Source organism: Macrotis lagotis, chromosome 1 (assembly GCF_037893015.1).
Source record: "Macrotis lagotis isolate mMagLag1 chromosome 1, bilby.v1.9.chrom.fasta, whole genome shotgun sequence".
Lineage (NCBI taxonomy): Eukaryota > Metazoa > Chordata > Mammalia > Peramelemorphia > Peramelidae > Macrotis > Macrotis lagotis.
The window spans coordinates 460,085,816-460,157,904 of NC_133658.1; the positions used below are offsets into that span (position 1 = coordinate 460,085,816).

Consider the following 72,089-nt stretch of genomic DNA (forward strand, 5'->3'; position numbering starts at 1 on the left):
TTTTCTATGCTCAGGATTTCTGCCCTAACTTCTCTATTGATCTGTAATCTCACACCTGCAACTGCTTTTCAGACATATTAAACTGGATGCCCAAAAGACATTTTAAACTCAAAAATGAATTACTATTTTTCCCTCTAAAGCGTTCATCCTCTCACCTTCCTTATTATACCATCTGCCCAGTCAATCCGCCCTAGGAATCAAACGGGATTCCTTACTTTAGCTTCTCATATCCAAACTACTGCCAAGGCCTGTCCTCTCTTATACTTCTTCCTTGGCTGACAGTTAAGCCCTCACAGCTCCAATCTCCCTGTTGAGTTGTACTCAGAGCTGTAATTCCTAAGGATATGCCAGTCTGCATCATTACTACTCTCCAGAATTTCCACTATTCAATGCTTCAGAAGTCTGTCCCTTGTTCATATATGTTGCTATTTTGAACTTCCAAAGGCCAAGTGTGGTAGTGGCTGTTGACTCTTAATTGAAGTTTTCAACTTGTCTGAAAGAATAAGAGGGATGTATGTCTCTTATGGCACATCAGGGTAGAGTCGTTCCTGCACAATACACAAGGTCACACCCAGGAACCTAGTTATCCAGACAAATGTCCAACCAGCAATGTTAGGCACACTTGCTTTTTCTAGCCCAGTCAGGAGCATATAGAGCCTGTCTCTATCCTTGATATGAGGTTGCTAAGCAATTCCTAAAGAAGGGCCCCAAATACTTCACTCTGGCCCCAATAAAATTCCCTAAATCCATTCTGCTTTAGTGACAATTAGATTGTACCATACAGATAGAGCTCCAGTTAAACAGATTGATTTTAGCCATGGCCACATAAGTGCCCAAAATGTAGACAGTGAAGATGCAAAAATATAATTGCTATCCAGAAAGAATTTGTATTCTATTTTCCCACAAACATACCACATTATTATTATTATTTGTAATAGCAAAATGGGTGCTCATTTATTGTGGAATGAATGAACAAATTGTGGTAAATAAATGTAATAAAATATTATTATGTGGGATAGCTAGGTGGCACAGTGAATAGAGCACTTGCCTTGGAGTCAGGAGGACTTGAGTTCAAATCTGGCCTCAGAGACTTACTAGCTGTGTGACTTAACCCCAGTGCCTTACAAAAAAAAAAATGTCATAAAGATCAAATATGGGGAATTCAGTGAAACATGGAGACTTATAATAGCAAAATGTGTATAGTAACACAAATACCAAAATAATTAGAATTCAAAATGAAGGCAATCAACAGAGGTGGTTCCAGAGGACCAATGATGCAATATGCTACCTTCTGTCATTGGAGAACAGTAGACTAGAGACAGCTTAGTATATGCTACCAGAGTTGGTTACTATGTAACCAAGTTTTTATTATTTTGCTTTGTTTTGTTTTTGGGTGGGTGGGGGGAGGTTACAAAAAAAGACGTGAGGTTTATGTTGAGAAGAGATTGGGAATTAGAATAAAAGAAAAAAAAATTCTTTAGAAAATCTGCTACCTAAGTACCATGTATTACCACGGAAAATTTTATTGATGGCTTTTGCTTTTAAACAGATAATATCCTAATAACTTCTCCCTTTCATTGAGGCCTTCCAACAGGCAGCTGATGATACAAGCCTGGATTCAAGAAGACTTGAATTAAAATTCAGTTTCAGAAACTTATTAGCAATGTAATCCTGACAAGTCACTCTACTTGCTTCAGTTTCCTCATCTGAAAAAATGAGGCAAATAACAACAACTATCTCCTGGGATTGTTAGGAGGATCAAGTGAGATAATTACAAAGAACAGAGCCTGAGGGGTGGCTAGGTGGCAAAGTGGTTAGAGCATGGTCCTGGAGTCAGGAGTACCTGAGTTCAAATCCAGCCTCAGACACTTAATAATTACCTAGCTGTGTGGCCTTGGGCAAACCACTTAACCCCATTGGCCTTGCAAAAAAAACCCCCAAAAACCTATTTAAAAAAGAATAGAGCTGAGACAAAGTAAGTGCTACATAAACATTAACATTATTGTTGTTTCTACTTGCACTTACCATGGGCCTTTCCATTTCTATTTTGAGTCAACTGCAATCAATCAAGCAATTATTAAATGCTTGTGCACTGAATGTGCTAAGTACAGGAAATACAAAAACTTGTGAAGCAGTACCACCTATAAATAAAAATATTAATACCAATACTATACCCTGTGATTTAGATTTATTTTCAAGAAACCATTTATCTATTTACAAATATTTCTAGCTTTGAATGGTGTGTCCCCACCCCCACCATGACTCTTTCCCAAGATGATTTTAAGTAACATTTATGGAAGAAAGAAAATTATATGTAACATACAGTTGGGACTAACATTGTTTAGGATTTAAGAATTATTTAGTAACCATTACATTCCTCCCAAACCATAGCCTTAGTGGAATCAATCATATTCCTTTTAGAGAATTATAAGAAAAATCTAAACTTCTATGTAGAAGAGTCCTTCCCTTGGGATGCCTATTGCCAACAAAATTGCTTCAAGGGTGGAGAAAATAATGATCTTTGAACTAAGTCTGGTAATCAAATCACTCCCCTAAGGAAAGCCTTAGCTCATTTTCTACCTACTTTCTTCAAAGAGAAAGAGTTTTAGAAATCATATTTTTTCATGTATTTTTAGAGAATCAAAAAATGTTTAATATACTTCCATATTCCCTGAAATTTTGATTCTTCTGAGATTGTGATACTTCAAGATTTAACCGAGCATCTCTGAGAGTACATCTGTGTTCAAAGGATTATCCCCATTAGGGAACAACTTGGGTTTCTTAAAAGTCTAACAATTTCCCATTTGCAATCCAGTCCACTTTATCTCGTTTTAAATTCTGGCTCAATTCATTATCTGTCTTTATATCTCTACATATTTACATGTACTAAAACTCAGTGGGATGGCTATCCAATTGCTAAGACAAAAAAAGTAGAAGACTGAATTCGAATGAATGAGAAATGATAGTTATAAAGACAGAACCTACCTTGAGTCCATCGTGAAAGAACCCCACCTGTGAATACTAGATGACAATTACTGCCTCACTACAATCTATATATACAATACACACACACACACACACACACACACACACACACACACACACACAATCTATAAGGGTTTTAGAATCTGAGAAATAGCACCAATATGCAAGGAAGTTCACCAGTCAATTCTTTTCTGTTTGATTTCAAAGTTAATATCTATATAATCTATATAAACAAGGTCCAGGGAATCTTAAGGTATGTATACCGTTTATTGTTTTCAACAACATATTAGTAGATTGGATAATAAACATTACTTTTAAACATTCTCTTAACCAAAAATATAACAAATATTTACAATCACTCAGTAAAAATACAAAAAAGCATACAGAGGCACTGTCTTTCTAAAAGACGTAAGTGTAAGAGGTATCAAAAAATAGGAGATAAACATTGCTTGTTACAGAATACTTTACAATCACTGAATTGTGCAGTACAGTTGCTATTGGAATATTATTTCAACTGTGCAGTTTTTTTGCCAGTATTCTCACATATTTAGAATTTATAATACCAAGTTGAACTGCATTCCATGTGTATCAAAAATAAAGATAGCCATGAAGAGCACAACCTAAGCTAAAGCTGAACTGGGTGTTCAAGTTTCAATTATTAAATATACTGAGAAGCTTTGCTAAACAAGAGTATCTCTTTTCTCTCAGTAAGTTTAAGTTGATAGATTTCTCAAACTATTTCTAATGCTTAATAAAGTTTAAAATGACAACAAAATTTTTTTATCAGTATGCTGCAATCAAATTGCTTTTAAGATAGAGGAAATAAGAATGTTTTCCTTCCATTCTTTGGGAGGAAATGCTTTACAATTTTGCAAGTGAGGGGATCTAAATTATTACAAGGTCTTAGGTCCATGTTTACAAGTCAAGTAGAATTATCCCCAAGGCCTGCTGCTCTAAGATTCTATGCTTTATTGAATTTACATTGCAATTTAATACTCTGCTAAACCTAATTTTGTGGGTATTTATATCATCATTTTTCCAAATATAGAGCATCCATTTTTACTGAAAGTGTGCAGCGGAAAAATGAACACTAATTATATTCATCTTAAATTGAGACACATTTTGAAATTATTTATTTTCCTTATTATTATTATTTTTTTTTTTAGGTTTTTGCAAGGCAAACTTGCCCATGGCCACACAGCTAGGTAATTATTAAGTGTCTGAGGCCGGATTTAAACCCAGGTACTCCTGACTCCAGGGTCGGTGCTCTATTCACTGTGCCACCTAGCCGCCCCTTCCTTATTTTTTTTTAAAGAAACTTTGAAATTAAATTGCTTTCTTGGACACTTTTGGCACATAAGGGATTTTTAAAGCATTTCTTCTCTAATGAACTGAGAAGGGAAAGTAAGTCATCCCTTGATTTAAGTTAGGAATTTGGAAAAAATGTCAAAAGCAACTAGACAAAGAATATAGGACATAAGATCAGTGATTTTTTTTCACTGGCTTTGTGACAAACCAAGAAAATAAAACTGTAAACCAACTTAAAATAATACCAACAATCAAACTCAACAAAAAGGGAGTAAGTCTTTCTCAAACCTACACACAACCACAACACAATTCCTGTTGTCCCTGATCAATATGATCATTGGAATCCCTAATATACACACCTGGGCCAGGCAGCAGCAAGCCACCCAGTCATAAGCACAGAAAATCACCCGCTTCCCAGTCCCTTTCATGTGAATATATTGATTTACATTAATATCTTCTATCCAAGTAAAATGCCTATTCAGATTCCCTATCCTATGAAAAAGAGTGCTAAATAAGAAAAAGAAATGGATATAGAACAGTTTGCTGAATGTTTCATGCACCCCAATTAAAGGAGACACTTGCAGGAAAAACACGGCTTTGTTTTTTGTTAGCTATGCCAAGTGGTTCAAGGTAGAGTAGTGGTGGTAGACTAAATAAACCGTTCAGTATATGCTACCAAAGTTAGTCTGTGAAAGAAAAAATATTCCTTTTTTCAGGCAATGTACATATCCAGCTTCCTGATTAAATATTAATTCTTTACAAGTCAGATGACTACAATATGGTTTTAAAGCAGCTAATTCATTTCCCATACCATTTTTAAAGTTATTCCTAATCAATAGGGCAAAAAAGCTGTTATGTCAAATCCTGACTGCAGCAGCTAACCAAATCCAGAATTCTTCACTCTGAGAAAGAACATATTTCTTACATTCTTCAGTTATCAGCTTTGATTTCTGCAAAATAATTTTTTTAGGCATGGATTTCTTTTTGTTGCTTTTCTTAAGATAAACTACAAACCCTACAGAGGGAAAGAGACAAATGTCATTACTTTAGAACAGTGCACTGACTTGGGGCTCTGAAAGGAAGTGATAGAAGAGGGCAAGATAGTCTTACTGAGAATAATATTTAACACAAGAAGTCACAGATGAAAACACAGTTGACAATACACACTCAAATATGAATCAATTTCTGCCCAAAGTACATTTGGGTAATGCACATAATTAGCTTTGGAAGGGTTTTTTTGGTACTCATATAACTTTATGAATGTTATTTTGCTCACCTGGTACACTACAAAATTGAAGTGACATAAAATAACTTTAAAAACTTTTAACTTAAGATGTAGTGTAAAATATTTCACCCAACTTGTAAAAAATGTTAAAAATCTAGCCCACCTTGTAAATAAGGTCACAGAAATGTACAATTATAAGTTTAAATCTATATTAACACATTCATATCCAATTAAGTTACTGGAATGAATCTTTGAGTGTGATACTGGGAAAGAATAATCATGTTCATTGTTATATCCTTGTGTTCAGGTATCTCCTTTCTCCTACTAAAAAATAAATGAACATATACTTTAGTTGGCTAAATTTTAAAAATAGGTCATAATTGCACACGTACCAGTAAAATATAACCTAATGACAATTAGAAATGATCAGAAATAGATAAAAATACAGTAATTCTACTTCATAAATATTTTTATAGTACTCAATGTCTAAGTAGATAACATTTCCCCTCTGCTTCTCAGCAGGTATCCAAAGTGAGTAGCTGGAGTTGAAAATTCAATTCAAATCCATGACCGACTTGTTTTATACTCCCAGTTAAAGTAAATTTGACAGGTTGCTTCAGAAACAATGGAGCTTATAGCATTTTAGCCAGAAATGAATTTCAGGCATACAAGCACTTCCATTTTAATAATTTGGCTATCTTGAAGACTTCAAGATAATGCTTTCCCCTCATCAGAACCTAAATTTCTTGAGAGTTAGTGATTATTTTTTTTTATCACTAAGTAATTATCGATTGAGTCATACTTTGATTTTTTTTAAAGAAAGCTTAATCAAACTTTTTAAATTGGGACTACAAGATGACAACTTTTCACTGATTCATGTTCAGAACCAAAAATCTGTTCGTATTCCACTCAGAGTATATTTTCGCTCAATTCTAGTGTATTATATAAATAACCATGCTGCAATCTGTTACTCCATGGTTTTTCCTTGGGGAACACAAGCTTATTTTAAAGGACACTTGTTTGGTTATCCTAAGAATAGATAAAGTGAGTCTAATTTTTATTTCCTTCTTATACATATGAGCCAACCAGAGCATAATACTCAAACACAAATAAAGAAAATTCTACAAATTCTCAATTAGTTAATAAATTATTATTCAAACACCACTGGCAAAGTCCTTGATGTTTTGCAGAAATTTTGACTTTCTGCATGAAAATGGACATGAAAATAACATATGTCCAATAGGCCCATGAAATTAACATTTTTGGCTGAAAAACCATAATGCTACTTAAAATAATTTTCAAGAAAAATCCATAGAAATACTACAAGATACTAAACATTATTTTTCACACTTTAAGTGATTATCCCAGTGAAGGCCTAGTGTGTAGACAGACACTTATAACACTTATATCAATGTATAGTGTCAGCAAGTTTTGCAGAGTGGATGCTCTGTCAAACATAAGTATGGATTTCACAGGCTGTTGAGACTACATGCCAATAGAGACACAATTCAACCAGATCCACCTCACTGGTCTTAAAACAGGCACTAAAAACTTCTTAGTGTAGTAGCAGCAAGCTGTCAGCCCTGGCTAACAGAATCTTATGGTCCTTCTTCTCACAAGTACTTTGATTAGAACTTGGTTTCAAGATGGTTTCCCCAAAGACTAGACTGCTGAAACTTGTTCATTTTCTGAAAATGAGAAAAAAAGAAGTTAAGTAATTAGCATATACTTTTTCTACAATCATATTAATGAAAAGCAGTCAATCTCCTCCTATGTGATTCCAACATTAATGTTCAACAAAGACCCAAATTTCATCAATACCACAATTGTGCTCAGAAAAACACAAAAAACAGGCTTATAAAAAAAGTAGAACATTTCTCAAACTACACTTATAATTGGACAAAACTTATAGGAGAAAACATGAGTTTTAATACTGAAGAAAAAATATCCATGACAGTCTTTTTCAATGATGGACATTTTGAGAAATTCACATTTAGAGCTTTTTATTCATTAGGGATTAGGGAGAGATTTAACAAGATTTAGTAGTGATGACTTTTAGCTGTGACAGCCTAATGCAAAATGATGATGAATAATAATAATAACAACATGGGGCAGCTAGGTGGTGCAATGAATAGAGCACCATCCCTGGAGTCAGGAGAACCTGAGTTCAAATGCGACCTCAGACATTTAATAATTACCTAGCTATGTGACCTTGGGCAAGTCACTTAACCCCACTGCCTTGCAAAAAATGAAAACAAAATTAACAAATGATAACAACAATAATAATATTAAATGATAGCAGGTAATACTTATACTAATACCTAAATGTTAGGCACCGAGATCCCATTACATCCTCACAATGCTATCCATATTATAATCAAGAAAACTGAGGCAAACTGCAATTAAGTGACTTGCCCAGGGTCAGGTGGCTAATAACTGTCTTGAATTCAAATTCAAACTCAGGTCTTTCAGGTTCTCTCCTCTTTGATACCAAGCTGTCCCTCATCATACAGAAATGCTAACAATTGCAAAAACATAGTAAGTTCAGAGAGATCTGTAACTATTCTAATTGTTAATAATAGAATATCAATACTAGTATAGAAAAATCAGTGTCTCATCTTTGTAATACAAAAATTAGAAATGACCATTTCCTAAGATAGTATCTTGTATACTCACCCCAAGATAGCACCATAGTATGAACACTACTTTAAAAAAAGATAATTGCACTTAGCTTAAGCCCTGAATAAGACTGTCTCCATAAATAGTTTTTGAGAGGTTTTAAAATACATTCAAAACCATAATTTATAAAGCCAATAATAACTAAGAAAAATTAAAATAGAAAAATCACATAGCTATAAGGCTTAATTTGCACAGAAATTTAGATAACAGTAATCAAAGGTAGTTCATCCACATACCATCTGCTTCACTATCTGCATCAGTCACATCGGCTAGTTTAGGAAGGGATGGCTGCAGACTATGCCACTGCGGCTGAGATAGGATCTTCGATGAAATACAGGTCATAGGTTCACTAGCGAGAGAAGCTGATGAAAGTCTAGAGAGGTTGCTATGTATCATCTTTGACCTCTGTATTGCCACACTATAATCTGGAGGCTTTAAGTGTGGATGGTGGGGTGGTCCTTTTATGTCCGCTAAAGAAATCCCCATGTATCCTGGTGGGGTGGGAGGTGGCTCCCTATATCTATCATCCTTCTTAGGTGAAGTGACACAGTACACTGGCATAAAAAATAAGTAATGGAAATGTTAATGAAGAAATAAGATTTGAAAAGACAAAGCAAAATGTTATAATGGAAAAATAATTAAAAAGGTAAATGAAAAACCTCAATGACAATGGCAGATTTCTTTTCAATTTTTAAAAACCACCTTCTTGTTCAAAACTATTAAAGAACTACTGAAAAGAAGCTCTACCAATTTTTAGCACAGCATATAGAATAATCAAGAACTAACCTTGGGTCAAATTTTTGGCTCTGGTTTTAAAAACACACTCCAATAATGAGTTAAAGAAAACCTTCTGACATTGAAAAACTGAAAGCAATGTTCACCCCTCAGATATCACTCTCTATTAATTACATTAAATAGTATAATGAAGATTTTTACATCTAGGAACATCTGTTTTAAAATACTTGTGAGTAATCAAAAGTAACATAAAAGACGAGCAAAAATCAGTAAATTAAAATAGTATTTCCTCATAAAATTAGTTTCTTCTGATCCTATAACCAAATAGATTCACATGAACACATGAAGATGAAATTCCTATAAAATATGTAGATTTTATCCCCATATAATATTTCAAATAATAAAGTGAATGGTGTATAAAAATGATTATATAAATATATAAAAATTTATAAAATGAGCAAAGTGTATAAAAATGAGCAAAATGCTAATTCTTTCAAATAATATAGTGAATGATGTATAAATGACCTCTGATAAATACAATAGATTAGGGTCACAGTATGCATCTCAACTAAATAACTATTTCATTTCAAAAAAGATTCTCCTACTTTTTTATAAAGTTCAGAGAAAAACAAATCAATAATTTCAAATTTTACTAGAAAAATAATCATCAGCTAAATTTATTCCTCAAGTCTATAATCCCTGTACAGTCATTAAGTTTTGCAGACTGAATGTATTTATCAAAAAAGCATCAAAAAGGAAGACAAAATTATCAGACTAGAAACACAAAAGGATACAAGACTTAAAACCAAAGTACAGAATGAAATTTTTAAAAAGGGCTTTGTATCTTTTGCACATGCATGTGAAGCAGTCAGTAACTTAAGGGGACCAAAAGAACTAATCATTTATATAAAGCAAGGGGAAGAAGATAAAGGATCACTGAAATATCAAATTAAGTGAACCTAAAATTACATCTTTCTTCATTAGTTGGACTGAGAAGTATCAATGATTATTTTTATATTTTACAATTCTCCCCTCATGGTAGTTATAAAAATTATTCAATTAATCAAAGCAACACAAATACTGAATACTGTCTATATTGAATGGAATCTTATTCAAAATCAATTATTAGTGAAACAAATTTAGAGATGTCTTTCACTAAATTACTTCATTAACTTGCTGAGACTGTTAATGGCACATTTTCTAATGCTTTCCAGAAAATATATTCAAGTCTTAGATGTTATTTCATGTTTGAACCCCAAACTGTTCAATTTTTTTTATCTTAGAGGTACAGACAATTGTTCTAAGAACTAAAAAAGGAAACAAAAGTTACCTCTAAAAGTAACTTCAATGAACTAAAGTAGAAGGTTCATAAATCCTTGAATTAATTTCATCCTTTTAAGAACCTCAGAGTATTGGACATTTTTTCTGACCAGCCTTCAATATAGATACTTTTATATTAACAGAATACAAGCATCATGAGAGTAGAGATTGTTTTATTCTTTCTATTTGTATATGTATCACTTAACAAAGTACCTGTGGCTTTTAGCAGGTAACTCATAAATGTTTGTTTACTGATCTCCATGGAATCAGGTTCCAAAAACCACTTAAAAAAAAGAAAAGATGGGACACTGTTCACAAAGGGACCACATTTCTCCTGAAGGTTTTCTTGAGGAAAGTATAAATGTCTTGTTGACCAGGAACCCAGTGCCATTTCCTCTTTATTTAGATAACTCAAGACTTTGGAGGGGGGTATCGGATGCCTACACTACTTTCATTGGACAGTTATGGATGGATGCCAGTTTCCTCTATAGCATAATTAATCTTTTCTACCATAAACAGTCTAAGAATAGTTCTCTAAGATAAAGGAAGATTACTCTTTAGCCACAAAAAGACTTGCCCCATAGTTAATGAAAAGTCAGGCAAAGGCAAATTTTAATTCTTTGATGTATGCCTTATTTTCACATATCATAATCTTTTACTTCCCCCTACAGTATGCATATAATAAGCTTCAATAACTCCTCACTGAATGGATGAAATACTATGCCTTGTATTCTTAGTTCTCTTTGTATCCTACTAGCAGAATTCAACCTTCATTGCACATGCAACATACAATTACAAATATTGTGTAGAACCCATTGTTTCAGTAAATTAAGCAATAAGAGCAATGTCAGTTATGAATGGGTGGGGGTGGCAAGGGAGCTATGGTATTCAAGGACACTTCTTCAGCAGGATTAAAATGAGTGCAAGGAAATGAGAAGATGAAGAGAGATATGACATGCAAGAAAATAACAAAATAAGAAATTAGTACAGACTGCATGGGTGATTAGAATGGAATTCTGGTATAGACATGGATATTAGAGCATTCTGTATATGCTGTACACAAGGGGGGGATGGTAAAAATTATTTTAGGTTCACTTATCAAGTTCTGACCCTAAGAAGTCAGAACAAGCAAAATTAAATTCAAGGTTTCTATCATGTGCCACAAAGAGAAGGGCTTTACTTGTGTAATTTTGTTATTGCTGTTCAGTTCTTTCAGCCATGTTTGACTCTTTATGACCCCATTTTGGGATATTCTTGGCAAAGATGCTGAAGTGATTTGCCATTTTCTTCTTCAGATCATTTCTGACAAAGAACTGAAGAGGAGTTAAGTAACTTGTCCAGAATCACACAGCTCCTAAGTATCTGAGGTCAAATTTTAATTCACAAGGAGTCTTCCTAACTTCAGACCCAGAACTCTCTCCACTGTGCTCTCTACCTTCCCAGTCCCTTCTGCTTCAGTTTCAGTGCAACAAAATTGTTTTTTAGGAAACTGAAGTTCCCTTGATTAAAACAAATCTACTCTAATCAATAAATTCTGGTGGCTCCCTATTACACCCAGGATCAAAAAGAAAATCTGTTTGCCTTTTAAAGCCCTTCATAACCTGACCTCTTCCAGGTTGCTCACACCGTCCTCCCTTCATCCCACTCCACAACCCAGTGACACCAGCCTTCTTCTGTTCCTTGAACAAAACACTCAACATTCCTTTTCTTAGCTACATGTTTTTTCAGTGGCTGTCTCCCATCCCTGGTGCGCTCTCTCTCTCTCTCTCTCTCTGTCTTTTCATTCTTTATCTCAACCAAGATCATACCTTTCTACAAGTCACCTTTCACCATTCCCTTAATGCCAGTGCCTTCCCCTAAGATTATCTCCAATCTATCCTGTGTACAACTTGCTTGCACATGTTACTTGCATGCTATATCCTCCAAAAGACTGTGAAATCCTTGAGGGCAGGGGGCCGGTTTTACATTTTTAGTGCTTGGCATATTTTAATAAATGCCTTTAGGGGAAGCCAGGTGGCACAGTAGATAGAGCACCGGTCCTGGAGTCAGGAGGACCTGAGTTCAAATCCTGCCCCAGACACTTAATACCTAGCTGTGTGGCCTTGGAAGCCTTGCCTTGCAAAAAAAAAAAAAAAAAAAAAAACCCAACCCCAAAACCCCTAAAAAATGCCTTTAGAAAGCTGTTTTCAAAAATATCTCCTTTTTTTCTTTATCCAATACCCCCCCCCTTTATCAACTGGTTAGGTCTCATTCAAGAGAACAATGAAAATGTTTGTATGCAAGGTGAACACAGTGAGTGAAAAAATTTTCTACCAAGTGTGAACATATCAGGGTACTCTTTTTAGTTCCAACAATAGTGAAGCTAACTTTTCAATTTTTAGAGAAACAAGAGGCACCATGTAGTATTTAAGGATAGCTACTTTACTTAGAGAGCATATGCTGGACACATTCATTTCCTAAAAGAATTGATTTTGAAAGTTTCTACAAGCATGTAGACAATGTGAACCAAAGAGATGTGTGGGTCTCTTATTAGATAATGAGGCAGTCACACTGAGGGCTTTATCATGTTTTTACATGCTTTCCCCCCATTCCTACCCAAATTCTAAAATACTACATAGTTCAATACTTGTCAACATCCAGAAAGATGGATGGAGCCAAAATCTGCTAACATTGTTTCCAAATCACTTAATAAAAAGTGCTGCAAAGATAAAAAAATCAACATACAACTTACCTATCAAGCCTTTTTCTGTACTAGACGTAATTGTTTTATATGTGGTATCAGTGCTAGGGTGAGAATCCAAAGCCTCATCTCGCTCTGCAGTGGAATCCTCTACCACTTTTCTCTTCACCGTTCCATAGTTTGTCTCATTTGTGTCTGAGAGAGAGCTTAAGGAGGCCCAGCTTTGCCTTGACTGTACCCATTCTGTGCCATCTTTAGTATGACTGTTCATCTGAGAGTAGCCTTCTGGATACAAATAAGGTTCACAGTTTGTGGGTTCAACTTCAGCAATGGAAACACCCAAATGAGTGTGTCGATAAGAGTTCAAGAGGTCCCCGCTCTTCTGGTTCTGAATATTCTGGAAGTTATCATGGGAACTACTTGAACATGAAGTCCAACTTCCACGACCACTGTCAGCTGCTTCTATGGTGATATGTTCATGAGAAATCTCCTCAGTGCTCAGAGATGATGAAACAGCTAAACTCTTGACTACAGAAGGCTTTGAGAATGTCCATCTAAAGGTGGAAACAAGACACATGTGAACAAGCCATATTTAAAAAAAAAACTCTTCCCTTGCTTAACTAGTTAAAAAAAAGAACTTTTTAAATAAATTACATGCACTGTTGTAGAAATGCTAAGAAGCATGTCATACAACTTATGATAAAATAAGCTCACAAAAGCATAATTACTAAAATTACAAAAAGTAAAAGATATCTCTAAACCTTTTGTAGAAATCAGTTTGAATACTGAAATAGAAATCTGAAGTGGAGCCAAGATGGTGGGGCGGAGCCAAGATGGTGGGGCGGAGCCAAGATGGCTGCGTGAAGGCAGGAATTCCTGGAAACTTGTTCCTCAAAAAACTTCAAAAGCTGTCAAATTATGACTCTAGTCAAAATTTAGATGGGCAATCCCAGTCCAAGACAACTCAGAAGTTCCAAGGGAAAGGTTTGTTTCACTGGGACTGGGCGTAGGAAAAAGCCGCGGCGAGCATAACCAGGATAAGTGCCTAGATCACTGGGGTCATGGCAGAGGGGGCAGTTTCCAGACCTCCTGGCCCAGGAATCATAGGGAACAGCTTAAAGGGATGGTGAGAGAACTCTGCCACACCAGAGTCAGAGTGAAGCAAGCACTGGCCTCAGAGCATCCCTGTGGTAAGAACTGGGAAGCCACCCAGCACCTCCAGAGCACAGCTCACAGACAGTTAAGGGGGTCAAGGGAGACTGCAGAATTAAAAAAGTTTAGGCCAAATTGAAAAAGCAACACAAAAGGCAAATGAGGAGAAGAATGCTTTAAAAAAGGAGAATGGCCCAGCTGGAAAAGGAGACAAAAAAGGTCTCTGAATAAAATAACTCCTCCAAATGCAGAAGCTGATGATTTTGTGAGAAATCAAGAAGAAATAAAACTATTCAAAAAAAAAAATCCAAAACTAGAAGGAAATGTGAAATATCTCACTGGAAAAACAATCAACCTTGAAAACAGATTCAGGAAAGATAATTTAAAAATTATTGGGCTACCTGAAAGTCACAACCAGGAAAAGATCCTAGACTTCCATTTTTCAAGAAATAATACAGCAAAATTGCCCTGAGATCCTAAAAGCTGAGGGTAAAATAGAAATTGAGGGAATCCATTGATCCCCTCCTGAAAGAGATCCCAAAAGAAAAACTTCCAGGAATATTATAGCCAGATTCCAAAACTCCCAAGTCAAAGAGCTGCCAGAAACAAACAATTCAACTACCATGGTTCTATAGTCAGGGTAATACAGAATCTGGCAGCATCTACATTAAGGGCTCATAGAGCTTGGAATATGATATTCCACAAGGCAAAAGATCTTGGTTTAAAACCAGGAATCAACTACCCAGCAAAACTGAACATCCTCTTTCAGGGGAAAAGATGAACTTTCAATGAAATGGGGTCTTTCAAACTTTCCTACTGAAACAATCAGAGCTGACCAGAAAGTTTGATCTCCAAGTTTGGGACTCAGGTGAAACATAGAGAAGTGGACGAGAAGGACTAACTATGAGGAACTTAATGATGTTGAACTGTTTGTATTCCTGAATGGGAATAAGATACTGCTAACTCATGAACTTTCTCATTCAGAAGAGCAGTTAAAAGGAGCATATATAGACAAGGCACAGGAAAGACCTGAATATAATGGTAGAATAAAGTAAAATGATGGCATCGACAGGTGATAAAGCAAAGTACTGGGAGGAAGGGAAAGGAAAAGAAGAAGGGGCTAAAATATTTCCCACAGGAGTCAAGAAAAAGCTTTTTCAATGGAATGGAATGGGGGAAGGTGAGGAAGAATGAGTGAGTCTTCATTCTCATCAGAAACAGTTCAGAGAAGAAATAACATAAACACTTAATAAGGCATAGAAATCTATGAGAAAAATGAGAGGAAAGGGATGAAATAAGAGGGAATGGGGGGGGGGGGGGAAACAGATGCCAGAAGAGAGGAAAGATGATGGGAGAGGGTACTCAGAGACAACACACAGGGAGAGGGTAAAAGGAGAGAGAGAGCATAGAATAAATAAGAGTGGGAAGGAATAGAGTGGAGGGAAATACAGCTAGTAATAGCAACTGTGGGAAAAATATTGAAGCAACTTATTTGGAGGACTCATGATAAAGAAGGCAATTCATCCCAGAGTCAGAGCCATTGGAATGAACACAGACTGAGGTGCATTTTTTTTCTCTCTCACTATTCTTAAAGTTTCTCACCTTTCTGGGGGAAGGGGGGGTTTATGTTTACTCTTACAACAAGATTATTGTAATAATATAAAATAAATACATCAAAATGACTCATTAAAAAAATGACATTGGGACATGTTTAAAACAATAAATAAAAATGCAGTAATATGGGTAAATTAAAAGACTGGTGCACTGGTAAATTAAATTAATTGGCAAATTTAATAAAAAAAATTTGAAAGATAACATCACTAATCAAAATTGTATTCCTTAAAACTACATTTAAGTGTTACCCTAAAAATCAGCATTAAAACATTTCTCAATTCATATTCAATGGACATATTCCTCCTCAATAAATCAATGTAATAAAATTCTGGATTAGTCTCAGTGATTATAGTATTCAGAAATAATACCATAATTTGAACTATTTCAGAAATGTTAAAAAAATTACTAAGCAGTATTTCACTAACATTTTAATTAATTTGTCCTTTAAAAAACACATTTTACAGATAATGCCACTAGTGCATACCCAGCATTATCCAGTGCTTAACATGTTTTGTTCATTTGATAACCTGCTTGATCAAAGAACTTCTGTATTGGATTAAAAATATTTAAAAGTGAAGAACTTTCTCTTTTCTTCTTGATCTTATAAAATTCAAATTATATTTAGATGACTGGCCAATCTAGGGCATTCAATCAGCCTTCTTTAAAACTACTGATGAATATATGACTGTCTCCTACAGCATGCCTTACTCCTGTCTTGCAGTCAACCAAACATTATTAAAGCAGCTCACCCAATTATGTGCTGGCTGTGGTCAGCTCTCACTGGAGGGATTTCCTTCTTTTCTACTGCTCCAACTGAGTCCATGCTGCTAAGAGATTGGGGTAAGCACCGATCCTCCTGTAGAGCTGCAGACATTGAGTCAACAGAACAATTACTCACTATGCTGGACCTGGAGGAAATCTCACTATGGCTTGAGTCTGAGAAATTTTCGGATTTAGCTGATGGTATATGGGTATAACCTAAATGAGGAAAAAGAAATATTTATAGTAGTAACAGGGTCTAGGAAACAAAACAAAACTCCACTAATAAATATTGAAAGGACAAAAGCAATATAGTGAGAAACTATTATGTTACACAAAAGGAGAAGAAAAAAATCTCAATTACTTCAAATATTACTGTAGGGTAAACATGTCGATTTCAATTATATATTAGTACTAGAAATTTATGGGATAAGAGGGCATTTATTAAAAAATAACCACTTTAGACTTTAACGTTATAGGATTGAAAAAATTAATAGTAACCAAAGAAAAAAAATCTATTATATTAGGCTGGTATGTGGATCAGAAACAACCTCAAGAACATAGTAAAAATGATTTGGAGACATAAGAAATGATACAAAACTAGTGGATTACAGAAAATATTTGAGCTGTTATTGACATGTCAATAACAACTTAAGAGGAAAAAACCATAAAACTCAACACATGCAAAGATCTCATTTTAGATCTGAAAACAAAAATTCTATTCAAATTAATTATCTTTTGTCAACTCTGCATATGATGATTATATATTTGCTAAAACAGGATCGAGTACTAGGAAAGGTCTCTTAAAGGATCATTTAATCCAAATGCATATTTTTATACCTAAGACCTTCCCATGGCAAGAGAACTACATTCGATGATTTTATCATTTGCTTCTTTTGTCCTTTTTAAAATGTCATATATATACTTTTTGGGGGAAGGGGGAAGGGAGAAGTTATAAAAATACCTTATAAATTTATTCTGGATTTTATTTTTTGTCATAACTCTAAATTGATAAGTATTTTTCCTATTTACAGATAAATTTGCCACTAAATTGCATCAAAAGGGAATTTAAAGTATGCTATAAATATAACTGATAAAATTAGTGTGATCTTGAGGCCCTTTCATAAAGAAATCCATAAATATCTGAAGGATTTCAAGAATTGGAAGGGAGCAAGAGGCCATCTACTTATAACTGAATTTATTTATTCTCTTGAAAATCTCCAAAAATGGGAAGAATACATTACTTTAGGAGGCAATCCATTCCAATGTGAGAAAACTATAATTGATGTCAAGTTTTTCTTCTCATTGATCTGCATGAAATATGCCCATTCATTGCTCCTAGTTCTCCCTCTGGGGCCAAGAAAAACAATTCTATTATCTCTTCCACACAAAAGATGGCTCTCATGGGGCAGCATGGTATAGTGGATCAAAGTTCAAGACTTAGAGTCAGGAAGACCCTGTTTGAAACTCATCCCTGAAATGTAGATCACAGACTGACAGTCTAACTGTTATGAGGCTATTTCCTTATCTGTAATATGGGGGTCATGCCTGTAGTATCATACCTCACATGGCCATTGTTAATGTAAAGTATTTTACAAACTTCAAAACTTATCAAGTCAGCTACTACTACTGTTATCATGCTCTCTTCATCCTTAACATCTTGGTGGTCAGTCCTCTTAGATATTCTTGTTTATGAAGACCTTCCTAAACATGTGTTACTCAAAATGTAATGACCAAGTCAAAATTCAGTGGGACTATCTCGATTCCAGTATTTTTTTTAGATTTTTTTTTTTTGCAAGGCAAATGGGGTTAAGTGGCTTGCCCAAGGCCACACAGCTAGGCAATTATTTATGTGTCTGAGGCCAGATTTGAACTCAAGTACTCCTGACTCCAGGGCCAGTGCTCTATCCACTGCACCACCTAGCTGCCCCCATTTCTAGTATTCTTAGCATAGGCTTTTTCAATATGGCCAAGATTATATTAATTTCCCTGGCTTCCTCATAACACTATTAATATAGGTAAAACTCGGGGGGGGGGGTATCATATAAAACACTGCAAAGTTTTTTATATGAAAAATTCTTGGACTATACTTGTTGCCCTATCCTGTATCTGTGAAGTAGATTTCTTTTTAACCAACTACAGAATATTGCCATTTTTTTCCTTGATTAAATGTCAACTTATTGAATTCAGTCCATCATGTTAGCTTTTTTAACTCTGTCATCCAAAATGTTGATTGTCTCTCCCAATTTTATATCATTTTCATTCAGAATCACTAAGGAAGATGTGAGATGATAGATCCTAAAGTAAGCTAATAAAGACTTCAAAGTTGGCAAAGAAATCTCAAAGTTGTATATAACAGATTTGAAGTATTCAGTATTTTCCCTGTTTTGTGTGTGCATACATATACATATATGTATACACACATATACAATATAACACTTATGAAAATGTCCATTTTATTTGATGTTTTAAAGTTCAGAATTGTAAAAATATCAAATTTCTTAAAAGTTATATTTGTTTTTTAATGTCTAGTTATTCAACCAGGCCTGAATCTAGCTAGCTGTACTCTCATCTATTCTACATTTCTTTCTTGAACACAGATAAGACCTTGTTAGATTCTTTACTGAAGTCGATGTGAATGTTTACTACATCATTTCCCTGAACTAGTAAACCAATAAAAAAGGAAATCTAAGTGTGCCATGACTTGTTTTTAATAACTCCTTAGTGATCACATTTCCCTTTCTAAAAGCTCACAAATTAAGAAAATAGGTTCCTTTAATAATGCATTCTAGAATTTTTCCAGAAATAGCAGTAAAGCCTCCATATTTGCGGTTTCTTTTTATGAACAAATTTCCCTTTCCTGTGCACTTTTCTTGTTCTTGATAAAATTTCAAAGATCAACAATAATTCACTTTTGGTGTGGCATTATTCCCCCACTTTCTTTTCCTTTACTGGATTTAAATCTCTGACATATGACCTTGTATGTCCCTGTGTTCACATACTTCTATTGTCTTAAGTCTCTCCCTCTGTACTGGCCCCTTCTCTACAGTCTACAATCCAAACTTAGATTGAAGACCTAGAATCTACATCTAGACCAAGGATCAGGTTTCCCTACAATTTTTTTTAAAAAACAACTTTATTTTATTCCATTTTCCCTTCAAGCCATTATCTTAATATTCTCTTCCCTTTTACAGTCAAAAATCTTGGCTAAGTTTAAGATTATAATCAGTTCTGCTTCCACCTCTCATTCATTTCTCAACCATTTGAAATCTTACTTCTCAATATAACTAAAATGCATGTCAAAGTTACCAATCATCTCTTAAAGAACCAGATTCGATTCTCTTTTCTCAGTCCTCATCTTTCTTGATTTCTCTGCAGCAACATTTCCTCCTAGAAATTTTCTCCTACTTCGGTTTCTCTGTCACAGTTCCTTTTTGCTTCTGCTCCTATGTGTTTACCCATTTTTTAGTATCCTTTGCTAAATCATCATAAATGTTCCTGTCCTTTTTAAGTGTATCTTAAATTTCTGTCCCAGTTTCCTTTTCTCCATCAAAATAAGTTCTTTCTTTGTCTCTAAGTGACTTCATTTACACCTGTTAACTCTTATCTCTATGTGGATGAATCCCAATCATTTTATCTAAGCCCCAGTCTTTCTCCTGACTCCAGTTCCAAGTACCAATATTGCTTATTATCATTTCTGAAATGCATGTCCTACATCTCAAATCTTATGTATTCTAAACAGGATTCATATTTTTATCCCAACACCTAAAATGAACTGTATGACTTGAGGCAAGTCACTTATCTCCTTTGTCTTAATCTGCAAAATAGTTGTAAAATGGAGACAATAAAAAATATGGTTGTTATAAGGATCACTTAAGCACAGTGTCTGGCACATAACAGGCAATTAATACTTGTTCCCTTCTCCTCTTCTAATTACTCAAGTGTGTAATCTCAATTCCCAATCCCATAACTAATAACCATTCTCAACATTTCTACCTCCACAATATCCACTGCATTGCTTGCCTTTTTCAGGTCCTCACCTGAGACTCCTAATTGATCTCCCTGTCTCAAGTCTATCATCCACAGAGTTGCCAAAGTGATGTTCCTAAAACACAGAGCTCTGACCAGGTCATAAGAAAGCTCAAGGTCACCCTTCAGGTGTTAAGAGAAAATGCAAACTCTTGAATATCATTGAAAACCCTTCATAATTTGGCTCCAAGACTTTCTGATCAGTCTTATAACAAACATGCCCCAAGCACATTCTGCATTCCAGACTGCATTCCAGTCAAAAACAGGCTCTCTTGTAGTTCCATCTGTCATTTTCAAACCTTAAATGCAACCCCAGCTACTAGTGTATCACCCTAACCCCAGATTTTATTATTTTCTCTTTTACATTTAAAAAAACATTTAACCACTGTATATGTTATTATAACTCTCTTCCTGTACTACTTGAGAGCAGGGATTGCTGTTTTTTTGTCTTTGCATCCCTGATGCTTGGCACATAACAGGCATTTACTCACTTAATAAAGTCTTTGATAGACTGCTTCTTTCTGTACTATGCCACATAGCTTGTCCAGGTCTGATGATGAGCATGCCGAAATTAATCAAGTGCTCTCTTACCATCCCTTCAACTTACTTGAAGTCTCACTTACCTATTAATCAACTTTGTGCTATCCTTAGTCCAGATATTCTTTTTGATACTAGCTCAATAATCAAATTGTGTTGTCAAGGCACACAGCTACATGATCTCAAACACTAGCCATCCCAGAATAAATCCATACCCTATAATGCATCAACCAAAAACAAAACAAATAAAAACCACCACAAACCTCCCTCTTAAAAATCCTGGTCATTCAATGATTAATCTATCCCCCACCCACTATTTTCTGATATTTTTAGCCATTTATTTTCTTCAACCAGTATGGATTTTTGGCATGGGAGGGAGGGGGCAGTATGGCAGACTAATTAAAATGATTCTTAAACAGATGTTTCAAAACTAAGGTAGTGTCTACCTGCTCTGTCCATTCAAAGATATATAACCTAGAAAGAAAAAAAAAAGATGTGCTCTAATAAATATCTCTAACAAATCTTAAAAATGGGATTCAGCAAAGAGAACTATTTTAAAAAAAATAAAGAACAGTGTCCTAAGTGGAAATGGTATTTAGGATACTCTCTAGAAATCTGGTTACAAACCATAAAGTCCTCTATAGGACAGATAATCTCCAGATTAATAATTCTCATTCCTCTACGTGGATTCATTCAATGAAAGAAACAGTCAATCACTTTGGAGAAATTCAGTTCACCCATATAAAAACTGATACTTTAATAGAAGATGGAGCTTTGAATGTTGTACAATTGCCATCATTAACTGATGATTTGCAAAAGGAGCAAAAAACAACCCAACAATAAGAACAAGCAATATTAACAATATAAATTGGGAACAAAATATCTATGGCAAATCATCTTGAATCTGCTTGCTATACTCACAAAAGGGAATGAATCATAGTATGATCAGAGTAAATAGTTTCAAGGTGCAGGCCTTGGACAAAGCCAGCTAAAATATCTCATTGTGCAAAGAACTGCACTCTTACATACTGAATAAAATGAAACTTAGTTTTTTAAAAAACCTGACAGATTTGTTGTTACAAAAAAAAAAAGTAACTCCATGTGATCTGCTATTATTACAGGATAATAATGGACATAATAAACAGACAACTTGTATAATAAATATCCTGCAATCAATTTATGACAAAAATTGGATCACTGGTTGTCAAACCAAAAGCCTGAATCAAATAAGTTTACTTAAAATTTCTTGGATCCACTGTGACAATTCTCTTCAAATTCAACCATGGAAAATGAGGCCAACTACTTATTTTCCCCCAGGAATTATTTTGGTTATTACATCCATGGAGGTTTTAATGAGTCAACAGATCCCCATAGAAAGGGAAATGTTTGCAAAAAATCACTTAGAAATAGTACCTCTAGATGGGGTTTCAGAAAAGCCGGGAAAGACTTGTATGAATGTGGAGTGAGATGAGCAGAACCAGAAGACTATTATATAAACTAACAACATGGGGTGACAAATCAACCATGATGGACTTAATCATTCCATCAGTGCAGTAATAAGGGGCAATTTTAGATAATTTATGACAGAGAATACCATCTTTATCCTGAGGAATTGTGGAGAAAAGCAAACTTCTTATCTTCAATTTTTAAAATTTGTACTATTAATATGTAATTTTGCTATCTCGAATATTTTCTTTGTTCTTTTTGTATCTTTTCTCACAAGTTCAATTTCAATCTATGCCTATACAAGGATGCAAATGTAAAGCCTATATAGGATTGCTTTCTGTTGGGGAGAGGGGGTAGGAAAGGGAGGGAGACACTTAAAACCTTGCAAGAAAAAAAAAGGATCAGTAGACACTGCAATTGATTGTGATTGGAAAATAAAATATTAACATAATAAAAAAAATAGTCTCAAAATATTCCAAAAGGAGGACTCCCTTCTCCCAATAAGGATATGCAGCATCATTCTTCCTTTCTCCCCAAAGGTATATAATACTCCTAAATTTTCATATAAAATTGATTTAGTTCTCTACAGAGACACAGCACACACACACACACACACACATACACACATACACTGATGACTTCAGAACTTCCATATACAACAACAGTACCAAATGAAGTAGACTTGCAACTAAGAGATCTAAATTCTAAGCTTGGCTCTACCAGGGAAGTTCAAATCAGAACAAATCATGGCTTCTCTGAATCTATTTCCTCAGGGGTTGCAATTCAAAGTAAAATACATATTTTTCCATTTGTTTCACAATAACCCTGTGAAGGAGAAGCATCTATTAAAGAGACAAGAAAATTGGGATAGAAGAAAGAAATTGTTATATAAAATGTGATCCACCAGGCAATTGGGCAAGGAAAAGAAATAACTACAATAACAGAATACTAGAGCTGGAAGAGCTTAGAAATCATTCAGTTCAGATATCTCTGTTTAAAACCACCATAAACCTCCCAAAATAACTTGTCCAGGCCAAAGGGACACTAACCAAAATTGGAATACAGACCTTCTGCTAACTAATCTGCTTTCTCTTATGTTAAATAATAGCCAGGATCTTAAGGGGCGGCTAGGTGGCATAGTGGATAAAGCACCGGCCATGGAGTCAGGAGTACCTGGGTACAAATCCGGTCTCAGACACTTAATAATTACCTAGCTGTGTGGCCTTGGGCAAGCCACTTAACCCCGCAAAAAACTAAAAAAAAAAAAAAAAAAAAAAAAAAAAAAGCCAGGAACGAATTAAATAACCTTTTTAATGACTTGCCCTAAAAAAAATTATTTTCTTTGAAGTTACAGACAATTCTAGTGTCTGACTAAGATTACACCAGGGGAAAAGTAAGGTATCATTTTCCCTCTCGGTGTATAGTCCTGAATACTTACCTTACGTATAATGTCCTTCTTAATCACCTGAAATTTTTATCTATTGAACTATAAATATATCAAAGATACTCAAATAGAGGGCACAAGTGTGAGGACTTGGTTCACCTACTTCTGGAAAGCAGCTACTTTTTCTAACAGGCTGCAAAAAAGAACTAATTTTAAATAAGTAATCATCAGCTGATTAGTCCCAAGGAAATATGACATTAAAAAATGAAAGTGGAAAATGTTTGCCAACAATATCAATAAAGTTTGAAAACATTCTATATGAAAGGAACTCAGTACTCTGAAAACTAAGTATCTTATCCGAGTCTCTGCCCCCCATTCTACCCCAATTCAGTTGCTGTCAGTAAGTTTCAATATAAAATGTATGCCAGAATAAATATTATCTCACTATATTAATAAAAAGCATATGTATATGGCATTTTACACTTTTTCTTTTATTTTTTTTACTACTACAGAAATTCTAACCTGAACACTACCATAGACTAATAATAAAATATTTACAAATGCAATTTAACTAGTCTCTCTGCTGAGACTTTCTAAATGAATAAAGAATGTAAACTATTAAGAATTTACATTCGTATAAATAAACAAAATCAATGCTAACATGAAATAAAATATTTTAAAATCCCATCTTAGAATGTCTTCCTTCTTTTAAGCTGGAGCTGTAGATACAAGCAGTTTTGAGTGTTCCTGGTGCAATGGCTAGCTGTGTCGAAGTTGTCCCTTTCTTTTTCATCCCTGATGAAATTTTATTCTCCAATAGCCTTTTCCTTTCCAGAACTCTCTGTGTCTTGAATGGAATCTGAAGTCTCTTTCTTGTTAAGTGCTAGTCTCTCCCTTGTTAGGGACCTTTCCCTAAATCTTCTAAATGGGCAAGTTATTCTCTTCCTGGTTGTGCTCTCATAATCTGACTTGTTTCTAGTTTCCTCAGTGGCCTTCTCGATTCTGTCTGGTCTTTTGGGTGTAATGCCAGAAATCTGATGGATTTTCTTTTGCAAGTGAACCCCACCTATTCCGCAGTTTCGAGGGCCACTGGTCTTGGTGATGGTCTTACTGGCAAGGCATGAGGATGACCCATAAAGGTGCAGCTGGCTGCCATGATCAGATCTGATTTTGCCAACTAGAAGGAAATATGCAAAAACTCTCACTTGGTCAATTAATTAATTTTAATTGAATTTATCTAACTCCTATAAAGTTCTATCATTTTTTATTAAAGTTTAACACTAAAATCAATAAAGTTAGCAATCTACAATTATCAAAATACTAGATACTGAAAAATTGTACAATTTCACTAAAATAATCAAGTCAGCACAAATGCATAAGAAAAAAGTAATTTGACTAAAATAAGTTGTATTTTTTCTTGCTGTTACAAACAAGATTAACTTATGCAAATACTTAGAAATAAATTAAGAAAAACATAATTCAGGAAATCAGAAGAAAATTAATTGAATCATATGTCATAAGAGAAGTGCGTCTTCAAACTTCCGTGAAAATGATTTGACAAGGACCCTTAAGTAAAGCCTCATAGAAATTCTTCACATAAAATACCCAAACTTCTTCCTACTATTTCTTTAAAACCACTTTTGAGAAAAGATTCTCTTAAATAATCGAATACTGTGTAGACAATCATACCATTCAATAGAGCAAAATTCTATACATGGAAATAAAAAGTGAAACCTAATCTTTGCTTAGAAATTAGTTTTAAGACATTGACAAGAATATGATTATATTAGATTTAAAAAATTAGCTCTTTAACAAAAAATCTCCTCATCTCCATAAAGTTAAACATAACCTTGAAATTTTCATGATGATCTATAAAAATAACTACAGACCACTTAAAAGGTAGATGAAATAAATTCAAATCCAGGTTCTAAGCATCATAATAGTGAAAGGCAGGAGCAGAGAAAAACAAGGATTTTTTCCTATCTCCCATTTCCCATGACTATGTCACAGGATGATATTGTGACTTTTTTTGAAAATTGGTTTATGTTGTAAACTAATTAATTTTTTAAAGAGCTTAAAAACATTATTTTGAGAAGAGGTCCAGAGGGTTCCATACCAAAAGCATCTTTGTAACAAAAAAGAACAGGAACCTCTCTCCACTAAACCAAGTTCCCTTCAAAAATTGCCCCAAAGGGGCAATAAGATAGCACAGTAGAAAGTGGTCCTGAAGTCAGGAGGACCCTAGTACAAATACAGATTCAGACACTTAATAATTACCTAGCTGTGTGACCTTGGGAAAGTCACTTAACCCATTGCTTTGCAAAAAACAAAATAAAAAAAAAACACTGTCCCAAAGTAGTTACAGTCTACTAGGTGAGGAGAAACTTAAAAGCAAGACCTGCCATATCTCTACGAAAATAATGAAACAAAATAGCAATAGTAATTGTGCTCACATACAGAGATAATGTCATTTACAATCCAATGAATGCAGATTATATTAGGAACCACCAACTCTTACTTATGAAGTTGAACAATCTCTGAATAAATTATTCAAAAATGTTGTAATACAAAGGAATGTCAATTAACCAATTAAGACTACAAATTAAGCAATTTCTAAACTTGTACATATTTGTGAATATATTTATTGACAGTGGTGTTATTTGGAATTTTGTAAACTAATCTAACACTTTAAAGGGGAAGATAAAAAATCAACTTATTACTCTTAATATTAATTTTGGAGAACAAATATAATTTTATTGTGAAATACTATTCTTATTTCTCCAGAATGAAGTATTTATAAAGTAAATCAGAGGGAAAATGTAACTGATAAAAGCATCAGGAAACAATATGTATCAAAATAACTTGAAGTATGGCCTATATTCTCTTATTTCAATTAAGAAGTGAATGCTCACAATTAGGACTTAGGAAGGATTTTTCAAAAATATTCTAGACTGGATATAAACAAATATAAGAATGAATCTTTAATTCAAAATAATAATAATACTAAAAAGTTATATTTAGCTCCCCTAAAAACTGAACATCAGTTCCTCTTATGGAAACAATTCTAGGGGATAATATATTTGAGGATCATTAACAAAATATTATTTCATGAGATTTTGCCCTACCTTTACGAGGGGAACTTTGAGGAGATGCAGGGCTAGAATGCAAAGATGTCATTGATAAACTGTCTTCTGCTAGTTTCTTACCACTCACTTCTTCAGACATTACTAAAATTTTCTGTGGTGCAATTGTACCTAAAATGAAAACAAAAGGATGACATATGAGTAAAATTTCCCAGTTTTTATTTTTGATATTTATTTCACTAACTAAAGCCAGGATGCATTATCACTATTATAAATTACTGAAATATATCAATGACAAAGGTTTGGTAACAGTATATGGAAATTTTCATCTTTAGGTTTCCAATTCAAATTCAGTCTTTATTACCAGTGTCCAGAACTTTAAACCCAAGGAAAAAAAAATACCAATGTCTCACAAACCATACAACTACCCCTTCTCCCCATAAACTGCACTCCCCACAACAGCCTTAACAAAGAAAATGGTATATCCCAAAAGCAATATTCTAGTTCTGCTCTTCCCTCAAGCAGTACAGATTGGTATGTTAAAGGAAAGTCTGGGAAACTCTGCACTTTATGGATGGAGGCTAAGGAACTGTCAGTGAAACCCTTCTTTCATGAGCACTAAATACAGACTGAAGGAAAAAAAGAAATAAGAAGAAAGTAACTTTTCAGAAAATTAGTATGTAGCTGCAAGAGAGTGAAAAGGATGAGGATACATTCCCTTCCCTTAATCCCCAGAGTACACTAAGGAAATAAAGAAAGGAGTGGAGGTCTAATATTAGTTTTCCTTACTCAATTTCCATGGGAAGGAAGTGAAGGCTCCCTCTAGTGGAGCAGGAAATATCATGGGGGGAGAACAGGATGTCTGCTCTCTGTATAAAAGTCCAATGTGAATCACAGAAGAAAAGAAGGACCTCGAAGATCAAAAGGTTTAGAAAGATTAAATAATCTATCAGAAAGTTGGCACATGTGCCAGTCCAAACCTGGACAAGCCCCTTTAGTATCTCTCTGGATGAGGTTCATAGTAGAAACAGTTACTGGGTATTTTACTATTGGCCATAAGTGGGATAATCCTATTAGCCCTGCCTCTCATATTTATGATCCAATTAATAACTCAAATAGTACAAAATTCTATCAGCAAATTACGACTGGTGTAGAGCTGTAATAAAGAAGAGGTAAAAATAGTGATAGAAAAAGTCAGTAGTGCTATTGAAAATGAGGATTATGAATTAATTTGAGGAAAACAGTGCTGGTGAAGTGATAAGACCAAGTAATTATTTACAAGAAAAGGGGGTACTTCTGCCTCAGGCACAGATGCTTGAAGAACCAGCCCAGCAGACAATAGCAAGAGGGATGACCTCAGGCCAGGGCAAAGCTCACCACTGATTGAAGGAAAAAGGATTCATTAGCTCCAACTTCTCCTTTCAAGCAAAGGGAGAAGGCCTCAATCAAGGTCAAAGACACTCCAGAGAAAGCAACTCCTCCTACTGGCCAGACAGAGAAATTGCACTCAGTGACTAAAGCCTCTATTGATCCCAAGCCCCTGTGAACCAGCCCCTCCCCAACTCAATGTCTTAGCAAAATAAAGAAGGGTCAGCCGAAAGGTGGAGCCACAGAAAAATTATTGGAAGGGAATGACCCAAACTCAGAGAGACCTAGAACCTCTGAGGAGAATATGATCTGGTCTTTAGCACAGAAAGACTTCCTTGAAGAAATAAGGAAGGAGTTTAAAAATCAACTGGAAAATCTGGGAGAGACAATTAATACCTTGCAACAAGAAAACAAATTCTTAAAAAATACAATTGGACAAATACAAAATGAGAATAATGCTCTCAGATCCTCAATTGAGCAAATGAAAAAAGAAAATAATTCTCTCAAAACCTCAATTGGACAAATGGAAAACTCTTTCAAAAAGTAGAATGCACCAATTGGAAAAGGAGTTCCAAAAGGTTAATGAAGAAAACTCCTCTCTAAAAAAAAGGAATGGAGTCTGCAGAAACTAATGACTCCAGAAGACAGCAAGAGTGAGTTAAACAAATCCAAAAAATAGAAAAAATAGAAGAAAATATAAAATACCTCATCAGCAAAACCACTGACCTTGAGAATAGGTCAAGGAGGGGCAACCTGAAAATTATTGGAATTCCTGAGAACATTGAAGAGAAAAAAAGCCTGGCCTTAATATTACAGGATCTAGGGATGGAAAACTGCCCAGATATCATGGAACCGAAGGGTAAAGTAGATATTGAAAGAATACATCATTCCCCTACAGAAAAAGATCCTAAAAATGAAAACACTAGGGAATGTTGTGGCCAAATTCCAGAACTATCAGATAAAAGAGAAAATCCTGCAAGCAGCCAGAAAGAAACAATTTAAATATCAAGGAGCCACAGTAAGGATCATGCAGGACTTGGCCACATCAACATTAAGGGATCCAAGGGCCTGGAAGGAGATATTTCGAAGAGCAAGGGAGCTTGGAGTGCAGTCAAGAGTCCACTATCCCGTAAAGCTAAGCCTTCTCTTCCACGGAAAAAGATGGACATTTAACAAAATCGAAGAATTCCAAAAATTTCTGATGAAAAGACCAGAGCTAAATAGAAAATTTGGTCATCAAACAAGAGGTTCAAGAGACACATGAAAAGGAAAAAAAAAAGAAAAAAGGGGGGGTAGTTAAAAAAAATTGCTATCCAATAAGTTGAAACTTGGCTATATTCCAGCATGGGGAAAAAAGATTCTCATAAATATTGAGAATTGTAACTTTATCAGAGAGAATATACCTAGCCAGAAGTGATAGACATTCATGACCTATCCATGTGACTGCTATCCAATGGGATGTAACTGGCTTTAACCCCACTTGGGAGAAAGAAACTAATAACTCCTAAGAATTTTAACTTTAGACAGAATGTACATAGCTAGAAGTGACAGATACTCAGAATTTTCTATGACTCGGATAGAATGATCTAAAAAACACTACCTCCTTGAAAAGTGGGGCAGGAAGGACATAGGAGGAGGGAGGGGATTGAATGGGGTAAATCTCATTACACTAAGAGGAACAAAATGCCTATGGTAACAGAGGGGAAGAAGGGAGGAGATGAGAAACACCTGAATCTTCTTCTAATCAGACTTGGCTTAAAGTCAACTCACACATACTTAATTTAAAAAAACATCTAACCTTTCAAGGATTAAAAGGAGAAAAGGGGAGGGGAACAGAGAAAGGGAGGGGTAGTGGAGAAAAATAGGGAATTAACAAAAGGAAGGGAAGGGAAAAAGGAAGAAGGGAAAAGGGAAAAATGGAAAGGGGAAAGAAAGGGGAGGGGTTATGCAGGAGGGCAAACACACTGAAGGGGGTGGTATTCAGAAACAAAAACACTGGGGAATATGGATGAAGGGAGGCAGGGGGAAAATACAAACAGAGGGAAGAAATTATGGAGGGCAATAAAGAATTAGTAATCATAACCTTGAATGTGAATGGGATGAACTCTCCTTTAAAACGTAAGCAAATAGCAGAGTGGATTAAAAACCAGAATCCTACAATATGCTGCTTACAAGAAACTCATTTGAAGAAGAGAGATACATATAGAGTAAAGGTAAAAGGTTGGAGCAAAATATATTTTGCTTCAGCTGAAGTAAAAAAAGGAGTAGCAATCCTCATCTCAGACAAAGCAGCAGCAAAAATAGATAGCATTAAAAGAGATAAGGAAGGAAACTTTATCCTCCTAAAAGGTACCATAGAAAATAAAGCTATTTCAATACTGAATATATATGCACCCAATGGGACAGCATCCAAATTCTTAGAAGAGAAACTGAAAGAACTACAGGAAGATATAGATAGCAAAACTCTACTAATGGGAGACCTCAACCTCCCACTCTCAGATCTAGATCAATCAAATCATAAAATAAAGAAGAAAGAAGTTAAGGAGGTAAATAGATTGTTAGAAAAACTAAATATGGTAGACTTATGGAGGAAACTGAATGGGGATAGAAAGGAATATGCCTTTTTCTCTGCAGTACATGGAACTTATACAAAAACTGACCATGCACTAGGACATAAAAACCTGATGATGAACTGCAGAAAGGCAGAAATAGTGAATACATCTTTCTCAGATCACAATGCAATAAAAGTCATATGTAATATTGGGCCAAGGAGATACAGACTCAGAACCAATTGGAAACTGAATAACCTCATTTTAAAAAAATGAGTGGATCAAAAAACAAATTACAGAAAGAATGAACTATTTTATCCTAGATAATGATAATAATGAAACAACATACCAAAACCTATGGAATTCACTCAAAGCAGCTCTCAGGGGATATATCATAGCTTTAAATGCTTACATGAATAAATTGGAGAAAGAGGAAATCGATTAAACACACAACTAAAACAATTACAGAAAGAACAAATTAAAAATACTCAATTACATACCAAATAGAAATTCAAAAAATTAAAAGAGAAATTAGTAAAATCAAAAGCAAAAAACTACTGAATTAATAAATAAAGCCAAAAGTTGGTATTATGAAAAAAACAATAAAATTGATAAAACACTGGTCAATTTGATTAAAAAAAAAGAAAGAAAATCAAATTGTTAGTATCATACATGAAAAAGGTAAACACCACAAATGAGGAGGAAATTAAATTAATAATATGAAATTATTTTACCCAACTCTATCTCAGTGAAATGGATATTTACAAAAATATAAAATTCCCAGGTTAAATGAAGAGGAGATTAAATACCTAAACAACCCTATCTCAGAAAAAGAAATAAAACAAGCCATCATTGAACTCCCCAAGAAAAAATCTCCAGGGCCTGATGGATTCACAAGTGAATTCTACCAAACATTTAAAGAACAATTGCTTCCAATTCTATATAAACTCTTTGGAAAAATAGGGAAAGATGGAACTGTTCCTAACTCTTTCAATGAAACCAATATGGTGCTGTTACCTAAACCAAGAAGAGTTAAAACAGAGAAAGAAAACTATAGACCTATCTCCCTGATGAATATGCACAAAAATCTTAAACAAAATGTTAGCAAAACGATGACAACAAGTTATCACTAGGATAATACATTATGATCGAGTAGGTTTTATCCCAGGAATGCAGGGTTGGTTCAATATTAGGAAAACTGTTAGTATACTCAATCTTATCAACAACAAACCTATCCAAAATTATATGATCATATCAATAGATGCTGAAAAAGCTTTTGACAAAATACACCATCCATTCCTACTAAAAGCAGTAGAGAGTGTAGGAATAAATGGACTGTTCCTTAGAATAATTAGCAGTTATCTATCTGAAACCGTCAACAAGCATTATATTCAATGGGGAGAGGCTAGAGGCATTCCCAATAAGATCAGGGGTGAAACAAGGGTGCTCATTATCACCACTACTATTCAATATTATATTAGAAATGTTAGCATCAGCAATTAGAGAAGAAAAAGAAATTGAAGAAATTAGAATTGGGAAGGAAGAGACAAAACTCTCACTCTTTGCAGATGACATGAAGGTCTACCTAGAGAATCCCAAGAAATCATCCAAAAAACTACTGGAAACAATTAGCAATTTTAGCAAAGTTGCAGGTTATAAAATAAACCCTCAAGCCATTCCCCAATTGACAAATGCTCAAAGGATATGCAAAGGCAATTTACAGAGGAGGAGATCAAAGTAATCCATAGCCATATGAAAAAATGCTCCAAATCATTAATTATTAGAGAAATGCAAATTAAAGCTTCTCTGAGGTACCACCTCATACCTCTCAGATTGGCCAATATGACCAGGAAGGATAATGATCATTGTTGGAAGGGTTGTGGGAAATCTGGGACACTATTACACTGTTGGTGGAGCTGTGAACTCATCCAACCCTTCTGGAGAGCTATTTGGAACTATGCCCAAAGGGCAACAAAATGTGCATACCCTTTGACCCAGCAATACCACTACTGGGTCTATACCCTGAATAGATGATGAAAACGGGTAAAAACATCACTTGTACAAAAATATTTATAGCAGCCCTGTTTGTGGTGGCAAAGAATTGTCCTTCAATTGGGGAATGGCTTAGCAAACTGTGGTATATGTATGTCATGGAACACTATTGTTCTATTAGAAACCAGGATGGATGGGATTTCAGGGAAGCCTGGAGGGATTTGTATGAACTGATGCTGAGTGAAATGAGCAGAACCAGAAAAACACTGTACACCCTAACAGCAACATGGGAGTGTGGGAGTGATGTTCAACCTTGAAGGACTGGCTCATTCCATCAGTGCAACAATCAGGAACAATTTTGAGCTGTCTGCAAAGGAGAGTGCCATCTGTATCCAGATAAGGAACTATGGAGTTTATGAATAAAGTGCGAGGACTATTCCCTTAATTTAGGGAAAAAACAGATATCTTATTGTCTGATCTTGTTACCTCTTGGACTTCTCTTCTTTAAGAATATGATTTCTCTCTCATCACACCCAATTTGGATGAATGTACAACATGGAAACAAAGTAAAGACTGACAGAGTGCTTTCTGTGGGGGTCGGGGAGGGAAGTAAGATTGGGGGGAAAATTGTAAAACTCAAATAATAACTTTAATAAACCCTCATAAACCCTCAACTTTTATATATCTATATATCTATATCTATCTATATATCTATCTATATCTATCTATATCTATATATGTCTAGCAAGATACAGCAGTAAGAGCTAGAAAGAGAAATCTCATTCAAAGTAACCTCAGACAATATAAAATACCTGGGAGTCTATTTGCCAAGACAGACTCAGAAACTTTTTGAAAACAATTATAAAACACTTCTCACACAAATTAAATCAGATTTAAATAACTAGGCAAATATCAACTGCTCATGGATAGGTAGAGCTAATATAATAAAAATCACAATTCTACCAAAACTAAACTACCTGTTTAATGCCCTATAAATCAAAATTCCAAAAAATTACTTTAATGAGTTAGAAAAAAAAATGTAAGTAAATTCATGTGGAGAAAAAGTCAAAAATTTCCAGGAGCTCAATGAAAAAAAGTACAAAAGAAAGGGGCTTAGCCCTACCTGATCTAAAATTATATTATAAAGAATTAGTTCATCAAAACTGTTTAGTACTGGCTAAGAAATAGAGTGGCAGACCAGTGGAATAGACTAGGTGCAAACACAGGAGAAGATTAAAGTAATCTACTGTTTGATAACCCCAAAGCATCCAATCTATTGGGATAAAAACTGCTGGGATAATTGGAAGTTAGTATGGAAGAAACTTAGATTAGACCAACACCTAACACCCTTTACCAAGAAAAGATCCAAATGGTTACAGGACTTAGACATAAAAAACAATACTATAAGCAAATTAGAAGATTAAGGACTAGTTTACCTGTCAGATCTATGGAAAGGGGAGCAGTTTATGACTAAGGGAGAGTTGGAGAACATCACCAAAAAACAACTAGATGATTTTGATTACATTAAATTGAAAAGCTTTTGCACAGATAAAACCACTGTAACCAAGATTAAAAGAAATGTAGTAAATTGGGAAACAATCTTTACAACTAATGATTCTGACAAAGGACTCATTTATAAAATATACAGAGAACTGAGTCATATTTTTAAAACAAAAAGCCATTCCCAAACTGACTAATGGACAAAGGATATGCAAAGGCAATTTACAGATGAGGAGATCAAAGCAATCCATAGTCATATGAAAAATTGCTCTAAATTATTAATTATTAGAGAAATGCAAATTAAAGCTTCTCTGAGGTACCACCTCACACCTCTCATATTGGCCAATATGACCAGAAAGGATAATGATCATTGTTGGAAGGGTTGTGGGAAATCTGGGACACTATTACACTGTTGGTGGAGCTGTGAACTCATCCAACCTTTCTGGAGAGCTAATTTGGAACTACACTCAAAGAGCAAAAAAAATGTACATACCGTTTGACCCAGCAATATCACTACTGGGTCTATACCCTGAAGAGATGATGAAAACGGGTAAAAACATCACTTGTACAAAAATATTTATAGCAGCCCTGTTTGTGGAGGGAAAGAATTGGAAATCAAGTAAATGTCCTCCAACTGGTGAATGGCTTAGCAAACTGTGGTATATGTATGTCATGGAACACTATTTTTCTATTAGAAACCAGGAGAGACAGGATTTCAGGGAAGCCTGGAGGGATCTGCATGAATTCATGCTGAGTAAGATGAGCAGAACCAGAAAAACACTGTATAACCTAACAGCAACATGGGGGTGATGTGCAACCCTGAAGGACTCGCTCCTTCTATCAGTGCAATAATCGGGAACAATTTTGGGCTGTCTGCAAAGCAGAGTGCCATCTGTATCCAGATAAAGAGCCGTGGAGTGTGAACAAAGTTCAAGGACTATTCCCTTTAATTTATAAAAAAAGAACAGATATCTTATTGTCTGATCTTGTTACCTCTTAGACTTGTCTCTTCCTTAAGGATATGGTTTTTCTCTCATCACACTCAATTTGGATCAATGTACAACATGGAAACAAAGTAAAGACTGAAAGATTGCTTTTGGGGGGGGGGTGGGAGTAAGACCTGGGGGGGGGGAAATTGTAGGATTCAAATAATATGTTTAATAAAAAAAATTTTTAAAAAGTTCTCTGTAATAAAAAAAAGAAAGAAAAGGGGAGCATTGTGAGGAATGAAGGGTGTTGTTGATCTCCACAGGGTGTGTACAGGGGGCCTCTTTGAAAACCATTACAAAGGGGGAATGGTCCCAGTCAATCATAAAACTGGGAGAGTTCTTCTAATTCCACTCCAAGGATGACAAACTAGATTAGAATAACCTAGTCTTGACCTTGTCCTTAGCACATGCTCAAAGAGATCTATCTGTTCTTGCTCATTAGGATAAAAGGCAGGGTGGGGAACCATATTGGAACTAATATATCAATTAGATTTGTGACCCTAGCCTACGACTGGCATGAACTGGACAGGAGCAGTCTTTCAAAGTGCATAAAAGAACTTGTGTGCCAGTTTGTTAAGATATCTTCATAAAAACCATTTTAATCACTCTGGACTAAGTATTCTCCAGCCATTTATAACAATGGCTATGTAAACAATTGGCAAATAAACAAGGAAAAAAAGAGAGATTAAATAGGCTAAGGACACAAAAATAAGTGTTTGACCCAAGTCCTCTAATCCCAAAGTCCAAATTCTAATATAATTCATGTTACCATCCATTAATCTTTTTCTCATATCTAGATAGCAGGAATTTGCAAATCAGGATTTGCAAATTACACAGTGATAAAATAAAGTGAATATACTTAAATGTATTCATGTATTTTGTGTTTCAGTGTCATATAAGTTTGTCATACTATTTTATTGCCTGACTCTCTATGTTCCCCAGTTAGAAGCTGTGATGCAGTACATGAACAATGAACAGAAATAAGTCAAATTACAGAGCTAAAGAGTGTAAGACCATTCTTTAAAAAACACATGCTTCCAAATTTCGAATAAGTTCACAGGGTTTTGAACTAGAAGGGACCACAGGACATCTAGGCTCTCTAATCTTTTTCTTTTGATGAATGAAGAAATAAGGTCCTGCGAAAGGAAAAAGTAACTTTTTCCATCTCATTTGAACTGTTTTTACTAGAATTCAGTGACTCAACCCATGAAAGTGAAGAGGACAAACATTCAGTACTAGGAATGTATTGAATAATTAATCAGTGTATAACACTATAAATTTATTGTTTACATTTAGAGTAGATACATTGTCTAAGAGTTAAAACTCATTAGTATGCCACTGAACTTAGATTTCAAAGGACTTCAGTTTGTATATTAAAATGGTAAATGTTTCAAACATATGGTACGAGGAAGATACAAGCTTTCATTAAGCAGCATCTAGATTTGTTCAACAATTTAAAATAAAACTAACTTACAAATTATGCTACTACTAAAAGTAAAGTTCAGAGAGATTATTTTTAGCATCTAGGCAAATATCAGCTTAACCACTCAGATTTAAGATATCTTGGTATTAACTATGGATACTCACCAAATGCAACGTGATCTTTTGTTGGACCCTTTTTCCTGATGGGATACAAATTAACAGCAGGAACTTGAAGTACTTGGCTTACTCTGTTTGGCTGATGAAGATGGGCTTTTGTGCTTTGACTTGATCGTCTTTCACTTAAATTCTTGGACACTGTTATGGGTAAATAGGAAGTAAGTCAAGTTGAATTCTACTCTTCAAGATTATTATATTCCCACATAAGAAAATAATTACTTTAACAATACTTTACATACTGGAACAAACATACTGCATTAGAAGCTGAATCATAGAATCTCAAAGTTGGAAGCAACATCTGAGGCTACAAAATACAATTTAGAAAAAGAATCTCCTTTATAACAGTAAGTAGGATAACAATGTAGAAACATTCCCCTTGTGATACTGTGGTCTGGATTTAATGAAAATACACTCTTCATATAAAGTGACAAAGGAGATTTTGGGCCATATTTGGACATTCTATTTGCATCTTAGATTAACTATAATAACTATTTCAGTGTTAGTAGTTAAGCAATATTCTGAAGGCTATATTTACAGGTCGGCTGTAGGAGTTTAACTTAAAAATATAAAATAAAATGTAGCTTCACTTCTGCACTTTTTCAAGAAGTGCTTTTACATATTACAAAGTGCTCCTTGAAAACCTTTACTTTTAAAACTGTGATTAAAGTTGAAAATACATAAAATTGATGAGAGTCACTATCTTTTTTATCCAGTACAGGAAAAATAATCTATTCCTTTAGAGGTGTTTCTAGTCTTTCTTTGTGATATAAAGGATATAGTTCAGGTAACAGTAATAAAGATTAAGATTCGGGATAATCCATTCTTCCTTTATTTATCTTTGTTTTAAACACCAAACAGAACTAATGAGTAATAATGTATATAAGATATGTATGACAAGAATTATACTAGATTTTTAAGTGGCAAATTGTTTTCAAAACAAAAAATTGGTGGGAAATTGAGTGCCTATGTTCTGAGGAAAGTTGTAATTAACTGTAGCATATGATATGATTTTACTCTTCATAGGACTATGATAAATTTAGAGCTTGGGAAAACTTGTATAAACTGACACAAAGTACGAAACCAGAGTCAAAAAGGTATAAAAAAATAATCACAATAATTTAATTTAAATGAAAACAACACTTAAACATTAAAAGATCAGATTTAAATGCAATGACCAATATTGGTTAAAAAGTAAATTCTTGGGGGTAGAGCCAAGATAGCGACAAGAAGGGATCCAGTCTTAGGAGCTCTCTGATAAAAACTCATAAACTAAGGACTCTAAACTAAACTTTTGAGAGACAGAACCCACAGAGGCACCCAGTGAGGCCGTTCTCCTACTCAAGGTAACCTGGAAAAGAGCAGAAAGGCTCTGCTCCCCGGGGCTGGAGGGGCGGCCGCCAGAGGGGTGGCCCACCAGAGTGAAAGAACTTCAGTCTCCCAGAGGCAGCCCCAGTGCGCTGGGAGCCTCAGGTCACAGCAGCGGGGAGTTGCCTGAGCTGTACCCCGGGGAGCACCGGCACAAAGTGGGGGAACAGCTGGGGACCTCTGCCAGAGCAAGCACATGGAGCCCAGCCCTCAGGGCACACCTGAGGGCAGCCCTGATCCAGGAAACAGAAGCAGGTGGAGCTGGTAAGCAGGAGACTCCAGGGCATGAGCCCATTGAGCTGAGGGAGGGGAATGAAGAGAGACTGCAGAGCTCTGTCCTCTGCCCCTGGAACAGGACTCTGGAGCTCTGACCAAATTCAGATCCTGATCGCAGTCTAGGCCCCCCCATAGAACAGCAGGGCCCCCCCCCCACCTCAGCCCCATGGCAGAGGGAGGTGCTTATGGTCACTCACAGACCAGGAGGGAGGACAGAGCCTCACACACTGAGACCCTTGTGGGAGTGTCCCAAAAGCTCAGGAAGCACCCCCCAAAAACAGGCTTAGGCTGGGAAAATGAACAAAGAAACAAGATGAAGACCATTGAGAAATATTTTGCAACTGAGCCCAAGAAGGATCAAAATACTCAGTCTGAAGATGAGGAAGCACAAGCTCCTGCATCTAAAGACTCCAAGAAAAACAGAAATTGGGCTCAGGCTATGATAGAGCTCAAAAAAGACTTTGAAAATCAAATGAGGGAGTTAGAAGAAAAACTGGGAAAAGAAAGGAGAGAGATGCAGGAAAAACATGAAAATGAAGTCAGCAGCTTAGTCAAGGAAATCCAAAAAAATGTTGAAGAAAATAGCACGCTAAAAAACAGCTTAGGTCAAATGGATAAAACAGTTCAAAAAGTTATTGAGTAGAAGAATGCTTTAAAAAGCAAAATTGGCCAGATGGAAAAAGAGATAAGAGAACTCTCTGAGGAGAATAAATCCTTCAGACAAAGAATAGAATTCAGGGAGATTGACGAATTTACCAGAAATCAGGAATCAATACTTCAAAACCAAAAAAAAATGAAAAATTAGAAGAAAATGTGAAATATCTCATTGAAAAAACAACTGATATGGAAAATAGACTTACGAAAGATAATTTTAAAACTATTGGAATACCTGAAAGTCATGATCAGGAAAAGAGCCTTGACATCATTTTCAAAGAATTACTACAGGAAAATTGCCCTGATATTCTAGAAGCAGAGGACAAAATAGAAATGGTGAGAATCCACCAATGCCCCCAAGAAAGAGATCCCCAAAAACCAACCCCTAGGAATATTACAGCCTAGTTCCAGAACTCCCAAGTCAAAGAGAAAATATTACAAGCAGTCAGAAGGACACAGTTCAAATATCATGGAGCGGCAGTCAGGATCACACAGGACTTAGCAGCAGCTACACTGGAAGCTCGTAGGGCTTGGAATACAATATACCAGAAGGCAAAAGAGCTTAGAATGCAGCCAAGAATGAACGACCCAGCAAGGCTGAATGTCCTCTTCCAGGGAAAAAGATGGACTTTCAATGAACCAGGGGAATTTCAAAGGTTCCTTTTGGAATGGCCAGAGCTGAACAGAAGGTTTGATCTTCAGATGCAGGACTCAGGTGAAGCATGGAGATTGGAGGAGAGGGGGGAAATATAAGGGACTTAAGGAGGATGAACTGCATGTATAGAAAAATGATACTGATAATATTCATATGAACCTTCTCAGTTAATAGAGCAGGTAGAGGGAGCTTTTATAATTGAAGCAAAGGAGAAAGCTGAAGTCGAAGATAAAATATGGGGTAAAAATGGAATAAATAAGAAAAAAAGGGAAATGGAATGGGAGAAAGAAAAAGGAGAGGGGGAATAGTCCAAGATATTTCACATAATAAGATTTTTTTTTATTACAATGAGCTATTGCAATGATATGGAAGGGGGGAGGCAAGAGGCAATGAGGGAAACTTTGCTCTCATCAGAGATGGCTAAGAGAGGAAACAACAAATATACTCAATGGGGTATAGACAACTGGAGTAAGAAGGAGGGGGGAGCAGGGGGAAGGGGTGGGGATGTGAATAAAGGAGGAGAGGATGGACCATGGGGGGACAGTGGTCAGATATAACACATTTTCTTTTTTTACTTCTTGCAAGGGGCTGGGATTGGATGGCCTGCCCAGGACCATAGGGCCAAGTAGATGCTGGGCCTCAGGGGTGGTATGGGGGCTCAGGGCTTCTTGGCCCCAGGACCAGGGATCTGTCTGCTGCGCCACTCAGCGACCCTACAGCAGAGTCAGAGTGAAAGGAGAGAGAAAATATAGTAGGTAGTAGAGAAATAAGAAAGGAGGGAGTTGCAATCAGCAATGGCAACCCTGGAAAAATATGGAAGTAACTTTTGTGATGGACTTATCATAAAGAATGTGATCCACTCACGACAGGGTTGATGGTATTGGAACAAAGACTGAAACACATTTTTTGTTATTATTATTTGGGGGAGGGTGCAAGGCAAGTGGGGCTGGGTGGCCTGCCTGGGGACACATAGCAGGGTGATCATTGGGTGTCTGGGGCCGGATTCGGACCTGGGTGCATCTGGCTCAAGGGCCAATGCTCTGTCTGCCACCCAGCCACCCCTACTATTATTACTATTTTATTTTATTTTGGGTCTTTTTTTTTCTTTCTTCTTTTTGGTTTTTGCAGGGCAGTGGGGATCGGGTGACTTGCATGTCATATGGCTGGGTGATTATTGGGTTTATGAGGCTGGATGTGGACTCGGGTGCTCGTGGCTCCAGGGCTGGTGCTTCGTCCATTGCACCACCTGGCCATACCTACAATTATTACTGTTATTTTTTTTTAATTTTAATTTTTTTCTCCCCCCTTTACTTTTTTGCCCAAGCAAGTCTATCTATATTCATGGGGGGAGGGGTATTTTGTTTACTTTAAGCAAGTATATTTTATTAATGTGAAGAAAAACATTTGTACAAAATGAGAATAAAAAATAAATTAAAAAAAAAAGTAAATTCTTTCAGCTTGTTCCTCTCAGTAAAGAGGCAGGAGAATATAGATAAGAAGTTTAAGGTGCAGACATGATTAGTTTTTCTTTCTTAAAAAGAATGACTGCATGGCGGAAGGTAAGGTAGAGTACAGTTGACGGGTAGTAATGGGGGGCAGCTAGGTGGCGCAGTGGATAGAGCATGGGCCCTAGAGTCAGGATCACCTGAGTTCAAATCTGGCCTCAGACACTTAATAATTACCTAGCTATGTGACCTTGGGAAAGCCACATAATCCTATTGACCTGCAAAAATGAAAAATAAAAAAAAAGTAGAGGGCAGAGCAGTAATGGGATGTGATTATGATATGAAATCAAAAAACAAACATTTAAGCTCCTATGTGCCAGGTGGGTAGCTAAGAAGCACAATGATTTAAGTACTAGTCCTGAAGTCCAGAAAACATTATGCTCAGTTCAAACTCAACCTCAGATACCTAACTGGCTGTGTGACCCAGGTAAGTCTTAACTATTTGCCTCAGTTTTCCCATCTACAAATGGAACAGGAAAAGGAAATGGCAAACCACTCCAGTATCTTTGACAAGAAAAAACCCAAATGGGTCATGAAGAGTTGAACATGTCTGAAAATAACTGAACAAAATCTGCCAGGCACTGTAATAGGTGCTGGGAATAAAAAAAAGAGATAAAAAAGGGCACAAGATTTCTCTCAAGACAAAAAGTATGTCCTAAAACTTTTTTTTTCAAAAAATGGGGTGGGGGGTGGAGAAAGAGGACATTTTTGTCATTTTCTTTGTTTTAACTGTTATTTTAAAAAGTATCATAAACTAGTACGGTAAGTTTCTCTCTCAAAATTCTCCCTATACAGTCACATGATGATCTTGATGATAAGTATATATCTAAGAATTACTTCTTTATGTTTCTCAAAATAAATAATCCTCCCTAAACCAAACTAAAACAAACAGAAAAACACACAACACCATACTCCCCCCATCAATTCCTTTATAAAAGACAAATAATTCATCCTGGAATGTTTTCCTCTATATCCTGGAAGTAAATATAACTTTTTAGAGATAACGAATGATAATACTTGTCCTTCGTTCTGACCATCAGGGAGATTGATGCTATGACATGTACATAAATTGGATTTCAGTGAAGAGATGCTGTTACCAGTCTCATTTTCTCTTCCAGAGTCATTTAGTGGCCAGACAGGGATCAAGATAGTCCTGGATTCGAGGTAATCAGGGTTAAGTGATTTGCCCAAGGTCACACAACTACTGTCACAGGTCTATGTTATGGAAATACAATTTATAGAAATTAATTGTTAAGGATGATGAGTTGTATATATATATATATATATATATATATATATATATATATATATGTTCATTTGGTTTTACTATTAAGAAATGAAGTACAGGGGCAGAGCTAAGATGGTGACAAGAAAGGATCATCTCTTAGGTGCTCTCTCTTAAACCTTATAAACTAAGGACTCTAACTAAATTTTTGAGAGACAGAACCCACTGATGGATCCAGTGAGGCAGTTCTCCAACCCAAGGTAACCTGGAAAAGAGCTGACAGACTCTGCTCCACAGGGCTGGAGGAGATGCCCACTAGAGCAAAGGAACTTCAGCCTCCTGGAGGCAGGCCCAGGGTTCCCAGGTGCTGGGAACCGCAGCTCATGGCAGAGGGGGCAGTTTCCTGACTTACACCCCAAGGAGCATCAGACACAACTTAGGGGATCAGAGCAGGGACCTCTGCCAGAGAGAGCACGCAAAGCCCAGCCCACAGGGCACACAGCGAGGAGCATGGCTGGCAGCCCAAATCCAGGAAATGGAAGCAGAATCTGGTAAGCAGGAGCCCCCAGCCCATGAGTGCCAGCCTAGGGAGGGGAGTGGAGAGAGACTGCCGAGCTCTGTCCTCTGTCCCTGGAATAGGAATCTGGGTTTCTGACCACATTAAGATCTTGATCGCAGTCTAGGCCCCCCATAGAACAATAGGCCCCCCCCCCACACCTCAGCCCCATGGCAGAGGGGTATGCTTGTGGTCATTCCCAGGAGGGAAGACAGAACCTCACACATGGAGATTCTTGTGGGGGTATGTCTCAATAATACTCAAAAGCTCAGGAAGCACCTCAAAACCAGGCACAGGATGGAGAAATGAGTAAGCAGAGTAAAAAGAGGAACACCATTGAGAAATATCTTGCCTGTGAGGCCAAGAAGGATCAAAACACTCAATCTGAAGATGAGGAAGCACAAGCTCCTGCATCTAAAGACTCCAAGAAAAACAGAAATTGGGATCAAGCTATGACAGAGCTCAAAAAAGACTTTGAAAATCAAATGAAGGAGATAGAAGAAAAACTGGGAAAAGAAATGAGAGAGATGCAGGAAAAACATGAAAATGAAGTCAGCAGATTAGTCAAGGAGATCCAAAAAATGCTGAAGAAAATAGCATGCTAAAAACCAGCTTAGGTCAAATGGATAAAACAGTTCAAAAAGTTATTGAGGAGAAGAATGCTTTAAAAAGCAGAATTGGCCAGATGGAAAATGAGATAAGAAAACTCTCTTGAGGCAAAACAAATCCTTCAGACAAAGAATAGAACTCAGGGAGATTGCTGATTTTATGAGAAATCAGGACTCAATACTTCAAAACGAAAAGAATGAAAAATTAGAAGAAAATATGAAACATCTCATTGAAAAAATAACTGATATGAAACACAGATTTAGGAAAGGTAATTTAAAACTTATTGGAATACCTGAAAGTCCTGATCAGGAAAAGAGCCTTGACATCATTTTCAAAGAATTACTACAGGAAAATTGCCCTGATATCCTAGAAGCAGAGGGCAAAATAGAAATGGAGAGAATCCACCGATCTCCCTGAGAAAGAGATCCAAAAAAAAACCCCAACCCCTAGGAATATTATAGCCAAGTTCCAGAACTCCCAAGTCAAAGAGAAAATATTACAAGCAGCCAGAAGGACACAGTTCAAATATCATGGAGCTGCAGTCAGGATCACACAGGACTTAGCAGCAACTACATTGGAAGCTTGTAGGGCTTGGAATATAATATACTGGAAGGCAAAAGAGCTTAGAATGCAAGCAAGAATCAACTACCCAGCAAAAATGAATGTCCTCTTCCAGGGAAAAAGATAGACTTTCAATGAACCAGGGGAATTTCAAATGTTCCTGTTGGAATGGCCAGAGCTGAACAGAAGGTTTGATCTTCAAATACAGGACTCAGGTGAAGCATAGAGTCCGGAGGAGAAGGGGAAAATATGAGGGACTTAATGATAATGTATTCCTGCATAGATAAATGACACTGATAATACTCATATGAACCTTCTCATTTAATAGAGCAAGTAGAAGCAGCTTTTATAGTTGAAGCATAGGAGAAAGCTAAATTTTAAGATAAAATATGGTGTAAAAATGGAGTCAATAGAAAAAAGGGAAATGTAATGGGAGAAAGAAAAAGGAGAGGGGGGAATAGGCCAATTTATTTCATATCATAAGATTTTTCTTTATTACAATGAGCTATTGCAATGATATGGAAGGGGGGAGACAAGGGGGAAATGCGGGAATCTTTGCGCTCATCAGAGGTGGCTAGGAGAGGAAACAGCATATATACTCAATGGGGTATAGACATCTGGAGTAAGAAGCAGGGGGTGGGATGGGGGAAGGGGTAGGGATGTGAATGATGGAGGAGAGGATGGACCATGGGGGAGAGTGGTCAGATATAACACATTTTCATTTTTACTTCTTGCAAGTGGCTTGGATTGAATGGCCTGTCCGGGACCATGAGGCCAGGTGGATGCTGGGCCCAAGGGGTGGTAGGAGGGCTCCGGGCCTCTTGGCCCCAGGACCAGGAATCTGTCTGCTGTGCCACTCAGCTGCCCTACAGCAGAGTCTGTGTGAATGGAGAAAGAAAATATAATACATGGTAGTGGAGAAATACAAAAGAAGGGAGATATGATCAGCAATGGTGGAAAAATATGGAAGTAACTTTTGTGATGGACTTATCATATAGAATGTGATCCACCCGCAACAGAGTTGGTGGTGTTGGAACACAGACAGAAGTAAATTTATTATTATTATTATTTTTTGGGTGGTGCAGGGCAAATGAGGCTGGGTGGACTGCCTGAGGCCACATAGCAGGGTGATCATTGCATGTCTTAGGCCGGATTTGGACCCAGGTGCTCTTGGCTCAAGGGCCAGTGCCCTGTCTGCCACCTGGCCACCCCTACTATTATTACTATTTTATTTTGAGTCGTTTTTTTATTCTTTGGATTTTTGAAGGACAGTGGGGTTGGGGTGGCTTGCATTTCACCCAGCTGGGTGATTGTTGGGTGTATGGGGCCAGATTTGGGCTTGGGTACTCCTGGCTCTGGGGCTGGTGCTCCATCCACCGTGCCACCTGGCCATACCTATAATTATTACTATTATTTTTTTAAATTTAAATTTAAATTTTTTCTTTCCCCTTTATCGCTCAAGGGAGTCTATATTTTCTTTGTGGAGGGGTTATTTTGTTTACTCTTAAACAAGAATATTTTATTAATGTATAAAAACATTATTTGTACAAAATGAAAATAAATGAATATTAAAAAAATGAATAATAATTCAGGGCCAGCTAGGTGGTGCAGTAGATAGAGAACCAGCCCTGGAGTCAGGAATACCTGACTTCAAATCTTGCCTCAGAAACTGAATATCCTAGCTGTGTGGCATTGGGCAAGCCACTTAATCTCATTGCCTGGCAAAATAAAAACTAAAATAAAAGAATAATAATTCATAGATAGATTTATCAAGAATTGAAGAACTGAAGAAACTTAGCCTAAGGAAGAGATGATAACTTAGGGGGACTATATTTGTAGATTATAAGTATGAATAAAGGAATGAAATACTATTTATTAAATATTTAACAGATATAAGGCACTACCTTAAATGCTGAGGATACAGATATAGAAGTAATGAAGTCTCTGTAGTCCAGGTGTTCATATTTTGATAGGAAGATAAAATATGAAGTTTTCACTGTAAATCGTTTAGAAAGGCCTAGTACAGTTGCATAACATATAGCAATGCTTAATTTCTTTTCTATTAATAATATCCAATATAATTCTTTTGCAAATGTACATTCTGGAAGAGGATGATAAGGGGGAGTGAGTGAATTCACTCTGATCAGAACTGGCTCAAAAATGGAACCTCTTCTACTTAATTTGATATCATTTTCTTCCAAAATCTCCAGGGGAAAAGTGAGATGACAGATCCTAAACTAATCTAATAAAGACCTTAAAGTTGGCAAAGAAATCTCAAAGTTGTATAACATATTTGAAGTTTTCAATATTTTTCCTCTTTTGTGTGTATATGCATATACATAAATGTATATACACACACATACACACAATATAACATACTTATGAAAATGCCCATTTTATTTGATGTTTTAAAGTTCAGAATTTTTTTAAAAAATCAAATGCCTTAAAGTTAGAATTGTCTTTTTTAAATATCTAGTTATTCGACCAGTTCTGAATCTAACTAACTGTACTCTCATCCATTCTACATTTCTTTCTTGAACACAGAGATGACCTTGTTAGAAGTCTATGTGAATGTCTACTACATCATTTCCCTGATCTAGTAAACCAGTTAAAAAGGAGATCTAAATGTGTCATGACTTGTTTTTGATAACTTCTTAGTGATCACATTTGCCTTTCTAAAAGCTCAAAAATTAAGAAAATAGGTTCCTTTAATAATGTGTTCTAGAATTTTTCCACAAATAGCAGTAAAGCCTACATGTCTGTTGTTCCTTTTATGAACAAATTTCCCCTTCCTGTGCACTTTTCTTGTTCTTCATAAACTTTCAAAGAAAAATGACCATTCATTGTTGGTGTGGCATTATTCCCCACTTTCTTTTCCTTTACTGGATTTAAGTCTCTGACATATGCCCTTGTATGTCCCTGTGTTCACATTCTTCTATAATCTTAAGTCTCTCCCTCTCTACTGGCCCCTTCTCTACAGTCTACAATCCAAGCTTAGATTCTAGAGCTAGAATCTACATCTAGACCTAGAATCAGGTCTCCCTACAATTTTTTTTAAAAAAAAAACCTTTTTCCCCTCAAGCCATTATCTTAATATTCTCTTTCCTTTTACAATCAAAAATCTTGGGTAAAGTTAAGATTATCATCAGTTCTACTTCCACCTCTCATTCATTTCTCAACTCTTTGAAATCTTACTTCTAAATATAACTAATTAAAAATCAATGTCAAAGTTTCCAATCATCTCTTTTTTTTAATTTATTTTTATTAAACATGTTATTTGAGTTTTACCATTTTCCCTCAATCTTACTTCCCTTCCCCCACCCCCACCCCCACTGAAAGCCATATGTCAGTCATTACTTTGTTTCCATGTTGTACATTGATCCAAATTGAGTGTTATGAGAGAGAAATAATATCCTTAAGGAAGAGACAAGAAGGCTAAGAGGTAACAAGATCAGACAATATCTGGTTTTTTATTGTAAATTAAAGACAATATTCCTTGAACTTTGTTCAAACTACACAGCTTTTTATCTGGATACAGATGGCACTCTTCTTTGCATACAGCCCAAAATTATTCCTGATTGTTGCACTGATGGATTGACAGAGTCCTTTAATGTTGAACATCACCCCCATGTTGCTGTTAGGGTACACAGTGCTTTTCTGGTTCTGCTCATCTCACTCAGCATCAGTTCAGCAAATCCCTCCAGGCTTCCTGGAAATCCTGTCCCTACTGATTTTTTTTAGGTTTTTGCAAGGCAAATGGGGTTAAGTGACTTGCCCAAGGCCATACAGCTAGGTAATTATTAAGTGTCTGAGACCGGATTTGAACCCAGGTACTCCTAACTCCAAGGCCGGTGCTTTATCCACTATGCCACCTAGCCGCCTCCCTACTGATTTCTAATAGAACAATAGTGCACCATGACATACATATACCATGGTTTGCTAATCCATTCCCCAATTGAAGGGCATTTACTTGATTTCCAGTTCTTTGCCACCACAAACAGGGCTGCTATAAATATTTTTGTACAAGTGATGTTTTTACCCATTTTCGTCATCTCTTCAGGGTATAGACTCAGTAGTGGTATTGCTGGGTCAAAGGGTATGAACATTTTTGTTGCCCTTTGGGCGTAGTTCCAAATAGCTCTCCAGAAAGTTTGGATGAGTTCACAGCTCCATCAACAGTGTAATAGTGTCCCAGATTTCCCACAACCTTTCCAAAAATGGTCATTATCCTTTCTGGACATATTGGCCAATCTGAGAGGTATGAGGTGGTCCCACAAAGAAGCTTTAATTTGCATTTATCTAATAATTAATGATTTAGAGCAATTTTTCATATGGCTATGAATTGCTTTGATCTCCTCATCTGTAAGTTGTCTTTGCATATCCTTTGACCATTTGTCAATTGGGGAATGGCTATTTTGTTTTAAAAATATGACTCAGGGGTGGCTAGGTGGGGCAGTGGATAAAGCACCGGCCCTGGAGTCAGGAGTTCCTGTGTTGAAATCCGGTCTCAGACTATTAATAATTACCTAGCTTTGTGGGCTTGGGCAAGTCACTTAACCCCATTTGCCTTGCAAAAACCTAACAAAAAATAGAAGGAAAAAATATGACTTACTTCTCTGTATATTTTAGAAATGAGTCCTTTGTCAGAATCATTAGTTGTAAAGATTGTTTCCCAATTTACTACATTTCTTTTGATCTTGTTTACAGTGGTTTTATCTGTGCAAAAGCTTTTTAATGTAATCAATATCATCTAATTGGTTTTTGGTGATGTTCTCCAACTCTTCCTTAGTCATGAACTGCTCTCCTTTCCATAGATTGACAGGTAAACTAGTTCTTGATCTTCTAATTTGCTTATAAGTATTGTTTTTTTATGTCTAAGTCCTGTAACCATTTGGATCTTATCTTGGTAAAGTGTGTTAGGTGTTGGTCTAATCTAAGTTTCTTCCATACTAACTTCCAATTATCTCAGCATTTTTTATCAAAGAGGGGCTTTCTATCCCAATAGATTGGATGCTTTAGGTTTATCAAACAGCAGATTGCTATAATCATCTCCTGCTTTTGCACCTAGTCTATTCCACTGGTTCACCACTCTGTTTCTTAGTCAGTACCAAACAGTTTTGATGACTGATGCTTTATAATATAATTTTACATCAGATAGGGCTAAGCTCCCTCCTTTTGCACTTTTTCTCCTTAAGCTCCTGGAAATTCTTGACTTTTTATTTCTCCATGTGAATTTACACTTTTTTCTAACTCATTGAAGTATTTATTTTGGAATTTTGATTGGTAGGACACTAAACAGGTAGTTCAGTTTTGGTAGAATTGTCATTTTTACTATATTAGCTCTACCTATCCATGAGCAGTTGATGCTTGCACAGTTATTTAAATCTGATTTAATTTGTGTGAGAAGTGTTTTATAATTGCTTTCAAAAAGTTTCTGAGTCTTTCTTGGAAAATAGACTTCCAGATATTTTATGTTGTCTGAGGTTACTTGAATGGGATTTCTCTTTCTAGCTCTTCCTGCTGTATCTTGGTAGACATATATAAGATTGGGGATTTAAAAGGGTTTATTTTATAACCTGCAACTTTGCTAAAATTGCTAAATTGTTTTCAGTAGTTTTTTGGATGATTTCTTGGTATCCTCTAGGTAGACCATCATGTCATCTGCAAAGAATGAGAGTTTTGTCTCCTCCTTCCCAATTCTAATTCCTTCAATTTCCTTTTCTTCTCTAATTTCTGAGGCTAACATTTCTAAGATAATATTGAATAGTAGTGGTGAGAATTAGCACCCCTCTTTCACCACTGATCTTATTGGGAATGCCTCTAGCCTCTCTCCATTGAATATAATTCTTGTTGATGGTTTCAGATAGATACTGCAAATTATTCTAAAGAACAGTCCATTTATTCCTAATGGTTTTATTAGGAATGGATGCTGTATTTTCTCAAAAGATTTTCAGCATCTATTGATGTGATCATATAATTTCTGATAGGTTTGTTGTTGATATAATTGAGTATACTAACAGGTTTCCTAATATTGAACCAACCCTGCATTCCTGGGATAAATCCTACTTGATCATAATGTATTATCCTAGTGATAACTTGTAATAGTTTTGCTAAGATTTTATTTAAGGTTTTTGTGCATATTCATCAGGGAGATAGGTCTATAGTTTTCTTTCTCTGTTTTAACTCTTCTTGGTTTAGGTAACAGCATCATATTGGTTTCATTGAAAGAGTTAGGAAGAGTTCCATCTTTCCCTATTTTCCAAAGGGTTTATATAGGATTGGAACCAATTGTTTGTTAAATGTTGGGTAGAATTCACTTGTGAATCCATCAGGCCCTGGAGATTCTTTCTTGAGGAGTTCAATGATGGCTTCTTGAATTTCTTTTTTTCTGAGATAGGGTTATTTAGGTTTTTAATCTCCTCTTCATTTAACCTGGGCAACATATATTTTTGTAAATATTCATCTATTTCACTTAGATTATCAAATTTATTGGCATAGGGTCGGGCAAAATGATTTTGAATTATTACTTTAATTTCCTCCTCATAGGTGGTGAGTTCACCTTTTTCATTTATTATACTGGTAATTTGATTTTCTTCTTTTTTTAATCAAGGGGTTTATCAATTTTATTGGTTTTTTCATAATATCAACTTTTGGCTGTATTTATTAATTCAATAGTTTTTTTGCCTTTGATTTTATTAATTTCTCCTTTAATTATTAGAATTTCTAATCTGGTATTTAATTGGGCATTTTTAATGTGTTCTTTCTCTAATTTTTTTAGTTGTATGTTTAGCTCATTGATTTAATTTCCTCTTTCTCCAAATTATTCATATAAGCATTTAAATCTATAATATATCCCCTGAGAGCTGCTTTGAGTGAATCTCATAGGTTTTGGTATGTTGTTTCATGATTATCATTATCTAGAATAAAATGGTTAATCCTTTCTATAATTTGTTTTTTGGTCCACTCATTCTTTCAAATGAAGTTATTCAGTTTCCAATTGGTTCTGGCTCTAAATCTCCTGGGCCCAATATTGTATACAACTTTTATTGCATTTTGATCTCAGAAAGATGTATTCACTATTTCTGCTTTTCTGCAGTTGATCATTAGGTTTTTATATCCTAGTACATGGTCAATTTTTTAATAAGTTCCATGTACTGCAAAGAAAAAGGTATATTCTTTTCTATCCCTATTCAGTTTCCTCCATAAGTCTACCATATCTAGTTTTTCTAAAAATTTATTTACCTCCTTGACTTCTTTCTGGTTTATTTTATGATTCCATTTATCTAGATCTGAGAGTGGGAGGTTGAGTTCTCCCACTAGTAGAGAGTTGCTGTCTATGTCTTCTTCTAGTTCTCTCAGCTTCTCCTCTTAGAATTTGGATGCTGGCCCATTGGGTGCATATGTATTCAGTATTGAAATAGCTTTATTGTTTATGATACCTTTTAGGAGGATAAAGTTTCCTTCCTTATCTCTTTTAATGCTATCTATTTTTGCTGCTGCTTTGTCTGAGATAAGGATTGCTACCCCTGCTTTTTTTACTTCAGCTGAAGCAAAATATATTTTGCTCCAACCTGTTGCCTTTACTCTATGTGTATCTCTCTGCTTCAAATAAGTTTCATGTAAGCAGCATATTGTAGCATTCTGGTTTTTAATCCACTCTGCTATTTGGTTACATTTTAAGTAAAAGTTCATCCCATTCACATTCAAGGTTATGTTTACTAATTCTTTATTGACCTCCATGCTTTCTTCCCACTGTTTGTATTTTTCCCTCTTCCCTCCTTTATCAGGATTCCCTAGTATTTTGTTTCTGAATACGACCCCCTTCAATGTGTTTGCTGTCCTATATCACCCCTCCCCTTTCTTTCCCCTCTCCCTTTTTCACTTTTCCCTTCCCTTCTTTTTTGTTATTTCTCCTTTTTCCCCCACTCCCACTCCCTTTCTCTGCCCCCCCTCCCCTTTTTTCCTTTTAATCCTTGAAAGGTTAGATTTTTCTAAAGTTAACTAAGTATGTGTAGGTTGACTTTAAGCCAAGTCTGATGAGAAGAAGATTCAGGTGTTTCTCATCTCCTGCCTTCTTCCACTCTATTACCATAGGTATTTTTTACCTCTTAGTGTAATGAGATTTACCACATTCAATCCCCTCCCTTCTCCCATCTCCTTCCTGTCCCCCTTTTTAAGGAGGTAGTGTTTTTTAGATTATTATATATGAGTCATGTAAAATTCTGAGTATCTGTCACTTCTAGCTAACTATATTCTGTCTAATAGAGTTAAAATTCTTAGGAGTTACTAGAGTCTTTCTCCTAAGTGGGGTTAAATCCAATTACATCCCATTGCATAGCAGTCTCATGGATAGGTAATGTATGTCCATCACTTCTGGCTAGTTATATTCTCTGTGTTAGAGTTACTATTCTCAAGATTTATGTGAATCTTTTTCCCCATGCTGGAATATAGCCAGTTTCAACTTATTGGATAGCCATTTTTTTTACTGCCTCCCCCCCTTTTTTTACCTTTTCCTGTGTCTCTTGAATTTCCTGTTCGATGTCCGGGTTTCTATTTAGCTCTGGTCTTTTCATCAGGAATTTTTGCAATTATTCCATTTTGTTAAATGTCCATCTTTTTCCATGGACGAAAAGTCTCAGCTTTGTGGGATAGTGGATTCTTGGCTACATTCCAAGCTCTTTTGCTCTTCATAATATCTCCTTCCAAGCCCTTTGATTCCTTAATGTTGATGTGGCCAAGTCCTGCATGATCCTTACTGTGGCTCCTTGATATGTAAATTGTTTCTTTCTGGCTGCTTGTGGGATTTTCTCTTTTATCTGATAGTTCTGGAATTTGGCCACAACATTCCTTGGTGTTTTCATTTTAGGATCTTTTCTGGAGGGGATTGATGTCTTCTTTCAATAGCTACTTTGCCCTTCGGTTCCATGATATCAGGGCAGTTTTCCATTCCATCACTAGATCCTGTAATATTAAGTCCAGGCTCTTTATCTCTTTAATGTTTTCAGGAAGTCCTATAATTTTCAGGTTGCCCTTCCTTGACCTATTCTCAAATTCAGTGGTTTTGCTGATGAGGTATTTTACATTTTCTTCTATTTTTTCTGTTTTTTGGTTTTGTTTAACTCGCTCTTGTTGTCTCACGGAATCATTAGTTTCTATACACTCTGTTCTTTTTTTTGGAGAGGAGTTTTCTTCATTAACCTTTTGCAACTCCTTTTCCAATTGGTCCATTCTACTTTTGAAATAACTTTCCATTTGACCAATTGAGGTTTTTGAGGGAATTATTTTCTTTTTGCATTTTCCCAATTGAGGATCTGAGAGAATTATTCTCATTTTGTATTTGTCCAATTGAAGACCTGAGTAGATTCTTTCTCATTTTGTATTTGTCCAATTGTATTTTTTAATGATTTGTTTTCTTGTTGCAAGGTATTAATTGTTTCTCCTAAATTTTCTATTAGTTTTTTAAACTCCTTCCTTATTTTTTCAAGGAAGTGGTGTTTCTGTGATGAAGACCAGGTCGCATTCTCCTCAGAGGTTCTAGGTCTCTCTGAGTTAGGGTCTTTCCCTTCCAAGAATTTTTCTGTGGATCCTCCTTTCCACTGTCCCTTCTTCATTTTGCTACGACCCTGAGTTGGCGAGGGGCTGATTTACAGGGGCTTGGGATCAATAGAGGCTTTACTTACTGGGTGCAGTTTCTCTGACTGGCCAATAGGAGGTGCTGGTTGCTTTCTCTGCAGTGTCTGTGACCTTGATTGAGGCCTTTCCCCTTAGCTTGAAGGGAGGAGTTGGAGCTAATGAATCCTTTAGCTTTCAATCAATGGTGGGCTTTACTCTAGCCTGATGTCATTTCTCTCTCTATTGTCAGCTGGGCTGGTTCTTTTGCTCACACACCTGTGCCTGAAGCAGAAGTAGTCTGCAATTGTTTGTTCCGGGTTCCGGGAAGAGGCTTCAGTGGCAATGGAGGCCTGGACTCAAGAGTTCCTCAGACCAGAGGAAACCAGGTATGGCATGTCCACAGCTATCCTGCACCGGAACTCTCCCCCCACGCCCCGCCCAGCCTTGTTGGCAAGCTCCAGATGGTCAGCGTGCCTCTGGTCCCTAGCTGACTCAAGCCCTCACTGTCTAGCCCCACCTCTGATCCAGCAGGTCCGGCTCTCTGGCCCTTGGACACCCCAGCTCCAATTCAGCTGCTAATCTGGCTGATCCGGGCTGATCCACACTCTGCGCCCAAACTCACCCACCTGAATTTGTCCAATGCTGCTGAGGGAGACAAATCCTCAGGTAGATGTTCTTTCTCCTGGATTTTCTTTCTGGGTTTTGTGGGTTGGATTTCTGTTAAGAGGTTTGTTTCATATGATAGATGGGGAAAGATCAGGAGACTTTAAAAGGGTGCCTGTCTTCTCTCTGCCATCTTGGCTGGAATTCTGAGAAAGATAATTCTGTATCTTTTTTGCTTTCCTTCCCTTAACTATTTTTGCACAAAATAAAACATAAAGAGCTGTCATCATGTAAATCTGCTCTTCCATACAACTTCCTCTGTACAACTGTACAGAATTAAGCTGGAGTAATTCTGGGACTCAGTTACTGGAACTCTGTCCTTTTCACCAAATGTTCAACCCTAATTCCTACTATCTGTCCTGATTTACAATTGTGCAATGGCTCACCTTTATATCTAGACATATGTATTAGGGTGCTACTGAAAATCTTTAAAGAGTGACTAAATGAATCCAAAAGCATATATGCTGTACTCCCCAAAAGATGGCCAGTAACAAGAAGGGTAATTCTGTATCTTTTTTTGCTTTACTTCTGTTAACTATTTTTCACAAATGCCAATGTATAGAGCTGATTTCATGTAAATCTGCTTTTCTATACAACTTCCTCTGTAGAACTGTACATAGTTAAGCTGAAGTAATTCCGGGACACAGATCCTGGAAATTTTTTCCAAATGTTCAATAGAAATACTGTGAATCTGTATTGTGTGACAACTGTGCATTAATGCTTCAATATATGTCAGTATCTGTATTAATGTGCCTAAGATCATCATTTTAGATGGACTCTTGAATTCTCCCAAACTTAATCTTTGGTAAAATGGCATTTATGCACCATTCTTCTTCTTTTCTTTTAAAGCAATGTTTGCTCCAAGAAATCTCAACAAGTGTAGACATACAAAGTTTGCAACAGTACATCATTGCAACGGAGAATCCATGGAGGAGGGAACAGTTCTCTTGGTGAAGAGATCTGAACATTTACAACTTTTGGTTTTATCATCAGGGAAATTGTAACTCTGAATAATGAAACATTGTTATAAATGTAAAAGAAAGTCTCCCCTTCACAAACTCTAGGTGAGTGCACGGGTCTTGTTTTCCATGGATAACATGGTACAAAGGTACAACCGATTCAGTATATAACTATCCAAGTGATCTTTTCAGCTTGATCTCTCCTAATCACCTGTATATAAGGAAATGGTCCATCTGCATAGATAAAGTCTCAACATCACTGAAAATGCTCAGTTCCACCACATTACAACTCTACATCTCAAAAATGGACCTTGAACTGCAGGATATTCTGATTTAAACTTTTAATGCTATAATCAGGAAAACACTTCTTCTTTTTGTAAAAGAACTGTACCACAAGCTAAATGCAGATTGGTTCATTGCTGCCTGCCACTTTGCTTTATTTATGTAAACCTATATCTTCATTTAAACAACTGAAAAAACATTCTGTTGTACTATGGATAAGTTCTACTTCTACAAGACATCCTCCTTAAAACAATACTTGTATACAGCATGATTCTTTTTCTCTATTAGTCTGACTGTGAATTCATCTAGAGGCTACCAAATGTCATCAGGTTTTCATTGGTGCTAAAATGGATCTATACTTGCACAACAAAGAATCTACAGGAAAGAAATCTGTACTATGATACTGCAGTATCCAGGCTATTCTCTACTAAAGGTAATCTGTCCTTTTCAGCAAATGTTCAACTCTAATTCCTTCTATCTGTACTGCTTTACAATTGTGCCATGGCCCACCTTTATTTCTAGACATATGTATTAAGGTGCAACTGAAAATCTTTAGAGTGACTAAATGAATACAATAGGACATATGCAGTATTCCCCAAAGGAATGCCAGTAATGAGAAGGGCAATTCTGTACCTTTTTTTTCCTTTACCTCTGTTAAGTATTTTTACCCAAAAGCAAACATAAAGATATGTAGTCATGTAAATCTGTTCTTCTACATAACTTGCTCTGTAGAACTGTATAGAATTAAACTGTAGTAATTCACAGACTCAGATAGTAGAAATCTGTCCCTTTTACAAATGTTCAATACAAATACTGTGAATCTGTATTGTGTCATAATTGTGCAGTAATACTTCACTATATTTCAACATCTGTATTAATGTGCCTAAGACCACCTTTGTAGCCTTACTCTTGAATTTTCTCAAACTTAATCTTTGCGAAAATGGCATTTATGTACTATTCTTTTGTGTCTAGTAAAGAAATCTTTGCTTCAGCATATCTCAACAAGTGTAGAAATAGAAAGATTGCAACAGCACATCGTTACAATGGAGGATCCATAGAGGAGTGGATGGTTCTCTTGTCAAAGGGAAGATTTGAACATATCCAGTTTTTGGATTCACCATCAGGGAAATTGAAACTCTGAATAACGAAACGTCCTTATAGAGGGAAATGGAAATCTCTCGTTCTCACCAACTCTATGTGAGTGTAAGTGTGTTGTTTCCATTGACAGCATGGTGCAAAGTTAAAACCAAATAAGTATACCCAAATGGTCTTTTTAGCTAGCTTCCTACGGGCAGCTACCCATCATGAAGTTGGCCGACTGCATAGATTACATCTCAACAACAATGAAAATGCTCAATTCCACAACATTACAACCCTACGTATCAAATATGGACTTGTGAGCTGCAGGATATTCTGATTTAATGTCTAATGATTTAATCCAAACAAGAATTCTACTTTTGTTAAAGAACTGTCCCGATTAGCTTCTGGCCAAGATGGTGGAGAGAAGACAGGCACAGTTCTAAAGTCTTCTGATCTCTTCCCCATCTATCACATGAAACAAACCTCTTAAAAGAAATCTGACCCACAAAACTCAGAAAGAAAAGCCAGGAGAAAGAACATCTACCTCAGGATTTGGCTCCGGCAGCAGCTTTGGCCGAATCAGGCAGGTGAGTCTGGGCTCAGAGGGAGGATCAGCCTGGGATCAGCCAGATTAACAGCTGAATTGGAACCAGGAGTCTGAGGGCCTGAGAGCCAGACCTACTGGATCAACGGTGGGGCTGGATGACAAGGGCTTGGGTAAGTGGGGGAGCAGAGGCGCTGGTGTTGGTGCTGTCCCCGTGGAGCTTGGGACTAAAGGGAGAGTTCTGGTGCAGGAGAGCTGCGGAAACCATCCCTGGGCTCCTCTGGTCTAAGAAACTCTGAGTCCATGCCTCCATTGCCTGAGGCCTCTTCCTAAACAAACAAATGCAAACTACTTCTGCCTCAGGCCCAGGTGTGTGAGCAGAAGAACAGTCCAGCTGAGGAATGACCTTAGGCCAGGGTAAAGCCCACCATTGATTGAAGGCAAAAGAATTCAATAGCTCCAACCCCTCCCTTCAAGCAAATGGAGAAGGCCTTAACCAAGGTCACAAACACTCCAGAGAAAGCAACCAACACCTCCTACTGGCCAGCCAGAGAAACTGCACTCAGTGAGTAATTTTCTTAATTACTTAATTTTCTTTTAATTAGTGCAAGGACTATTCCCTTTAATTTGGAAAAAAAACCCAGATATCTTACTGTCTGATCTTGTTACCTCTGAGACTTCTCTTGTCTTCTTTAAGGATATGATTTCTCTCTCATCACACCCAATTTGGATCAAGGTACAACATGGAAACAAAGTAAAAACTGACAGAGTGCTTTCTGTGGGGGGGGAGGGAAGCAAGATTGGGGGTAAAATTGTAAAACTCAAATAATATCTTTAATAAAAATAAATTAAAAAAAGAAATAGAGTGGTGGACCAGTGGAATAGACTAGGTGTAAAAGCAGGAGAGGAGTATAGTAATCTGCTGTTTGATAAACCCAAAGAGTCTGGCCATTGGGATCAAAACTCCCTCTTTGATAAAAATTGATGGGATAATTGGAAGTTAGTATGGAAGAAACTTAGATTAGGCCAACACCTCACACCCTTTACCAAAATAAGATCCAAATGGTTACAGGACATAGACATAAAAAAACAATACTATAAGCAAATTAGAAGATCAAGGACTAGTCTACCTGTCAGATCTATGGAAAGGGAAGCAGTTTATGACTAAGGAAGAGTTGTAGAACATCACCAAAAACTAATTAGATGATTTCTATTACATTAAATTAAAAAGCTTTGGCACAGATAAAACCAATGTAACCAAGTTTAAAAGAAATGTAGTAAATTGTGAAACAATCCTTACAACTAATTATTCTGACAAAGGACTCATTTATAAAATATACAGAGAACTGAGTCATATTTTTAAAACAAAAAGCCATTCCCCAATTGACAAATGGTCAAAGGATATGCAAAGGCAATTTATAGATGAGGAGATCAAAGTAATCCATAGCCACATGAATAAATGCTCTAAATCATTAATTATTAGAGAAATGCAAATTAAAGTTTCTCTGAGGTACCACCTCACACCTCTCAGATTGGCCAATATGACCAGGAAGGATAATGATCATTGTCGGAAGGGTTCTGGGAAATCTAGGACACTACTACACTGTTGGTGGAGCTGTGAACTCATCCTACATTTCTGGAGAGCCATTTGGAACTATGTCCAAAGGACAACAAAAATGTGCATACCATTTGACCCAGCAATACCTCTACTGGGTCTATACCCTGAAGAGATGATGAAAAAGGGTAAAAACATTGCTTGTACAAAAATATTTATAGCAGCCCTGTTTGTGGTGACAAAGAATTAGAAATCAAGTAAATGTCTTTCAATTGGGGAATGGCTTAGCAAACTGTGGTATATGTATGTCATGGAACACTATTGTTCTATTAGAAACAAGGAGGGATGGGACTTCAGGGAAGCCTGGAGGGATTTGCATGAACTGATGCTGAATGAGATGAGCAGAACCAGAAAAGCACTGTACACCCTAACAGCAACATGGGAATGATGTTCAACCTTGAAGAACTTGCTCATTCCATCAGTGTAACAATCGGGAACAATATTGGGCTGTCTGCAAAGGAGAGTGCCAGCTGTATCCAGATAAGGAGCTGTGGAGTTTGAACAAAGTGCAAGGACTATTCCCTTTAATTTAGAATAAACAGATATCTTATTGTCTGATCTTGTAACCTCTTAGACTCCTCTTCTCTTCTTCAAGGATATTATTTCTCTCTCATCACACCGAATTTTGATCAAGGTACAACATGGAAACAAAGTAAAGACTGACAGAGTGCTTTCCGTGGGGGGTGGGGTGGGGGGAGTGAAGCAAGATGGGGGGGAATTGTAAAACTCAAATAATATCTTTAATAAAAATAAATTAAAAAAAATAACTGTCCCACAATCTACATGCAGATTGATTCCTCGCTGCATGCCACTTTTATATTGGTATGGAAACCTAGATCGTCATTTAAACAACTGATAAGTTATACTCATACAAGGCATCCTCCCTAAAACTTTCCTTCTATGCTACATTATTCTATCCCTCTACTTGTCTGAATTTGAATTCTTGTGGAGGCTACTAAATGTTATCAGGTTTTCATTGGTGCTACTATTGATTTATACTTGCATACCAAAGAATCAACAGGAAAGGAATCTGTACCATTATACTGTAGTATCCAGGCCATTCTCTACTAAAAGAAATTTGTCCTTTTCACCAAATGTTCAACCCTAATTCATTCTATCTATCCTGCTTTACAATTTTACAACAGCTCACCTTTATGTCTAGATATATGTATTATGGTGCTACTGAAAATCTTTAATGAGTGACTAAATGAATCGAAGAGCATATATGCAGTATTCCCCAAAGGATGGCCAGTACTGAGAAGGGTTATTCTGTATCTTTTTCTGCTTTAATTCTGTTAACTATTTTTACACAAAAGCAAATGTATAGAGGTGTGTTCATGTAAATCTGCTCTTCCATCCAACTTCTTCTGTAAAACTGTACATAGTTAAGGTGGAATGATTCCAGCACTGAGATCCTGGGAATTATTGCCAAATGTACCATAGAAATACCATGAATCTCTATTGTGTGACAATTGTGCAGTAACGCTTCAATATATGCCAACATCTGTATTAATGTGCCTAAGATCATCTTTTTAGATGGACTCTTGTATTTATCCAAACTTAATCCTTGGGAAAATGGCATTTATACACCATTTCAAAAGAAATCTTTGCTCCAAGAAATCTCAACAAGTGTAGAAATACAATGTTTGCAAAAGTATGTCATTACAACATGGATGCTCCCATGGAGGAGGGAACAGTTCTGTTGTCGAAGAGAAGATCTGAACATTTCCAAATTTTCATGTCATCATCAGGGAAATTGTAACTCTGAATAACAAAACTTATAGATAGAAATGGAAATCTCCCCTTCTCAACAACTCTATGTGAGTGCACGTCTGTTGTTGTCCATGGATAATGTGGTACAAAGGTACAACTGAATCAGTATATAACTATACAAATAGTCTTATCACCTTGGTTGCTCCTGTTCAGCTATATATCAGGAAATGGGCCATCTGCTTAGATTAAGTCTCAACATCACTGAAAATGCTCAGTTCCACAGCATTACAAGTCTACATCTCAAAAACTGACTTTGAACTGCAGGGTATTCTCATTTAACATTTAATGCTTTAAGCAGAACAACAATTCTACATTTGTTAAAGAACTGTCCCACAATCAAAATGCAGATTGGTTCCTGGCTGTATTTCCCAATGGACAGCAGGTAACAAGAAGAGTAATTCTTTTTCTTTTTTTTTGCTTTACTTCTGTTTACTATTTTTTTAGGTTTTTGTAAGGCAAACGGGGTTAAGTAGCTTGCCAAAAGACACATAGCTAGGTAATTATTAAGTGTTTGAGACCGGATTTGAACCCAGGTACTCCTGAATCCAGGGCTGGTGCTTTATCCACTATGCCACCTAGCTGACCCCTGTTTATTATTTTTACATAAAAGCAAATGTATAGAGCTGTAGTCATGTAAATCTGCTCTTCTATAAATCTTCATCTGTACAACTGTACGGAGTTAAGCTGGAGAAATTACGGACTCAGATACTGAAATTCTGTCTCATTTGAACTAATGTTCAATAAAAATACTGAGAATCTGTATTATGTGACAATTGTGCAATAATGCTTCACTATATGTCTGTTCTTTTCCATGGATAACATGGTGCAAATGTACAACCGAATAAGTATACACCTTTCCAAATTGTCTTTTTAGCTAGGTAGGAACTTCTGGTCACCTACCCATCAGGAAATTATCCAACTGCATAGATTACGTCTCAAAAACACTGAAAATGCTCACTTCCACAGCATTACAACCCTACATCTCAAATATGGACATGTGAGCTGCAGGATATTCTGATTTTACATTTAATGCTTTAATCAGAACAACAATTTTAGTTTTGTTAAAGAACTGTCCCACAATCTAAATACAGATTGGTTCCTCCTTGCATACCACTTTGCTTTACTTATGTAAACCGAGAACATCATTTAAATAACTGAAAAACCATTCTGTTATACTACTGATAAGTTATACTTCTACAAGACAACCTCCCTAAAATAATACTTGTATGATGCATGATTCTATCTGTCTAGTAGTCTGACTGTGAATTCTTGTAGAACCTTCTAAGTGTTATCAGCTTTTCATTGCTGCCACTACTGATATGTACTTGCACATCAAAGAATCGACAGGAAAGAAATCTGTACCATGATACTGTGGTCTCCAGGCCATTCTCTACTAAAGGTATTCTGTTCTGTTCACCAAATGTTCAACAGTAATTCCTTCTATCTGTCCTGCTTTACAATTGTGCCATGGCCCACCTTTATATCTAGACATATGTATTATTGTGCTACCGAAAACATTTAAAGAGTGAATAATTTAATCCAATAGCATATATGCAGTATTCCCCAAAAGAATGCCAGTAAAGAGAAATGTAATTCTGTGTCTTTTTTTGCTTTACTTCTGTTTACTTCTTTTACACAATAGGAAATGTATAGAACTGGAGTTGTTTAAATCTGCTCTTCTGTAAAACTTCCTTTGTAAAACTATGCAGAGTTTAGCAGGAGAAATTCTGGGACTCAGATCCTGGAAATCTGCCTATTTCAACAAATGTTCAATAGAAGAAAAGGGAGAAGTAGCAATAGCTTTGGGAAAAAGTAACACATAAGTGTTTAAAATGCAAGTATTTGAAAACAGCTTGACAATAAATGATATTACTTACAAATGAGACATCAAAGTACTAGGAATCATTGAAGATTACTAATTCAAGGAGTTGAATGTGTTTATCTATTTATCTATATATTAAACAAATACTATTGTGCTCCTAATGAAGAAAGAAATGTAAGCCAATTAGACTAATTTGTCAACCAAAATTACTTGATACACTTATTCTTTTACATAAAATGAGAAAGGGCATAATAACCTTTACCAAGCAAAAGAGGAGGAAAAGGGAGAAATAGCAATATACATAGTTTTGGGAAAAACTAAAACTTAAGTGTGTAAAAGGAAAGATTTGAACACAGCTTGATAATGAAGGATATAACTTACAAATTAGACATCAAAGTATTATGAATCATTGAAGAATACCAATTGAAGGAGTTGAACAAGTTTATCTATATGAAAAGTGTACAACAATTAGAATTGCTGTATTGTGGCTTGAAGGCGCTGCACAGAATGCTGTGTTTCTTGGAATCTCGCTTGAAAACTAGAATATCCTTCTCAGAAGTGGAAACCTTCAAAGTATTCATACAGCGCCCTGTATAAGATGATATTCTAGAGCGGTGTGACCTGGTCCAGTGTGTTAAACTTTAAGGAATAATGCTCATATCAAACAAATACTATTGTGCTCCAATTGATGTAAGAGATTTACTCCAGTTTGGTTAATTCTCCAATGAAAACTGCTTGATACACTTATTCCTTTACATAAAATGAGAAAGAGCATAATAACTCTTACCAAGTAAAAACAGGAAGAAAAGGGAGGAATAGCAATACACACAGTTTTGGGAAAAAACTAACACGTAAGTGTATAAAATGCAAGGATTTGAATTCAGCTTAATAATAAAGGATATTACTTACAATTTGGACATCAATGTACTAGGAATCATTAAAGACTACTAACTGAAAGAGTTGAAAATCTTTACCCATATAAAAAGTGGACAGTGATTAGAATTGTTGTATTGTGGCTTGAAAGCACTGCACAGAATGCTGTTTTTTCTTAGCATCACAGTTGACTTCTCTAGAATATCCTTCTCAGTATTCATACAGCTCTCTGTTTAAGATGATATCCTAGAGAAGTGTGACACTGTAGATCGTGGCAAATGTTAAGGAATCGTGGCTATATTAAAAAATACTATTGTGCTCCAGTTGATGAAAGACATGTAAGTCAATTAGGTTACTTCGCCAACCAAAACTGATTGATACACTCATTCATTTACATAAAATGATCAAGGGCATTATAACCTTTACCAAGCAAAAGAGGAAGAAAAGGGACAAGAAGCAATGCACAGAGTTTTGGGAAAAAGTAACACATAAGTGTTCAAAACGTAAGGATTCGAACACAGCTTGACAACACAGAATGTTACGTACAAATTAGACACCAAAGTAGGGAAGAGCAAAATGGTAGATAAGCACAAACATTAAGGAAGCATGGTTGTATTAAGAAAATACTACTGTGGTCCAATTGAAGTAAGAAATGTAAGCCAACATGGTTGATTTGTCAATCAAAACTGCTTGATACACTTATTCTTTTACATGAAATGAGAAAGGGAATAATAAACTTTACAAAGCAAAAGAGAAAGAAAAGGGAGAAACAGCAATACACACAATTTTGGGAAAAAACTAACACATAACTTTGTAAAATGCAAGGATTTGAATGTAGCTTGTTGTTAAAATATATTACTTGCAATTGGACATCAAAGTACTAGGAATCTTTGAAGACTACAAATTCAAGGAGTTGCACATGTTTATGTATAAGAAAAGCGTGAAAGGATAAGAATTGTTTTATTGTGGTTGGATGGCGCTATGCAGACTGCTAAATTTTTTAGAATCGTACTTGAATTCCTTAGAATATCATTCTCAGAAGCCAAAATATTCAAAGGATTCATAGAACTCTCTGTATAAGATGATATCCTAGAGAAGTGCAACATGGTAGATGGTGGCAAACATTAAGGATTTGTGGCTATATTAAACAAATACTATTATGCTCCAATTGAAGAAAGAAATGTAAGCCAACTGGGTTAATTTTTCATCGAAAACTGCTTGATACACTAATTCATTTACATAAAATGAGAAAGGGCATAATAACCTTTACCAAACAGAAGAGGAAGAAAAGGGAGAAATAGCAATAGACATGGTTTTGAGAAAAACTAACACATAAGAGTGGAAAATTCAAGGTTTTGAACCGATGATATCCTAGAGAAGGGCAACACATTTGATCGTGGCAAACATTAAGGAATCATGGTTATATTAAACAAAAACAGTTATGCTCCAATTGAAAAAAGAAATGTAAGCCAATTTGGTTAGTCATCAACAAAAACTGGATGATACACTGGATTCTTTTATGTAAAATGAGAAATAGCATAATTACCTATCCCAAGCAAAAGAGGAAGAAAAGTGAGAAATAGCTATATAAATACCTTTGGGGAAAACTAACACATATTTGTGAAAATGCAAGGATTTGAACAAAGCTTGAGAATAAAGGATATTATGTGCAAATTAGGTACCAAAATACTAGGAATCATTAAAGACAATTAATTGAAGAAGTTGAATGTGTATATCTATATGAAAAGTGGACAATGATTAGAATTATTGTATTGTCGCTTGAAGGCTCCCCACAGAGTGCTGCATTTATTAGCATGACACATGTATTCTCTAGAATATGATTTTCAGAAGCCCAAGTCTTCCAAGTATTCATACAACTCTCTGTACAAGACGATATCTTAGATAAGTGGCAAATGGTAGATCATGGCTACCATTACGGAATGCTGTTTATGTTAAACAAAAACAGTTGTGCTTCAATGTAAGAAATGTAAGCCATTCTGGTGAATTGGTCAAGCAAAACTTATTTTTTACATGAAATGAGAAAGAACCTAACAATCTTTGCTGAGCAAAAGAAGATGAAAACAGAGAAATAGCAATACACATAGCTTGGGGAAAAACAAACACATAAGTTTGTAAAATGCAAGGATTTGAATTCTGCTTGAGAATAAAGGACATTGCTTGCAAATAAGACATCAAAGTACTAGGAATCATTGAAGACTACTAAGTGAAGGAGTTGAATGTTCTTATCTATATGAAAAGTAGACAATGATTAGAATTGTCGTATTGCGGCTTGAAGACACCACACAGAGTGCTGAGTTTCTTAGCATAGCACTTGTATTCTCTAGAATATCATTTTGAGAAGCCCAATTCTTCAAAGTATTCACACAGCTTTCTGTATAAGGTGATACCCTAGGCAAGTGCAACACTTTAGAGCATGGCAAACGTTAAGGAATGGTGATTATATTAAATAAATACTATTGTGCTCCAATTGAACAAAGAAATGTAGGCCAATTTGGTTAATTGGTCAAGAAACAGTGGATGATAAATAAAAGGAGAAAGAGCATAATAACCTTTGATAAGAAAAAGAGGAAGAAAATGGAGAAAGAGGAATACACATAGCTTTGGGAAAAATAAACACATAAACATGGAAAATGCAAGGATTTGAACCCATCTTGCTAACAAAGGATATACTGTACTACTTGGACATCAAAGTACTAGAAATCATTGAAGACTACTAATTGAAGGAGTTGAAAGTCTTTTTCTGTATGAAAAGTGGCCAATGATTAGAATCGTTGTATTGCAGCTTGAAAGCACCACACAGAATGCAGTGTTTCTTAGCATCACACTTGACTTCTCTAGAATAACCTTCTCAGAAGATGAAGTCTTCAAAGTGTTCAAACAGCTCTCTGTATAAAATGATAGCCTAGAGAAGGGGGACATGGTAGATCATGGCAAACATTAAGGAATCATGGTTATATTAAACAAAAACAGTTATGCTCCTATTAAAGAAAGAATTGGATGCCAATTTGGTTAGTTCATCAACCAAAACTGGATGATGCACTTATTCTTTTACATAAAATGAGAAATAGCATAATAACCTTTCCCAAGCAAAAGAGGACGTAAAGCAAGAAATAGCTATACAAATACCTTTGGAAAAAACTAACACATATTTGTGAAAATGCAAGGATTTGAATGCAGCTTGAGAATTAGATATCAAATTAGATATCAAAATATTAGGTATCATTGAAGACAATTAATTGAAAAAGTTGAACATGTATATCTGTATGAATAGTGGACAATGATTAGAATTCTTGTATTGTGGCTTGAAGGATCCACAAAGAGTGCTGCATTTCTTAGCATGACACATGTATTCTCTAGAATATCATTCTCAGAAGCCCAAGTCCTCAAAGTATTCATACAACTCTCTGTACAAGATGATATCCTAGAGAAGTACAATACGGTAGATCATGACAAACATTACGGAATCCTGTTTATGTGGAACAAATAGTATTTGCCCAATAGAAGGAAGAAATGTAAGCCAATTTGGTTAATTCATCATTCAAATCTGGATGATACACTTGATCATTTACATAAAATGTGAAATAGCATAATAACTTTTGCCAAGAAAAATGAAGAAAAGGGAGAAATAGCAATACATACAGCTCTGGGAAATATAACACATAGTTGTGTAAAATGCAAGTATTTGAATGAAACTTAAGAATAATGGATATTACTTACAAATTAGACATCAAATACTAGGAATCATTGAAGACTACTAATTGAAGGAGTTGAACGTGTTTATCTATATGAAAAGTATGCAATGATTAGAATTGTTGTACTGGGGATTGAAGGCTGTGAAGAGAGTGTTGCATTTCTTAGCATCACACTTGTATTCCTTAGAATATCATTCTCAGAAGCCCAACTCTTCACAGTATTCATGCAACTCTCTTTATAAGATAATATCCTAGAGAAGTGCGACATGGTAGATCTTCGCAAACATTAAGGAATCCTGGTTATGTTAAACAAATACTTTTGTGCTCCAAATGAAGAAACAAATTTAAGCCATGCTGGTGAATTGATCAAGCACAACTGGATGATACGCTTGTTCTTTTACATAAAATGAGAAAGAATATAATAATAATAATATCCCTTGCAAATTGGACATCAAAGTACTAGGAACCATTGAACACTACTAATTGAAGAAGTTGAATGTGTTTATCTATATGAAAAGTGGACAATGTTTAGAATAGTTGTATTGTGGCTAGAAGGCACCACAAAGAGTGCTGCATTTCTTAGAATGACACATGTATTCTCTAGAATATCATTCTCAGAAGCCCAAGTCTTCACAGTATTGATACAACTCTCTGTAAATATGAAATCCTAGACATGTGGCAATTGGCAGATTGAGTCAAACATTACAGAATGCTGTTTATGTTAAAGAAAAACAGTTGTGCTCCAATGGAAGCAAGAAAGGTAAGCCAATTTGTTTAATTCATCAAGGAAAACTGGATGATACATTTTGCATAAAATGAGAAAGAACATAATAACCTTTGCCAAGCAAAAGGGGAAGGAGATGGAGCAATGGCAATACATATAGCTTTGGGTTAACCTAACACATAAGTGTGTAAAATGCAAGGATTTGAATGTTTCTAGAAAATAAAGGATATTACTTGCAAAGAAGACATCAAAGTCCTAGGAATCATTGAAGACTACTAAGTGAATGAGTTAAACGTGCTTATCTATATGAAAAGTAGAAAATGATAAGAATTGTTGTATTGCTGCTTGAAGAAGCCACACAGATTGCTGCATTTCTTAGCATTGCACGTGTATTCTCTAGCATATCATTCTCAGACGCCCAAGTCTTCAAGGTATTCATACAAGTCTCTGTATATGATGATATCCTAAAGAAGTCTGACCTGGTAGATCATGAGAAACATGAAGGTATCCTGTTTGTGTTAAACAAATAGTACTGTGCTCCAATTGCAGAAAGACATGTAAACCAATTTGTTTAATTGGTCAAGCAGAATTGGATGGTACACTTGTTCTGTTACATAAAAATGAGAAAGAGCATAGTAACCTTTGCCAAGTAAAAGAGGAAGAAAAGGGAGAAATAGCAATACCTAAAGCTTTGGGAAAAGCTAACATATGCTTGTGTAAAAGGCCAGTATTCCAACGCAGCTTGAGAGTAATGGACATTAATTGCAAATTAGACATCAAAGTGCTAGGAATCATTGAAGACTAATAATTCAAGGTGTTGAACATGTTTATCTATATGAAAAGTGGACAGTGATTAGATTGTTTTTTATTGTGGCTTGAAGGCAGAAGACAGAGTGCTGCATTTCTTAGCATCTCACTTGACTTCTCTAGAATCATCTTCTCAGAAGATGAATTCTTCAAAGTGTTCATACAGCTCTCTGTATAAATTGATATCCTAGAGAAGGGCGACATGGTAGATCTTGGCAAACATTAAGAAATCACGGTTATATTAAACAAAAACAGTTACGCACCAATTGAGGAAAGAATTGAAAGCCAGTTTGGTTAGTTAGTCACGAAAACTGCAGGATACACTTATTCTTTTACCTAAAATGAGAAATAGCATAATAATGTTTCCCGAGTAAAAGTGGAAGAAAAGAGAGAAATAGCGATACAAATACCTTTGGGAAAACCTAAGCCATATTTATGAAAATGTAAGGATTTTAACATAGCTTGAGAATACCGGATATTATTTACAAATCAGACATCAAAGTACTAGTAATCATTGAAGACTGCAAATTGAAGGAGTTGAACTTGTTTATCTATATGAAAATTGGACAATGATAAGAATTGTTGTATTGAAGCTTGAAGGCACAATACAGTGAGCTGGGTTTCTTACCATCACCCTTGTGTTCTCTAGAATACCATTCTCAGAAGCCCAAGTCTTCAAGGTATTTATAGAACTCTCTGTATAAGATGATATCCTACAGAACTGAGACAGAGGAGATCATGGTGAACATAAAGGAATCCTGTTTATGTATAAAAGGTACTATTGTCTTCCAACTGAAGAAAGAAACGTAAGCGCATTTGCTTAATTCATCAGTCAGAAGTGGATGATACACCTGTTCTTTTAGATGAAAATAAAAATAGCATATTAACCTTTGCCCATTCAAGGAGGAAGAAAAGGGGGAAAAATAGTAATACACAGAGCTTTGGCAAAAACTAACACATAAGTTTGTAAAATGCAAGGATTTCAACACAGCTTGAGAAAAAAGGATATTAATCGCAAATTAGACCTAATAGTACTAGGAATCATTGAAGACTGCAAGCTGAAGGAGTTGAATGTGTTTGTCTATATGAAAAGTGGGCAATGATTAGAATTGTTTATTGAGGCTTGGAGGCAAAATACCGAGTAGTGCATTGCTTAACATCACACTTGTGTTCTCTAGAATATCATTCTCTGAAGCCCAACTCTTCAAAGTGTTCATAAAACTCTGTGTACAAGATGATATCCTAGAGAAGTGCAATACGGTAGATCATGACAAACATTAAGGAATCCTGTTTATGTGGACCAAATACTTTTTGCTGCAATTGAAGGAAGAAATGGTAGCCAATTTGGTTAATTCACCATTCAAATCTGGATGATACACTTGATCATTTACATAAAATGCGAAATAGCATACTAACTTTTGCCAAGAAAAATGAAGAAAAGGGAAAAATAGCAATACATATAGCTCTGGGAAATACAACACAGAGTTGTGTAAAATGCAAGTATTTGATGCAGCTGCAGAATAATGGATATTACTTACACATTAGACATTAAATACTAGGACTCATTGAAGACTACTAATCTAAGGAATTAAACGTGTTTATCTATATGAAAAGTATACAATGATTAGAATTGTTCTACTGAGGCTTGAAGGCTGTGAAGAGAGTGTTGCATTTCTTAGCATCATACCTTTATTCCTTAGAATATCATTCTCAGAAGCCCAACTCGTCACAGTATGCAGGCAACTCTCTTTATAAGATAATATCCTAGAGAAGTGTGACATGGGCAAACATTAAGGAATGCTGGTTACGTTAAACAAATAATTTGGGCTCCAAATGAAGAAACAAATTTAAGCCATGTGCGTGAAATGATCAAGCATAACTGGATAATACACTTATTCTTTTACATAAAATGAGAAAGAACATAATAACCTTTACCAAGCAAAAGAATAAGAAAATGGAGAAATAGCAATACACATAGCTTTGGGAAAAATTGTCACATAAGTGTTCAAAATGGAAGGATTTGAATGCAGTCTGAAAATAAAGGATATTATTTATAAATTAGATGTCAGAGTACTAGGAATCATGGAAGACTACCAATTGGAGGAATTGAAAGTCTTTATCTATATGAGAAGTGGACAATGATTAGAATTGTTGTATTGAGGCATGGAGCGAAAATACACAGTGGTGCGTTGCTTAGAATCACACTTGTGTTATCCAGATTATCATTTTCAGAATCCCACTTCGTCAAAGTATTCATACAACTCTCGGCATAAGATGATATCCTAGAGAAGTGCGACATGGTTCATCATGGCAAACTTTTAAGAATCCAGTTTATGGAGAACAAATACTATTTGTTCCAATTGAAGGAAGAAATATAAGCCAATTTGGCTAATTCATCAAACCAAACTGAATGATATATGTGTTCCTTTACATAAAATGAGAAATAGCATAAGAACCCTTGCCGAGCAAAAGAGGAAGAAAAGAGAGAAACAGCAATACACATCGCTTTTGGAAAAACTGAAACATAATTGTTGAAAATGCAAGGATTTGTACGCAACTTGAGAATAAAGGATATCCCTTGCAAATTGGACATCAAAGTACTAGGAACCATTGAACACTACTAATTGAAGAAGTTGAATGTGTTTATCTATTTGAAAAGTGGACAATGTTTAGTATAGTTGTATTGTGGCTAGAAGGCACCACAAAGAGTGCTGCATTTCTTAGCATGACACATGTATTCTCTAGAATATCATTCTCAGAAGCCCAAGTCTTCACAGTATTGATACAACTCTCTGTAAATATGAAATCCTAGACACGTGGCAATTGGCAGATTGAGTCAAACATTACAGAATGCTGTTTATGTTAAAGAAAAACAGTTGTGCTCCAATGGAAGCAAGAAAGGTAAGCCAATTTGTTTAATTCATCAAGGAAAACTGGATGATACATTTTGCATAAAATGAGAAAGAACATAATAACCTTTGCCAAGCAAAAGGGGAAGGAGATGGAGCAATGGCAATACATATAGCTTTGGGTTAACCTAACACATAAGTGTGTAAAATGCAAGGATTTGAAATGTTTCTAGAAAATAAAGGATATTACTTGCAAAGAAGACATCAAAGTCCTAGGAATCATTGAAGACCTACTAAGTGAATGAGTTAAACGTGCTTATCTATATGAAAAGTAGAAAATGATAAGAATTGTTGTATTGCTGCTTGAAGGAGCCACACAGATTGCTGCATTTCTTAGCATTGCACGTGTATTCTCTAGCATATCATTCTCAAGA

The 72,089-nt window shown here is 35.9% G+C and overlaps 1 protein-coding gene across 4 annotated transcripts; it reads right to left on the reverse strand.

Moving 5' to 3' along the window:
- Positions 1–3,233: 3,233 nt before the first annotated feature.
- On the reverse strand, positions 3,234–38,258 carry LOC141506637 (rap guanine nucleotide exchange factor 6-like). 4 transcript variants are annotated; one of them, XM_074213580.1, is made up of 7 exons: positions 36,922–38,258; positions 26,979–27,107; positions 24,920–25,030; positions 16,448–16,562; positions 12,984–13,486; positions 8,434–8,751; positions 3,234–7,206 (listed from the first exon to the last, which is right to left on the reverse strand). In XM_074213580.1, exons 2-7 carry the CDS (start codon positions 27,076–27,078, stop codon positions 7,181–7,183), a joined length of 1,173 nt encoding a protein of 390 aa, XP_074069681.1. In that variant the 5' UTR covers positions 27,079–27,107; positions 36,922–38,258; the 3' UTR covers positions 3,234–7,180. The 4 variants fall into 4 exon arrangements, with proteins under 4 accessions (XP_074069681.1, XP_074069679.1, XP_074069682.1 ...); XM_074213578.1 differs by having other exon boundaries at positions 16,448–16,676; XM_074213581.1 differs by lacking the exon at positions 24,920–25,030 and having other exon boundaries at positions 36,922–38,256.
- Positions 38,259–72,089: the final 33,831 nt, after the last annotated feature.

What these genes read in the sequence shown, in the direction of transcription:
- LOC141506637 (XM_074213578.1), bottom strand. Translation starts at nt 27,078, where the DNA reads ATGTCTGAAGAAGTGAGTGGTAAGAAACTAGCAGAAGACAGTTTATCA. An exon ending in TACAGAAAAAGGCTTGATAG is followed by an intron (nt 8,752 to 12,983) that starts GTAAGTTGTATG and finishes TTTTTATGCCAG; the next exon opens with TGTACTGTGTCACTTCACCT. An exon ending in TGCAGATAGTGAAGCAGATG is followed by an intron (nt 7,207 to 8,433) that starts GTATGTGGATGA and finishes TCTCATTTTCAG; the next exon opens with AAAATGAACAAGTTTCAGCA.